Source organism: Schistocerca americana, chromosome 7 (assembly GCF_021461395.2).
Source record: "Schistocerca americana isolate TAMUIC-IGC-003095 chromosome 7, iqSchAmer2.1, whole genome shotgun sequence".
Taxonomy (NCBI): Eukaryota; Metazoa; Arthropoda; class Insecta; order Orthoptera; family Acrididae; genus Schistocerca; species Schistocerca americana.
The window spans coordinates 228,215,485-228,287,573 of NC_060125.1; the positions used below are offsets into that span (position 1 = coordinate 228,215,485).

The window sequence follows — 72,089 nt, forward strand, 5'->3', positions numbered from 1 at the left end:
CCACGCCACTCTCACCTAGCAAACACTGCTGGCCGAGAGTACGTGGTACTGAACCAGCAGTAAAGATAGAGACAGACACGTCTACCTACTTGTGATTTTCGAGGAATTTCTCGTGTTGCAGTTCTTGTTTATGCTTACTAGAATATTAAAAGAAATCATTTCGATGTTTATAGGACATCACGAATTTTATTGCACGATACGGAAGGAATTTACCGCTATGGACGGACGGAAAATAGCGAAGGAAAGAATGCTAAATTGTGGGCGATGTCATACGAAGACAGAGGTATGCCTGTTGAAGATGGCAGTACTTATATTACTGTAGAGCTCCCCATGAAGCTTTTAAAGGGTTCTTTTATTTGATTCTTTTCTTTATTCACGTTCCTTTGTTTATTCTGAACAAGGCAAGTGCTCATAAATCAGAACTAGTTGGGAAATACAAGGGTTGCACAAAAATGTGCAAATACGGTGAGAAATGCGAGCTTGAACATAGATGCACATGGATTCTAAAGATGGCAAGTGTAAAATACAGGGAGTGAGCGGCTATTTACAATTTGTACAGAAACCAGATGGCAGTTATAACAGTCGTGGGGACGAAACGGAAGTAGTGTTGAGAAGGGAGTGAGAAAAGAAAAATTTGGAGTAGGAATTAAAGTCCATGGAAAAGAAACAAAACTTTTAAGGCTTGCCGATGACATTGTAATTTTGTCTGAGACAGCAAAGGACTTGGAAGAGTAATTGAGCGGAATGGACAGTGTCTTGAAAGAACGACACAAGATGAACATTAACAAAACCAAAAGGACGATAATGGAAGGTCCTCGAATTAAATCGGGTGATGCTGAGGGAATTAGATTAGAAAATGAGACACTTAAAGTAGTATATGAGTTTTGTTATTCTGGAAGCAAAATAACTGATGATGGCCGAAGTAGGGAGGATATAAAATGTAGAGTGGCAATGACAAGAAAAGCGTTTCTGAAGAAGAGAAATTTGTTAACATCGAGTATAGTTTTAAATGCCAGGAAATCTTTTCTGAAAGTATTTGTATGGAGTGTAGCCATGTATGGAAGTGAAACATGAGCGATAAATAGTTCGGAGAAGAAGAGAATAGAAGCTTTTGAAATGTAGTGCTATAGAAGAATGCTGAAGATTAGATGGGTAGATCACGAAACTAACGAGGAGGTACTGAGTAGAAATGGGGAGAAGACAAATTTGCGGTACGACCTGACTAGAAGAAGGGACCGGTTGGTAGGACACATTCTGAGGCACCAAGGGATCACCAATTTAGTACTGGCGGGAAGCGTGAGGGGACAACGAGGAAGGGGGGGGGGGGGGGGGTTACTCGGAGATGAAGGGGCTTGCACGGGATAAAGTAGCACGGCGAGTTAAATCTAACCAGTCTTTGGACTACACAACAACCAAGTGGGTTGCGCTGTTGTATTTGACCACGAACAGCACCTGTGCAATGTCTCAACACATTGCAGGTGTCAGTCGTGTCAAAGAGGTGTTCAGTACTGTTGGGGGGGGGGGGGGGGGGAGGGGGGCATTATGTCGGAACTGAGTGACTTCTAAAGCGAGCATATTGTTGGTGCTCGTGTGGTGAATGCTTCAGTAACCAAGATAGCCAAAATGTTTGATGTTTCAAGAGGTTCCGTATCGAAGATTGACACCGCATACAGAGAAAGCAGAAAAATATCCACTAATTCACAACACGGAGGAAAGTGTGTGTTGAGTGATCGTGACAGACGGTCACTGAAGGTTGCACTGAGAAATAATTGTTAAGAAAAAAATCGATAAGTTGCACCATTTCCGAGTTAATTACCATTGAAGTTAGCCAATCAGGTTGTTGCACGCACAAATTCAAGCAACCCGCCAGATACAATTAGTGTGAGTTACTCCCATAGCTTAGATGATAGCGCCCGAGATTGCTCAGCCTTTGGCTCGGGTTCGATCATTACTACCGCCCCATGTCCAATTTTTGTATCGTTCTTTTGTTCGGTTTTAGGAAACCCAACGAAGGACACGTTTGGCGACACCATCTCTGGCGATTCTGAGGAAACTATTCGGTAAAAAAATGATTTTTTGACATCTCTGGTATCACAGCCTGATGCTGAACTGGTTTTCTTTTCGCTATTGCCCCATAGTTATTGTGAACTAAATGAAAACACTGTAGTTTTTCTATGTTTGCCGTGAAAAATGTAGTCACTGCCAATTTACGTTTGGTGCATTTTATGCCATATCTTGCTGCGTGAGAAATACAGCTAACATATCGAAATTGTTTTAACGCTGAAAGGAGAGCCGTAACTCTTTCTATTTTCGAGTAAATACGTGATACGTTTTGACATTCGGCTGTGACGCGTCAGAAGCGACGCTATGGCCACACTTAATGCTATGCGGAGCTGCATCGTGTTTCTCTTTTTTCTGTGCTGCCGATGCAAGTAGAAGCATTCACTCACAACTGTGCTTTCAAGACGGGAAGACGTCTTGACCTGCGCATTTCTTTCTGTGCTACCTACTGTCAGCGTGTCGTTCACACAGGAGGACTGCTCGAAGATGATCCTTTCCATCCATCTTGTTGGAGAAATTATTGCTATAGGATTACGTAACGGTATCTTAATCGGAGGCAAATATGACCAGCTTGGCAGGTAGGAAGATAGCAACCGAAATGAAAGAAGGAGGTAAAAGCTTGTGGAATATGTACCATCGTCTTTAACTCCTTAATTTCGTTGTCCACTTTCTTACTCAGATAACAAACCTACAGTTTTGGTCTGTGATTGTAATATGCTAATCGTATTCTAAAAATTAATTCATTGAAAAATGAAAAGAGTTTTGAAATAAATTATTTCAGATATACAAACTGTTGCAGTATATTAAACTATGTAGTTTGGAGCAAAATTTGTCTGAAGTCAAGGAACCACATTATTTGGCCCCCACCTCTCATGTCTTGGTCTGTACGTGAAGGGGTCTCCCTCTACTGGGCATATACCTCCGCTTGAGGAAACTGAAGACATCGTGGCAGTTTTGATGCAAGCAGTCTGCCATAGACCCTGAGGCTGCCGTATACGTCAAACGTCCCAAGAAAAAAGTGATGTGGTTGACCGCAGCGTGGTGGTACAACCACCACCCCCCTCCCTCCACATACACACACACACACACACACACACACACACACACACACGGAATTCTGGCGCCAACAAGACTGATGCCAAGAAAGCATCTGCCGACTATCTGGAAACAAAAAAACTTGATGAAATGAAAAGACACAAAGTGTTTTGACTCGATATTTTTTCAGTCCATGCTCGCTGATTTAAGTAAAATTCCTGACAGGTGCAGAATAGCTCTAAAGACAAAATGTCTGTAACTTTTGAATGAATAACTGGAGGTAACCGAGAAGGAGACGTTGGAATTGTCCTCTTTATCATGGGCTTCTTCTATTTCAGATGCATTGCTTATCTCTTCACAAAATTCAGCAGCCACTGCTTCAATATTGATGATGACTGTTCTGACTTCAGATCCAGCAACATATCTTGTGAATACGTCTGAAGCTGAATCACATTCTACCTTAAGATAATGGATACCTGTAGCTATTACATTTGTGATCATTACTTACACATGTATTTCACTGAATAAAGTACCACACTAGATGTTCTTACTAAAAATAAACTACTGATGGTGGCAGTTTAACGTCATTCGCACACTTTCACCAACTTACTTTCTCAGCAAGAGAAATAGCAAGTTGAGAACTTGTGTCCTGCTTTTTCAGACTAGCTGATATTAGTGGCTCTAAAAAATTGAAACTGTCTGGGTTCATTCTTTAGAATTCGCGGCATTTGTGCTGAGACAGCTGATGAAACACCACAGCCAAACTGTATTTGATATTAACCCTTCACTCACGAGGCTTGGTCTCAGGCCGCACGAAAATTTTAGAACTCGCTCTCCAAGGCTAGTTGTGACGGCATGCTTCTATACTCCGCCTACTCCCCTTAAATTGCCAAGTCTACGATGTTTTGTTGTCCGTTGTGTTATCGCCTTCTGTGTTTATTGTTGACACGAGTTACTGATAGGTGCTGGAGTCTCCTAGACCGCGCCTCGTGAACTACGTACCAGTCTTCTTCAATACGGTACCGTATAGCTCAAAATGTGTTGGCACGAATGTGTCATTTTTAACTTTCCCGAGTTTGATGAAATTGTTAGCCGGTCTATGGAGGAAGGTGTCAGCGATGTAGATAAAGAAAAAAACCAAAACGACGACGATTTTATATTAGCCAGTGATCACAGTACTGCTATCGAACAAGAGTATCATTCAGAGGAAGGACTTAGGAAAGTTGTGATCGGGATCTGTCTGTTTTTTAACTGAAATACTTAAAGTGTCTGTTAAAATCGCATGTGTTCTGAGTGATGATAAGAAAAATACAGTTCCCAGCAATGAATGTCAATTTGACATTCTTTTTGTACCTATGCGCAAGTTTAAGCAGATGCCAGACTGAGATTCATTGGCAGAATCCTAAGGAAATGCAGTCCGAAAACAAAGGAAGTAGGTTACAGTACACTTGTTCGCCCACTGCTTGAATACAGCTCACCGGTGTGGGATCTGCACCAGGTAGGGTTGATAGAAGAGATGGAGAAGATCCGACGGAGAGCAGCGCGCTTCGTTACAGGATCATTTAGTAATCGCGAAAGCGTTACGGAGATGACAGATAAACTCCAGTGGAAGACTCTGCAAGAGAGACGCTCAGTAGCCCGGAACGGGCTTTTGTTGCAGTTTCGAGAACATACCTTCACCGGGGAGTCAAGCAGTATATTGCTCCCTCCTACGTATATCTCGCGAAGAGACCATGAGGATAAAATCAGAGAGGTTGGAGCCCACACGGAGGCATACCGACAATCTTTCTTTCCACGAACAATACGAGACCGGAATAGAAGGGAGAACCGATAGAGGTACTCAAGGTACCCTCCGCCACACACCGTCAGGTGGCTTGCGGAGTAGGGATGTAGATGTAGAACCCAGGAATTTAGTTTTATTTGCAAATTTATTTGCTGCAGAGAGTGTATAATTTTTCTGAATGTAAAATTCAGTCCTCAAACAGTCTATTTGTGTGTACTATTTAAAAGAACCATACAAAATTATGTGCTTTTGCGTGATAAATAGTAAAATGCCACAGGCTTTGTTTAGTGCAATAAAATAAACTAGAACCATTTAAACAAGACTTAAATAGTTGTAAAAATAAATGTTGAGTAGCATAAGTTAAAAATTTCAGATGATTTTTGCCTTAAGTCTCGGTTTAAACATAGGGGTTCCAGGGACGCCACCTCGAGGTGGTATGCGTTACAGAAAAGACACCTCGCCAGTTAAGGGTTAATAGCACTGTAAGGATACACCCAGTACTTCGTTTTCTTCTTCAATTTTTTGAGCTTTAAATAATGGTACTCCACAATAACGTCCTCTTCAGGCGAGCTCATGATTGCAACTGATCCGGCAACGTGATTCTTGCTGTCTTGTTGCTTGTTGGAAACAGGAAAACACGATGCGAAAGCCAGATTACCCGGACTGTGAAGCAATGGAAGGAAGTAATTTGGTCTAATGAGTCTTGTTTGCAACTTCTGGCCGTCTTTACGTTCCAAGAGTGAAACATGGCGGGGATTTGTTGATAATTTGGGCAGTTATATCGTGGTATTCGATTGGTCCAATGGCTGCCCTGTAAAGTCGCTCGCCGAGCGGTTCTAGGCGCTTCAGTCTGGAACCGCGCGACCGCTACGGTCGCAGGTTCGAATCCTGCCTCGGACATAGGTGTGTGTGATGTCCTTAGGTTAGTTAAGTTTAAGTAGTTCTAAGTTCTAGGGGACTGATGACCTCAGATGTTAAGTCCCATAATGCTGAGAGCTATTTGAACCATTTGTAAAGTCGCATTACTGTCGAGGATTATCTGACAATTCTGGGTGAAACGTCCACCCCATGGCACAATGTTTGTTCTCCAATGGCGATGTTGTGTTCCAAGACTACAGGCTTTGAGTTCACGGTCATAATTATCGCCTCTCGCCTGGCCACCACAGTCAACAGATCTCAGTACTGCTGAGCCTTTTTGGTCTGCTATGGGTGTGTGATCGCTGTCCACATCCATCATCGTCACCTAAAGTTGCCACTATAACTGCGGAATAGTGGTATAAGATTACCTTGAAAGCCATACAGGACCTTTGTTTATACATTCCGAGACTACTGGAAGCTGTTTTCAGTGTCAACAGATGAGTCTAAACCTAAACCGTATTAGACGTGGTAATGTCTTGTGTTCTTGGTGTTTACACAATCTTCTCCAGCCCCAGTAGATCTAGATATACTAGGTCTACAACTTTGCTTCCGCCATTTTTTCTCGTAGTTCGGGGCTTTATTGTGAAAAACTTATAAAACAATTATGATTCATAGTACTGCCCATCGCTGGCCACTACATTCTCCCTCTTTCGGGTATCATACGAATCCGGTGGTGGAAGAACTGGGCGTCTTTTGTGGGGATCCATGAATCAATTCAATTTTGCACTTGTTCATAAGATCGGAAGGTCTGGTCAGCCAGACTGTATGCCACTGATCGAAAAATGTGGTAGTCAGAGAGAGCAGCGTATGGAGAATACGGCGGGAGGGATAGGACTTCTCATTCCAACGTTTCCATGTGTATTTTGACGGGTTTTGCGACATGGGGTCGAGCACTGACCAGCTGCAAAATTACCTTCACGTGTCTATCGCTGTGTTGTGGGCGTTTGTGTTTCAGTGCTGGGCTCGGACGCATCAATTGCATTCGATAATGATGTCCTGTGAGTGTCTTCGACTGTTTCAGTAGCTACGAAAACGTTCTGTCTTCCACCGCCATCCCGGTCTTCGACATCAAAGTCACCGTTCTTAAGGCGTTGAAAACATTCTCTGCACGTCCTTCCACTAACAGTTCTCCCACCATTGGACTTACCCAGCATTTTAAGAGCCACAGCCGCAGATTTCTTCATGTTATGGCAGAAAATCAAAACTTCCCGCAAATGGCGAGAAATGGGTAAGTAAGTTTACGTACTTAATCGAGAATAACCTTATGATGCAATCACAAATCGACTAATATTTTTATTGCATTATGTTTACAGATGCCTAAGCTTATTGTAGTACACGTATGACCAACCACCTGAACCCCACTTGCCGCTACTGCCGACTATAGAAAAACGGCGGAAGCAAAGTTGTAGACCTAACGGAAAACTGGTTTCCGAATTGTGGTTCTTCCTTTGAAAATTGTGTTGTATTAAACGTGGTGCTTGAGGGAGTTAGCAATGATTTGGGATCTAATCCTTGACGTCGGCGCGACTTTCAGTGATTAGGAATCTTAAATCACCACCTTTCCTCCCTTGCCCGGCCAAATACTGGCAATGAAAACTTCTGTTACCATCAAGAATCGAACCAGCTACCTCTAACTCAAGCGTCACCGCATAAGCTGTACTACAGAAAGGCGGATATGGGACAATGAAAGAATAATTTATCAAATAGATAAATACGTGCAAGAGCGTATACCGTCTATGTTATGACACTCGACAACCCCCCCCCCCCCCCTTCCGCGACGCTCATGTAGCAATGAAAGTGTCCGCGGCGTTTTCGTGCTCAGCAATAATGACCGGTTTGGGCTGTTACGGAGCAACAGACTTTAGCACAGGGCGGAAGCTTCCTATCTGGGTTGTAGTCCGCTGCTTGTTATGAGATCCTCAGATACACAGACCACCACCGGAAGTTGCCAGTTACAGAACAAATATTAACTCTTGACCTACGCGGCGTCGGTTTGTTTTGGTAAGCTCCCATCTTCCTCGTGAGTGCTACTGCTGGTGGAGAGTTGAGGTTCCATCTGATAATATCCATTTCTGTGAAGTCCACCGCGCTGTGATCTAGAAGGAAAATTTTTCTAGACTTCGACCCGGCGTGGTTAACACCACAAAGAAGATGTTTTGTAGATACCATTGTATTAAATCTTATCGTCGCACGAGCCCATAGGGTGCTACCCAGAGATTACGTGAAGCCTGATTACATCTCAACATATTATACTGTCTGTAACAGGAACGCCATGAACTTATGAGTATTTATTAATATTTTCAATCGGTTTTGGATGCACAGGTATTTCATTATGGTCAGTCAGGTAGTGGCATTATGCTTTATGATAATTTCCGCTGAGAGATTTCTTGGTGGTTGGTTTGGTGCTTACGGGCGCTCAATGGCAAGATTATCAACCGAGAGATATGTTTCTCCATCACACAAGAAACTAGGAAAAGCCCAGAAAGTACTTCTGAAATTTGTTTCTGTCTAACAAATATTTCATTGCACGTCTAGATTGTTTTAAGTTTTAGAATTACTGGTTCTGGTTCACGTGAACCGTCATAAGATCTGTAAAGAAAAGTAAAATAACTGATATACATACACTGACCAGCCATAAAATTATGACCAGCGACCTACTATCGATATAGGGCCTTCCAGGTGACAGCAGCGTCACGTGACGAGGAATGACTGCTAGTCAGACATACGCACAATACATGAAGTGTTAGTGAACGTGCTCTCTGTGTGTAGAATGGGGAAGGCGAGCGATCTATCTATGGTTCAAATGGCTCTGAGCACTACGGGACTTAACATGTGAGGTCATCAGTCCCCTAGACTACGTAAACCTAACTAACCCAAGGACATCACACACATCCATGCCCGAGGCAGGATTCGAACCTACGGCCGTAGCAGCCGCGTGGTTCCGGACTGAAGCGACACGAACCGCTCGGCCACCGCGGCCGGCTATGTGAGTTTGACCGACGGCAGGGTGTGATGGCCCGGAGGCTCTGCACGAGCATATCGGGAACTGCACGACTTGTCTGGTGTTCGAGGAGTGTCGCGGTAAGTGTATTCTACACGTGGCGAAACCAAGATGAAACCACGTCCAGATGGCGTGGGGTTGGGCGGCCGCCGTTCATTACAGATGCCGGATGTAGTAGGCTGAGCAGACTGGTAAAACGTGATTGGCGGCGAACTGTAACGGAACTTACATCAGACATTAATGCGGGGAGGAGTACAGGTGTGCCTGAACACACAGTGCATCGAACACTGCCAACGATGTGCCTCCGCAGCTGGCGGCCCTTCAATGTGCCAATGTTAACACCACGACATCGCCAACTACGGCTGAAATGGGCACGTGACCATCGGCAGTGGACGTTAGCGCAGTGGTTGAGCGTTGCATGGTCTGATGAATCCTGATACCTCTTTCGATGTAAGGGCGCGAATTTCGTCGTCTTCCAGGGGAACAGCTCCCTGACACGTGTACTGCGGGACAGAGACAAGCTGGCGGCGGCTCCATTATGGTCTGGAGAATATTCACGTGGGCAGCCATGGGTCCAATGGAGCTTGCGCAAGGCACCATGGCGGCCAAGGAGCATCGTACACGTATTGCAGACTACGTACACCCTTTCATGACGGTGTTTCCACAAGATAAGGCGCCATGTCACAAGGCCAGGACTGTGATGGAGGGCTTCGAGGAACACAGTGGCGAGTTCCAGTTGATGTGCTGGCCCCTCAACTCTCCAGATCTGAACCCGATCGAACGCATCTGTGTGTGATTGAACGTGGTGACAGAGCTGGTGGATCCTCTCACCGGAATTTACGGGAATTAGATGATTGGTGCGTGCAAGTGTGGTGCCAGCTCCCTCCAGCAACTTACCAAGCCCTCCTTGCTTCCATACAACGACATGTCGCCCCCGGTATCCGTGACAAAGGTGGACATATCAGCTATTAACTAGGTGGTCATAACGTTCTGGCTGATCAATGTATAATGCCTGATCAAAAGTGTCCGACACCCCTGTGTAATGTGCAGTTGATCAGTGGGTGCCACGAGAGATGGACCTGCACTATAAGAGGACGCAGGAGGTATTGTGTTGTCAGTAGAGAAGCAGTAAGAGGAGAAGAGGTCGGTCAGGAGAGGTGACTGTGGACGTGGACTAGTCATTCGACCTCACCTGAGTAACAAATTCATCAGGTAAACTTCCACCCTTCTAAAGGTGCCCTAATCGACTGTGGGTGATGCGATTGTGAAGTGGAAACGCGACGGACAACTGCAGCTAAACCAAGACAAGGCAGACCTCTTGTACTGATGGACAAAGACTGTCGAGCATTCCAAAGTGCGACCAGCAGACCAGCTGGCACAAAGATTGTGCTATGAAAGTTAAAGACAGTAGGGTACAATGGTAGAGCAGCTCCTCAAGCCACATGTGTCCGTAGTCAATGATAGGCGACGCTTGGTGTAGAGAGTGACGCCGCTGGAGAGTGGATGACTGGAAACAAGTTACACTACTGGCCATTAAAATTGCTACACCAAGAAGAAATGCAGATGACAAATGGGTATTCAGTGAACAAATATATTATACTAGAACTGACATGTGATTACATTTTCACGCAGTTTGGGTGCATAGATCCTGAGAAATTAGTACCCAGAACAACCTTGATACGCCTGGGCATTGACTCAAACACAGCTTGGATGGCGTGTATAGGTACAGCTGCCGGTGCAGCTTCAACACGATACCACAGTTCATCAAGAGTAGTGACTGGCGTATTGTGACGAGCCAGTTGCTCGGCCACCATTGACCATACGTTTTCAATTGGTGAGAGATCTGGAGAATGTGCTTACCAGGGCGGCAGTCGAATATTTTCTGTATCCCGAAAGGCCCGTACACAACCTGCAACATGCGGTCGTGCATTCTCCTGCTCAAATGTAGCATTTCGCAGGGATCGAATGAAGGGTAGAGCTACGGGTCGTAACACATCTGAAATGTAATGTCCACTGTTCAAAGTGCCGTCAATGCGAACAAGAGGTGACCGAGACATGTAACCAATGGCACCCCATACCATCACGCCATGTGATACCTCAGTATGGCGGTGACGAATACACTCTTACAAATGTGCGTTCACCGCCATGTCGCCAAACACGGATGCGACCATCATGATGCTGTAAACAGAACCTGGATTCATCCGAAAAAATGACGTTTTGCCATTCGTTCACCCAGGTTCGTCGTCGAGTACACCATCGCAGGCGCTCCTGTCTGTGATGCAGCGTCAAGGGTAACCGCAGCCGTGGTCTGCGAGCTGATAGTCCATGCTGCTGCAAACCTCATCGAACTGTTCATGCAGATGGTTGTTGTCTTGTAAACGTCCCCATCTGTTGACTCAGGGATCGAGACGTGGCTGCACGATCCGTTACAGCCAAGCGGATAAGATGCCTGTCATCTCGACTGCTAGTGATACGAGGCCATTGGGATCCAGCACAGCGTTCCGTATTACCCTCCTGAACCCACCGATTCCATATTCTGCTAACAGTCATTGGATCGATACCAACGCGAGCAGCAATGTCGCGATACGATAAACCGCAATCGCGATAGGCTACAATCCGACCTTTATCGAAGTCGGAAACGTGATGGTACGCATTTCTCCTCCTTACACGAGGCGTCACAACAACGTTTCACCAGGCAACGCCAGTCAACCGCTGTTTGTGTATGAGAAATGGGTTGGAACCTCTCCTCATGTCAGCACGTTGTAGGTGCCGCCACCGGCGGCAACCTTGTGTGAATGCTATGAAAAGCGAATCATTTGCATATCACAGCATCTTCTTCCTGTCGGTTAAATTTCGCGTCTGTAGCACGTCATCTTCGTGGTGTAGCAATTTTAATGGCCGGTAGTGTATTTGCAGTAATTAATCACGCCATACCCTGTGGCACTCGAATTACAGAGTTTGGTTTTGGCGAATGCCTGGCGAACATTAGCTACCATCATGTGCAGAATCAAGAGTGAAGTAAGGGAGGAGATGGTGTTACGGTATTGGGATGTTTTTCGTGGTTGGGGCCGGCCGGAGTGGCCTAGCGGTCCTAGACGCTACAGGCTGGAACTGCGCGACCGTTACGGTCGCTGGTTCGAATGCTGCCTCGGGCATCGATGTGTGTGATGTCCTTAGGTTAGTTAGGTTAAGGTAGTTCTAGGTTCTAGGGACTGATGACCTCAGAAGTTAAGTCCCATAGTACTCAGAGCTAATGAGCCATTTTTTTTTCTTGGTTGGGGTGTGGTCTCTGTGGTGTCACCGCCAGACACCACACTTGCTAGGTGGTAGCTTTAAATCGGCCGCGGTCCATTAGTACATGTCGGACCCGCGTGTCGCCACTGTCAGGGATCGCAGACCGAGCGCCACCACAAGGCAGGTCTCGAGATACGGACTAGCACTCGCCCCAGTTGTACGGACGACTTTGCTAGCGACTACACGGACGAAGCATAGCTCATTAGCCGAGCAGATAGTTAGAATAGCCTTCAGCTGAGTCAATGGCTACGACCTAGCAAGGCGCCATTAGTAACATTGCATGTATCTAAAGAGTCTCACTTGTATCGCCACAATCTCCAGATGTACCAAAAGGATGGATTAAAGTTAAGTATTCCAGAAAATACGTACTTTTCTTTATAGCATTCATGACGTATCCTGTTTCAGACCTCACGCCATCCTGCTTTAGCTTAGCGCGTACCTTTCGGCTTCCTCTCATTGTGTCTAGGCTGTCTTGTCTAGACACAACAGTCTCCTTATTGCGCTTAAGAAAATGCTAAATGCTAAAGTGGCTCTTCGAGGGGAGTATATTTATTTATTTATGTTTTTGTCATTTGTTCGGTGTCTAAAAATGGCCTTGAATGTAATTGTGTGGTCCAATATGCAAAAACTGTTAAATGATTTTTACTTGAAATCTGTCATTCAAAGGGATTTAAATACACACTTTGATTTTTGACTTTTCAGTTATTTAACTATTTTAGAAAATTATTTCAAAATTGGTTTTACTTTTACGTAATTCACAACCGAGCAGTAAAATCATCAAACATAATGGCCTGACTTACCTCCAAGAATATTACTTGAGAATGAAAACACAACAGTATTATAATTACCCTCGGCGTTTTTGTACTTTAAGAGCATGGACACAAATATTGAAATTGTTGTGGACCCACACAATACTCGAAGAATGTTCAGGCTGTGGTAGTCGAATCCCGGCTCTCAGCGTAAGCTGAAAAGTAAAATCTTAAAACAGATGTGGCTCTCCGCTGCGGCTCATTGCTGTGAAACAAAATGTTTGTTAAATATTAAAGCGGGCGATCTCTGCGCTTCCGCTATGCTTACGCTTTTATGGTCGACGCGTAATGGCGTCCGTTGAAGCAGCGGCCACTAAAATTGTGGAGCTGTAAACGTCTTAAGAAAAATTAATTCAATGCAAAGAACATGGGCTCACTGTACATCGAAATAACTCATATGTAAATTTTAACGTACTATAATTTCAAGGTTAACAGTATAAATGCTTACATTATTTTCGTGGTTCACGATGTCTGCTTCTTGATACGAGAAACAAGCGAAGAGAGAAAGGAAGAGAAGAACAATCTAGGAGCATTCTTCTCCCTTATTAATAGCATAGAAGTTATTACATTTGAAGAGTTTACTCCTTGATACTAAGATCAAATTTAATACTTACTATAAAACAGGAAAATTTTACACGGTGAGACGAGTAAGGTTCGTGTGCATTTATTTTGTCGCCAAATACACTTCTCGTTCCAAGCATTTTTTTAAAAAAATAAATGTCTTTACGACACAATTGTCGCTGGGACGGCACAACACGAAAGGATATTAACACATTTTACAGCATTTTGCCCTACACAGAGTAGAGAACAGTTGGGATAAGATGATTGTTTGTTTTACCATGACAACGCACCCAGTCACAAAGCAGCATATGCAAGGCAATGGTTTGTGGACAATAACAATCCTGGAATGGACTGTTCTGCCCAGAGCCCAGACCTTAATTCAATAGAATGCTTCTGGGATGAGTTAGAACGTAGTCTTCGCTCCAGACCCCAGCATCCAACATCACTACCTTCTCTGGCTTCGGCTCTTAAGGAAGAATGCGCTTCCATTCCCTCACAGACATTCAGGTAGCTCACTGCTAGTGTCCCAAGCATAGTTCAAGCTGTCATAAAGGCAAAGGGTGGACGCACGCCATATTAATGTTCATTAAAAGGTGTCTGGGAGCCAACGGCCTTGCCGCAGTGGTGACACCAGTTTCCGTCAGATCACCGAAATTAAGCGCTATCGGACTGGGCTAACACTCGGATGGGTGACCATCCTGTCTGCCGAGCGCTCTTGGCAATCAGGGTGCACTCAGCCCTTGTGAAGGAAACTGATGAGCTACTTGATTGAGAAGTAGCGGCTCCGGTCTCGTAAACTGACATACGGCCGGGAGAGCGGTGTGCTGACCACATGCCCCTCCATATCCACATCCAGTGACGCCTGTGGCCCGAGGATGACACGGCGGCCGGTCAGTACCGTTGGGCCTTCATGGGCCGTTCGGGCAGAGTTTAGTTTACTTTTTAACACGTGTCAGGAAATTTTGGTTCAGAAAACGTATACTCTACGATATGCAACATTGCTATTACACCGTACTAGCACACATCAAATATGTCACAACGTACCTTATTTTATCGGCTACAGGAGTAACCTGTAAAACGTAACAGTAAAATTTACACGCTACTTGACAGGGAAAAATAGTGGCCTGATAGAATCCACGTTGTTCGCGTAGTTCTCAAGGCAATTCCCAACAGGGGGCGTTAGTGCATTTGTTACACAGCAATGAAGATACATTTCCAAACTGAAATAATAATAATTTTTGTTTGTTCAGAATACGGTTGTTGGAAATGTTTGATTAAAACTTTCGGTGTGCTTTGCGGGCTGTATGAACAACGTGGATTCTACAGAACACTATTTTAACCATAACACTATTTTATCCTGCGACGCACCACGTAAATTTTACTAGACAGGCTACTCTTTTAACGGATACAGTAAGGTACTATTTCGTACATTTAATATTTGATGGTGTGGTATGATAGCAACTTTCTATGTCGTAGATAGAATGTGTGCTGATAAGTTTTAAAAAATTAAAGCAGTCTTTTTACTTTTTTTCGGCGTATTCCGATAACGTTTTTCGTATGGACGGACTTACTGATGTGTCAGTTTCTTCATTTAAAGTCGAAGATTTATTAGTTTTGAGAAAATTTGAGAAACATTTTAGTCCCGTGCTCCTTACGAGGAGCTACGGGAGACTTGTGATCAAACAAGTCGACGACATAGAGAATGTTCCTTCGAAATTTCTGAAATCACTGGGGCAAGTGGCAACCAAACTACTTGTGTGTAGAACCTATTGGGTTGGATACTTACCATTCAACTTTCGGGAAAATATCATCGACTGAGTCCCGAAGACAGTAAGAGCTAGGTAAGTGAAAACCATCGTGCACTCAGTTTAATAGCACCTGCACTGAATTTACTGACAAGAATAATATATGGAAGAATGGAAAACAAAATTGAAAATCAGTTATGTGACGATCAGTTTGCCCTTAGGAAATGTAGATTCATTAGAGAAGCAGCTCTGGCGGTGCGCTTGATAATTGAAGAAAGACTTAAGAAAAATCGAGACAAGTTAATGGAATTTGTCACTGGTAGAAGATGTTCGAAATTCTCCGGAAAATAGGTGTAAGGTGTAGAAAAAGACGGATGGATATAAGTAGTAAAAAAAACGGCAACGCTTTCGCAACTATGGAAAGGTTTTGAGGCAGCGTGGGTTAGTAGTATTTGTGCAGGGGACTTCCAACGATTTATCGATTCCATGTCACGTCGATTCGCTTCATGACGCCGGGCAAAGGGAAGTCAGACATTGTGTTACGAGGTATCCCATGCCTTTTGTCACCTCAGCGTTCTTCTGCTATCCAATAGTGAAATCTAAAAATCTGAGCTGGGCAGGGACCGAACCCAGATTTCTTATTTATCGCGATCGGTTGCCTTAGCCACTTCGGGTAGCTGTGCATGTCTCTCTGACCGACTCTAACTTCTGGCCATTAAAATTGCTACACCAAGAAGAAATGCAGATGATAAACGGGTATTCATTGGACAAATATATTATACTAGAACTGACATGTGATTATATTTTCGGGCAATTTGGGTGCATAGATCCTGAGAAATCAGTACCCAAGGACAACCACCTCTGGCCGTAATAACGGCTTAGATACGCCTGGGCATTGAGTCAAACAGAGCTTGGATGGCGTGTACAGGTACAGCTGCCCATGCAGCTTCAACGCGATACCACAGTTCATCAAGAGTAGTGACTGGCGTATTGTGACGAGCCAGTTGCTCGGCCACCATTGACCATAGTTTTCAATTGGTGAGAGATCTAGAGAATGTGCTGGCCAGGGCAGCAGTCGAACATTTTCTGTATCCAGAAAGGCCCGTACGGGACCTGCAACATGCGTTCGTGCATTATCCTGCTGAAATGTAGGGTTTCGCAGGGATCGAATGAGGGTAGAGACACGGGTCCTAACACATCTGAAATGTAACGTCCACTGTTCAGTCGTCAGTGTGAACAAGAAGTCACCGAGGCGTGTAACCAATGGCACCCCATAACATCACGCCGGGAGATACGCCAGTATGGCGATGACGAACACACGCTTCCAACGTGCGTTCACCGCGATGTCGCCAAACACGGATGCGACCATCATGGTGCTGTAAACAGAACCTGGGTTTATCCGAAAAAATGACGTTTTGCCATTCGTGCACCCAGGTTCGTCGTTGAGTACACCATCGCAGGCGCTCCTGTCTGTGATGCAGCGTCAAGGGTAACCGCAGCCACGGTCTCCGAACTTATAGTCCGTGCTGCTGCTACGTCGTCGAACTGTTCGTGCAGTGGTTGTTGTCTTGCAAACGTCCCCATCTGTTGACTCAGGAATCGAGACGTGGCTGCACGATCCGTTACGGCCATGCGGATAAGGTGTCTGTCATCTCGACTGCTAGTGATACGAGGCCGTTGGGATCCAGCACGGCGTTCCGTATTACCCTCCTGAACCCACCGATTCCATATTCGGCTAACAGTCATTGGATCTCGACCAACGCGAGCAGCAATGTCACGATACGATAAACCGCAATCGCGATAGGCTTTATGAAAGTCGGAAACGTGATGGTACGCATTTCTCCTCCTTGCACGAGGCATCACAACAACGTTTCACCAGGCAAGGTCGGTCAACTGCTGTTTGTGTATGAGAAATCGGCTGGAAACTTTGCTCATGTCAGCACGTTGTAGGTGTCGCCACCGACGCCAACCTTGTGTGAATGCTCTGAAAAGATAATCATTTGCATATCACAGCATCTTCTTCCTGTCGGATAAATTTCGCGTCTGTAGCACGTCATCTTCGTGGTGTAGCAATTTTGATGGTCAGTAGTGTAGATACGTCAAATTGTTCAGCATAACGACTGTACAATGAAGATTATGGCAGGATTATAGCAGCTCAATGGCGACTGCACATAATGACTTTTTCATAAAAACCGGTCGATCTCAGAATAAATATTGGCCAACTGAGAGTAGGACTCGCGTACTGAGGTTACCGTAGTAAGTTAAAAATATATGTGCAGTGAGCAGAGAGAGAGAGAAGAGATTTAGAAAAACACGTTTCTTACGTATTAAATCATGACTGGAATTTCCATTTTATGTTTGCATACAGTAATATTCGTCTACTATGCTTCTGACGGATGATGAGTGCAATGTATTTTCAAATGGCAAAATAATGTATTTTATGTGATACAATTACAATCTAATAAGTTTCAGGTATTTTACTGTATCTACACTGCGAGACCTTGCGTCTTGCCAAATTTCATGGTTGCGGGTCAAAGGAAAATACCCTGTTGGTTTTGATGAGTGAGTTCTCAAGTTTCAAAATATGTGTCATAAATGGCTGAATCTTTTCATCTCATTGACTTAGGCCGGTATTACACTATGGTATTTGTTTGACAAAGAAATATGATCAAGTATTCGTCAAATTTCTTTTACAAAAATCTTTGTCGTGGCGCTAAAAAGGAGTATTACACTGTCGTCATATTTTTCGTCAAATTTCAAGATGGTGGACAACGACATGTTATGCGCTGCAGTTGCTAGTACCACAGTTGCATTGTGTGTGTATCTGGATGAAAAGCGGTGGAGAACAGAAAACATACTTGGATGAAGCCACAGGTATTACATCGGGATAATAAAAGCGTTTAGTAAAATTTATTACGAGAGCTGCAAGTGAAGGATGTGAAGTCTTACATATAAATTACTTACGAATGGGCGAGAGTGTATTTCAGTATCTGCTCAGTAAAGTGGCTTCCCATATTACAAAAAAAATGGTTCAAATGGCTCTGAGCACTATGGGACTCAACTGCTGAGGTCATTAGTCCCCTAGAACTTAGAACTAGTTAAACCTAACTAACCTAAGGACATCACAAACATCCATGCCCGAGGCAGGATTCGAACCTGCGACCGTAGCGGTCTTGCGTCCCATATTACAAAATGTTATACCTGCAGAAGACAGAAAAACTGTGAGACTGGGATTTCTTGATACAGGAGATAGCTACTCTAGTTTACAACACAGCACTCTTATATCACATTGCACATTAACGAAAATAATTCCAGAAACGTGTGAAGCAGTTTGTAAAGCTGTGAAGGAGGAATATGTAAAGGTAAATAAATGTTTACTGTACTATATGGGCAATAAAAACTATTTTTATTTTAGAATAATTTAAATAATGGAATTCGTGTTCCAACAACTACAAAATAACTAAGAAGTACGAAACAGCGCTTTTTAACTTGTGGCATCCGGATTTCGAAAATAGACAAAGTAGAATGGAAAGCTATTTTATAATGTGACCACATCCTCTACTCCGGCTTGCTGGAAAGCTGCCTGGATGTTTCAGATGTAGAGGTGGATGACTGTAAGTGTGTTTGTGGACATAATTATGTCGCCAAAGCATATTCCACTTGCCCATCAACACACAATTAATAGCATGATCTGTGCCCCTTACTCACTCCCCCCACCCTCCCTAGTCGAAGCAACTTTATTTAAAAAAATGGCTCCAAGGAACACACCAACTTTGTAGCCATGTTTACAAACACACTACGGATTTGTCAAGTAGCTGTAGCGACGCCAGCGCTCCAAGCGGTTACATTTGACATTGCAGTGAACAGAAGACGAACGACTTTTATGATCAAATCTACGGTGAGGCCCTAGATTTGACCATATTTATTTGATGACAGGCGAGATTTGTCAAGTTCCCTATTACACCTTCACGTTCCTTTGAGATAAATATTTGACATATCGACTTTGACAAAGAAATACGATATTGTAATACCGGCCTTAGGAGCTTAAATTTTTTACACCGCCAAGGGACCATAGAGCTTAAAACGTAACATAAATGTGCGCTTGATACGTCCGCCTGTTCCTGAAAAAAAGGGATCTTAACAGTCGAACAGACAGGCAACAAAGCGATCCTTGAAGGGTTCCGTTTGTACAGATTGAGGCACGGAATAGTAAAATGTGTTAATACACTGACTTTATAATTCCGGGTGTAAAGAAGGCAGTAGTAGACATTTTATTTTCTCTTCCTTTTGCCTGTGACCACGGACGTGTACGAGTTCAAAATGTGAAGGAGAAAACTGCCACCGCATTTGGTATAATTACGTAAGATGTAGATTAATATCATGAATGTAATGAGCCTGCCAGGAGAGCCGTGTTTAGTTTCCGCTCGCTGCCTGTATGTTGTTGGTAAACAGTAGTACACTGCAGCAGCGTATGTAAGCGGCAGTTTGTATAGGCTTGTTATCGGCACCGTGTGAGTAAACAGGGAACAGCGGGCCGTGTCGCGGCTACGTGGCCGCGAATCGGTCACAGCTGCAGGCCACGCGCGGTCGCGGAGTGTGACGTAGCGCTGCACTGAGAAGGGTAGCGGCGCGCGTGCGCACTGGCCGCGGGCCGGCCGGCCCGGCTGCTTGCTGCGCACGGCACCACAGCAAGTGCGCCGCCTACATAAGGGGCGCAGGCCCACGCCACCGGCATCTCGTCGCAGGACGCCGCTGAATACTCGCCGCAACCGCTGAAGCCGCCTACTTCTACCAAACATGCCTGACCCATGCTGCGGAACCGGAGGCAGTAAGTACTCGTTTATCAGATTCACTCACGCCAATTCTGCTCCTATTCAGCCCTGTTGTTTCTGTCATCATCTTCATCCCACTTCCACTCCATTTGCCAGGTATGGTTTACGAGATTGCTCAGTTTGTGTCTGTCCTTGTGCCATTCCTGTCTGAGGACGGTATATTGTACTTATATCCTCCTTCACTTGCTCCAGCCACTTCTTTCTTGGTTTTCCTACCTGCCTTCTTTCTGCCAGTCGCATCTATTTGTAGACACTGTTTTGCTATCCCTGCCACTTCCATTCATCTGACATGGCCAAAACATTTCAAAAGTGACCTTGTTACTGTTTCTTTGAAGGATGTGTACGGTTCAGCTACTTTCCTAAGTTTTTTCATTTCATACCCCATCAATCCTAGTTTTCTGGACTATAACTTGTAAGAACATAATTTCCCCTTCCTACAGTATGTTGTCAACATGTTTGTTTGTTGTGGTGTTTTCTAAGCCATGTATTATGTGGATGAAGTATGAATGGTAGTCTGTTTTGACCTTTAGAGGACTTGTTCATTCCGGAGTACATGCTTATATAATTTACAAAAACAACGCATTCAGCGAACTTTTACCCACTTCTATACGTCCGTCAGATTTCATACTGCCACAGAGATACAGAATTTTTAAAGTGATCAATATTTCGAGTGCTCTGATGTTGACCATCTCTTCCTGTCTTGTGGTATTATCCGATGTTTACTACACGCACACTGTCGATAATACGTGCATGTTACAAAAGTTTATCTAATCCATTTAGATAAATAGACCCGACTGTGGTTGACTTAGCGGATTATTTATACCGAGGCTGCGACCCGCTGCTTTTTAGTGTTAAAAGTTTTCTGCCCACCATCCAGCTTTCGAACCATTGCAGGCTCATAAGAGGGTTGTGTTTTACATAGGTACAAGGTGCAGCGCGGTTCTTAATTAGCGTACGTAGTACACAACCACCATGGCATATCACGTTGGAACCTTTTACTAATATCCTCACCTACATGTTCAAAGTTCGGTTCTAGCTGCACATTACTTCAAATGACGGGTATTTTGCAGTATTTTAGTTATATATGTGTACAGAAACTACCCAACATTTTTATTTGTCTTTTGCGTGGGACTGGTTACATGGTTATAAATTCAGAAGTTTGTTACCAAATATTGTAGCTGATGATGGGGTGGAAGCCATTTCTATTTTTCCGTATTTGTACAGTGTACATCAACCCGTTAGTGTGTTAAAAAAGTATTCCATATTTTGAGAGGAGTTATTATGTACGAAAAGAAGGAAAAATATCCAGAAAACATGGGCTCTAAAATGCATACCCCAAAGAGCAATGGGAACTTCTCAGCGTTGCTACTGTTAAACGGTTCTATTTCAAGCTCTTTCTATTAGGAACGACATACAGAACGCAATAAACACAGGAGTAAACAAATGAGAACATTATTGTGTTACTTTCAAACAGCAGAGCTTTTAATAACATCTGCTCGCTGTTGCATATCAGCAGCACTTGCAAACCATCGCTTAAGGAATGCTCGATATGGTAATTCATAGCAGGGCAAGCTTCTGCCCGACGTCTTAGGAAATCATGTACACTCTGGAAAACTTCAGGTTGACCACGGATGCTCTGTCATTCACTGATGAGGCGTTTCTGTAGTGTTGTACGTCATTAATGGGGCTTGTATAAACCGAAGGTTTCAAGCGTCCCCACAACCAAAAATCCAAGTGATTAAGATCGGGAAACCGAGATGGCTAACGACTGGACCTTCCCGATCAAACTGTTGCCCATTAAATGTTTGTGTGAGGCGTTCTCGGACATTTCGGAGAAAGTGAGCTGGTGCTCCATCATACACAAACACGTTTATGGAATAGTACTCCCTCCATCAGGACAGACAAGTCATTTGATGGCAACTGAAGAAACGTTTCACCAGGCAACCTGTTTGGTACAATGTTAAGTCCTATTAGTCTAGCAAAGAAGTGTTTCGTAGTAGCGGAGATGAACTAGTAGCTCTTTAAAAAAGCTATACATTTTAGTACCTATGCTTGTGGAATTTTTTGATTGCTTTTGTACGTACTACCACCTCTCAAAATATGGGGGAAAACTAAACATAACACGGCGTCTCTTCTTCGACATTTTGACAATACTAATTATTTCTTAAAATTTTGTTATAATTTTTAAGCTATTGCTTATGATTTACAGTTGAATTAGTCACTGAATTAAAGACGTTTTTCCCATTTTTGAAAGTTTTGGCTAACTTTAAAACAAACAAGTTGTTCCATCAGAATACCGGGATTCTCCAAGTGTTCCGTAGAGGAAACGTTTGGAAACCCCTAAAAGTCGACACGCACATTTTCCCTGGTTTTCCGGCAGAAATCTCCAATTTATTTCTTGCAGTGTGCTGTTGGAATCAGGGCAAACAATTACTGTTCATCACGTCTATCATGGGACGGAAAATCGTGGATTTGTTTCGCATTCTAAAGAAAATGATTTTTATTCCGGAATTTTACGTGCCCATTCGAGAGATCCCAAATTAGTTAAAGTGCCATGTATTGTTTTATTTTTATGTATAAGAAGGTACAGTAAAGCACGAGGAATAACCAGCAGCGACGGTAGTACCGGTGCATGACGATAGCGGACCGGGGGCGGTAACGCCTCTTCTGGAGTACTGGTTTGTCTTCGTGTTTTGCTTTTCCTGTTAACACACATCGCTGAAACGAATGTCGCACTAGAATAATTTGGAACAGCTCTATCGAATGGGCACATAAAAATCCGCTTTAGAAATGCTTTTGTTTGTAACGGGAAACAAATCAACGCTTCCGGGTCGAGACCGGGTGTCGTAGGATGAGCACTATTTGTTTGGGCTGACTCCAGCATCACGCTAGAAAAACGAAATTGTAAATATGTGCCGAAATAGCAGAAAAAAATGAGCATGTCGACTGTTTGGAGGAACACCCCTTATACCCACTACGTAAATCACGTACACTTCGGAAATTACGCGATTTCCTTTCGCTTCTGAAAGCAGCAGTAAAGAAATTGGGACGTTCAACATTCTTGCCCAGCGAAGCGCTTGCGAAGTGAGCACATTACCGCCGTGTGTAGCGGACCTCGCCACGTGTGCTGCCAGTACAGCAGGTGTTGTTTGGTGTTGCAGCTTGCCAGGGAGCCGGCTGCAAGTGCGGAGCTTCTTGTACGTGCACTAACTGCGCGTGTGGCACCAAGGGCTCCTCCACAACCTCCAAGTGAGCTAGCCACAGTCGCTCAACCAAGGTAAGCATACTGGTCCGCGCCTGGCTGCAGGGTGTCCATTAACAAAGAGTGAGATGCAAAGAAAATTCACTGTAACCGTAGCAAATAAATATGTAATTAACATAGCAGTTAGCTAAATAGCTGTGCAGCTTAATGTAAAATTTAAAAAAATAAATGTAGTGTCTCAGGGTAGGCAGTACGCAGTTTTTCCTCATGCGAAGCACGTCTCCGTGCGATACATTAGTATCGTTTGTGGCGTGTCGCAGACCAACACTTTGGAACAGTGAAGTCACAAAATTCTGAAAGATGCGCGGAAGTTTGTTTTTATTTCAATGGGTAGTGTACTAGCTGACAACAACGGGTGCGGTAGGAATGTGGCTGCGAGGGGCGTGACGTCTTCTTGACAGGATAGCTCTCACTGTTCTAAAAACATTTTCTTGGATGCAAACTGTGAGTGACTTATAGAGGTTGGAACAACGCAAATGTATTAAATCATTTCACATCTGCAGTGCACTGATACTTCTGAAATATCGACCACCAATGACCTTCGCGTCAAAAATGGTTCAAATGGCTCTGAGCACTATGGCACTTAACATCTGAGGTCATCAGTCCCCTAGACTGAGAACTACTTATACCTAACTAACCTAAGGACATCACACACACATCCATGACCGAGGCAGGATTCGAACCTGCGACCGTAGCAGCAGCGCGGTTCCGGACTGTAGCGCCTAGAACCGCTCGGTCACAACGGCCGGCACCTTGGTGTCAACATGACGTTAAACTCCAATCTTCCTTCCTTCCTTTACTAAAGAAATAATATCGACCAAATTTATCCATTTTGTATACATGGTATCAGTAACTGCTGTATCAGTAATTTATTACCACTGATATACAACTAGTGAAATGTCTTTTTTCCGATTCAAGTTTCGTTTTATTCAGCTGAAACAACAATGGTAGCGTTTTCTCGTCCGTCTTTCGATTTAACGTGCATCTGACGTCCGCATTTACTTTTCACAAGAACTTCGCTGTTGAGAAGTGTAGCTTTAAATAAAAACTGAAATAAACACAGAGCCCATAACCGGCGAATTATGATGCCCAAGCAAGATGGAAGTTATTGACGGAAAGAACTGTTATCTTGTCTCTTGTTCGCTACATCACCCCTGTCTGGCCCCGGTAGCTGAGTGATCAGCGCGGCAGACTGTCAATCCTAAGGGCCCGGGTTCGATTCCCGGCTGGGTCGGCGATTTTCTCCGCCCTGGGACTCTGTGTTGTGTTATCATCATTTCATTACCATCCACACGCTAGTCGCCGAAGAGGCGTAAAATCGAAAGACTTGCACCCGGCGAACGGTCTAGTCGACGGGGGGGGGTCCTAGGCCTCACCCACAGCATTCGTTCTTCTCAGCTGCCGGGTGCAGCTGCCTTCCTGTAAGGTAATTTTCGAAGATTAAACCGAATTCACATCTGTAAGCAATTGGGAAATGGCAGCCAATACGGAACTCAACTGAATGGGAGACCTGATATTTTGGCCTTAATTGCTTAGATACAGGCTTCAAGTAATAAATTCTTAAATAAGTGCTGGAAAAATGTCTCTTAACAATGATAATACGTAAAACTGTTTTATAGCGCTGTTAATGGTCGAACCTTCTATCTGTATAATGAAGACAATTCTCTTTCTGTCTAACGAACTACATTAACTAGACACTTTAACGTCATTTTAGATCTGCCTAACACAGCGCACAAACATAGGACCTCTGTAATACAAACGAAGCGTTTCTCATAAAAATTTTAGGGTCATCAGATTCACCTTCTTCCTGTGTGAGCATTTCTTTAAATGATTATTGCCCCTTACGAGCACCCGTTCAGCCATCCACATAACAGAAAGACATTCATAAGGTGATGCACGCAATAAAACGAATTAATATAACGACAGAAATGTATTCCATTGTTTTTATTCGAACCTGTGTAACTCGTGTAATTGCCGCAGAGTTGATAAAACACATGCTGATGATAAAGTTAAAACATATTAAATAGTTCACAGGAACTATACAAAATTCCTTAATTTATATCTGTTACGTCAAATATAGCTTTTCGTTTCCGTTAGTGGCGCGAAGTTCTTTATAAACGTAAAACTCACTTAACCGAAGGAATTCGAATTCAGTTTAATACACAGGCAAATACGCTCAACATTTAGCTTCCTAAGATCGTCGAAAACGTTACATGGTACGCTTTATATACGAGTACAGTGAATTGAGGCACTACGAAATCTTTTATGCAATGGCCCTCAATCTTCCACAGTATGTTACAGCATTTTACAGTGTATTAATAAAGAGACAAGATAAAAATGAAGCGGTTCTGTTTGATGTATTCTGCATAAATAAGTTACAAATTACAGTAGTTCAAAAGAAAAACAGCCTTTTGCATGCTGCACATAACTTTTTTTTTCTCATGCACCCAGAGGCGTTTCACAATAGTTAAAAGCATCTTGAGTGGTTGTCACATCACTGTCTAATCCATTATTTTTTAGCCAAACAGCTTTCTCGCATGTGACATAGTGGTTGAAAGGTTGCAGTTTTTTTTTTGTTGGTCACTAATTTTGGAAACGGTAGCCAAAAGGAAAATGCAAATTTTGATGCAGTTAACCACATGAGAGAAAGCGTATGGCTTAAAAATAATGACGCTGATCTGACACCCACTCAAGATGCCTTGTAACTACATTAAGTTGAAACGCGTCTGGGGACACAAGATAAACAAAACAAAATATGTAATTTATATACAGCTGCTGCCAAAATGGCTGCACAGGAAACTTTTTAAGACTAACAAAACTTGTGGCGCTTGTTTTCCTGTTTCATATGGAGGATGTAACATAAAACACTTAGAAAACTGTAAAATTCATAACGCTGCTTAGGAAGCTTACTAAGACTCTGATCCCAATTCGATTCTATTTAGAATATTAATATGTATTTCGCAATGATAAAGGGCTGTAGACGACATAGCTCCCAAATTAGTTTCGAACGCAGGGGGGCGCAGAAAGCAACGTGTTTTCTCAGTTGTGCGCATGACGTCACGGTGGAAGTAGCTGTGCCAAACAGTACACAGTTCGAATTGTGTGTGATTATTTTTCTTGTGTTGTTTTGTGTTTGAAGGAGTATTTTGATTGAGTTCTTTCTTCTGAGGTACTCAGTCAACAGCGGAAACATTCGGAATTCGGGAGTGTTAACGGTTTTTGCTGTAATTGATATTTGATTCGGAACTGAAATAGTTAGCGATAGTGGACAGCGGAATCAACATTGTGTTCGCCAGCACTATAGTTTATGGCTCGTCCTGTGAAATTCTTATTGGAGATTCTACAAGTGAGTGAGAAAATTAATTTTTACAATGCCAGGCTGTGCTGTAACTGGCTGTTTTTCCTACAACTGGAGCACAAAGGGAACTGACGTAATGTATCAGTTTCCCGCGTAATGAAACATTACAAAAACTATGGTTGTCGAAATGTTTAGGGAAAGACAGTGTAAATGTTGCGCATGCAAGAATATGGTCTCGCCATTTAGCAGAAACAGATTACTTCAGGGATTTACAGCCTGAATTGCTTAATTTGCCCCGAAAAAGAATGCTCAAGCCAGATGCAGTTCCTTCGCGCAATTTACCGTGCAGTAGTGAGACTGTCAATGTGTCACCCGCAACAGAAGACAGAACCAAACGGTATAAGAAACAAGAACTACATAAATCTCTGGAAATTCTGGAAAAGCTGTCACCAAATAAGAAACATCATAATAAGAGCACATGTACAGATGACAGGTTTTTTTTTTTTTTGAGACAGATAAAGTTACTTTGATGAATACTATAGCGGCTTTAGAAAGAAGGAATGCTGTTCTTACAAACAAGTGTGTGCAACTTCGAGCTCTTAAGTAAATTCATTTCAATGCGATTAAATGAATAGTTTGATTTATTTGAGGCGAGGTTTCGAATTTCAAGTGTGTCAGTGTGGTTGTGATCTGACATTTTACCTATGTGTGAGGCATAAGCTGCGAAAGAATATAACTCATCAGTTTTAACTGTAATATTTTAGCAGCAGAAAAGCAGTTTAGACATCTCATTTCTGGTATAAACAAAATCTTCCGCCAAAAACTTGACGTAAACGAGCATGCCGTGTCATCTGCTTGTGAGCGCTTGCTTCCACGCTGACGTCACTAGGCCAGCCAATGGCAGAGCAGAGCGCTTACTGCCCAACCTTATTATTTAGTAACCTTGTTTCGAACGTACAGACTACTTGTTTAAAGTCTAAATCAGGTGTTGTCCTCTCGTTTCCGAAGTCTATTAAATTCCCCTTATTTATATCAGAAAGGACGCAAAAACACAACTTCAGCTGCTCAAGTAAAGATCATTTTCTAGAAATAAGAGAGCAAAACTGCGAACACTATAGCAGCTACTCTCACTAATAATAGGTTTACACACTTTCCTGTTGTGCTGTACGTTTTAAAATAGCGAGGGGACGCGACTTGAATGGTACAATTTTACAACGCGTCTTGGCAGAAGAGCGTATACTTGTCATAAACAATTACGTCACCACCCTCCAATCTGTCTAATGGAGCTAGTTACTGTGCGAGGAGGGAGGCACTACGCAGCGGCAATTGAGGCAACGGCGACAGCAGATAAGAGGGAGTAATTGACGGACGTCAACCGGTGTCGCCGGCAGCTGCTGATGCGCGCCGAGGTCACATGTGTTAACACGGCCAGTCCAGAACCGCCTGCTCAGTTAAAGTCTAGCTGCACACGTGCCGTGCTAAACAAACAGAAACCCAGAGGCTCAGCGATGCCGCTTGTTTGCTTACCTCGTCTTATCGGAAAGTAGCAATCCGGCTTCTCTTATCAGAATGTTGTCATGAGAAATGATGGAAACTTACGCATTTGCACTTTCAATGTAAAAATCACCAAGCACAGTAAGCAATTTCCTTATACGCGTACAATACCTGCTTTCCAAATTGTAACGCTATCCGACTGAATGTACTAAGACGTTCCATTTGTTATAACCACTGACGTTTAATGTAAAAGTTTATGTAAGTACATGGTGTTGCAAAAATATAAAAATGTGTCATAACTTCCAGTTCATCTATAAGATGAGTGATATCAGACTCAAGTTTAAATAGATTTACACACACACAATAGCTCGTTTAACGATCAGTATCTCAAGACTAAAAAATTACGCCTCTCGAGCCAATATCCAAAAAAGGGAACAAGAGATATCTGCTGAACTACAGTTCCATATCGCTAACGTCTATTTGCGGTAGGATTTATTAACATGTACTGTGTTCGAACATTATGAGCCAACTCGAAGAAACCGATTTATTGACGAACATCCAACAAGGATTCAAAACTTTCGTTCTCATGAACAGAACTAGCTCTTTATTCTCACGAATGAGTGGAATCGACAGAGGGTGTCAAATTGATTCAGATTGACGGAAGGCTTTAGACACCGTTCCTCAAATTGCGTGCCTGTGGAGTATCTTCTCAATTGCGCGGCTGGATTCGTGGTTTCCTGTCAGAAAGGTCACAGTCCGTAGTAACTGGCGGAAAGTCAGAGTAAAACAGAAGTAATATCAGGCGTTCCTCAAGGAAGTCTTATAGGTCCTCTGCTGTTCCTGATCTATATAAACGATTTATGACACACATTGTTTGCAGATGATGTTGTCGTTTACTGTCTTATAAAGTCATCAGATTATCAAAACAAATTGCAAAATGATTTAGACAAGATGTAAGTAGGGTGCGAAAAGTGAAATTGACTCTAAATAATGAAAAGTGTGAAGTCATTCACGCGAGCACCGAAATGAATCCGCAAAATTTCGGGTACATGATAAATCACACATCTAAAGGCTGTAAATTCAACTAAATACTTAGGGATTACAATTACCAATAACTTAAATTGGAACGATCACATAGATGTCTGTAAAGCAAACCAGATACTGATTTATTTGCAGAACACTGAGAAAATGTAGCAGGTGTACTAAAGAGGTTACCTAGACTATGCTTGTACATCCTTTTCTTGAATATTGCTGTGCGGTGTCGGATCCGCATCAGATAGGAGGGCATCGAAAAAGTTCAGTGAAGGGCAGCTCGTTTTGTACTGTAGCGAAATAGGGGGAGAGCGCCACAGATACGATACGTGAATTGGGGTGGCAATCATTAAAACAAAGGCTCTTTTCGTTGAGACAGGATCTTCTCGTGAAATATCAGTTACTTTCTCCTTACAGTGTAAAAATATTTTGTTGGCGCCCACTATCATAATCAAATAAGATAAATCAGAGCTCGCACAGAAAGATTGAAGCATTCGTTTTTTCCCGCGCACTGTTCTGGAGTAGAACGGTAGAGAAATATCTCGAAGGTGATTCGATTAAGCCTCTGCCAGGCATTGAACTGTGAATTGCAGAGTAGTCATGTTGATGTAGAATTTCAGTTTAGGTTTAAGGTTTCAAGTGTCGATGGTACCCACTTAGAAGCTTCCCAATCTTTTTGCCTTCGTGTCAAATAAGTATGCGTACTTAGGAATAGACAAGTATTCTGTTTGTTGACGTACCTGTTACTGAAGTGTTCGACGTCGTGATCGCCTAATTTGTAGGCTATTACTGCTAAAGAATTTTTAAAAATAATTCTATATCTGTAATTGAAAGTGTTAGTACCATCAAAAACCGCAACTTGTGTGCCTTGCCTTACGAAAAGGCACCAGAAGTTTAGGCGCGCGAGGCCTAGTCGGGATGTGCGTATATAGAAAGCATCGATACACACAGTGTGGCAAGGTAACTGAAAGCTTACGTCAGACCGGCAGTCATACGAAATTTGTTAACTACCACAATTGGTATATAATGCAGATTACAAACATCCTGAGAACCACAAAGAAATCTTAAGAACTCAAGCTTTCGATGTAGCATATCCTGCTCATATGAACTCCATGAGCAACAGTAGTTAACGAAGTATACGATTCAGACAAACTTATCCTATCACTGTAGCTCTCACTCCAAGATATCGACAGTTAAATGACAAACTGTTTGAAACATAGCAGTAGTGGTCCATTTGTGAAACTTTGTGAAACCAGCCAAGTTTATTGACTAAGACAGGTTGCCTGAATAAAAAAATAACTAATTTAATTTACATTGCTAAATAAATGGAAAAAATATTAGTTATCAGTTTTAAGAGAGAACAAATTAGCTGCATGTCTGTAGAAAGTGTGACTAATGAGACAATTCTCTTCTTTGCAGGTGTGAAGACCCTGTTCTTCGACCTTCACCACACATCATCCCTTGTGTATTAACATATTAGCATAGCATGTGATCACCAAAAATAAAGTATTTAATGTTTAAGCATAGTCTCTGTACAATTTCTTATGATTTCCCACTCACCCTTACTTTCCTATTTATTTCATACACAGCAAGTGAAACGCGTTTTAAGCATACCAACGTAATTTTTTTATAAAAAAGGGTGGTAGCTTCTCTAAGACGCACTAGTTCAAATCTCAAGATTACCGTTATTAGCATCATGTATTCTCCAAAAAAATTGTTTACTGAGTTCTGTGCGTCTTTTAATGTACAACCTTAATTTTAAGAGCAAAAGCCCAAACAATAACAGTTTCAGTGTCCCACATTTATATCTGCATATATAAGTAATACATCTAATGTTCACTGTATTCCGAAGGTTAGTAACTGAAAATGTGCGATAGGTATGTAGAAAATTGGCATAGTTAATAAACATCTAGCAATATGTGGCGGCGAAGGCACTGATGCTGAATCCGCGTTGTTGAATTGTCTTACAAATGAAAATGAATATCAGAGTTTATGGAAGGTCGCTTACAGGAATCATCACAAATTTAAATACAACGAATATAAAAGACGTCAATCCATAAATAATTTTGGATCAAATGCTTAGATTGTTTACGATGAATATGGCGACTCAATATTTATTTACAAAAGCCAACCAATTCCAACTGCTTTTTCCGAGTGGAATGTCACATTTATGAAAATGTAAATACATGAACAGGAAAATCAAGCTTTTAGTAAAGTTCTGGGGGACTTCATCAGCAATTCAGTCCATACTTCAACACCGTATTTTATTAATAAACGATAAGAGTCTGTAATCTCCACCTAAACTCAACTGCCTTAGTGTGCTGGCCATACTTATAGCCGTCATGATATAGTCAGATAAGATGCAAAGTGTAATTGGAGCTCAAAACAGAATTCTTGGGTCTGGACGCAAATGAATCTGTTGAATTGGATGCCCTAGATTTCTGGAGACTAAGAAAACGTCTTCTTTCAGAACTATTGCACAAAAAAAATTGTTTACAGTTCTACTGTACAATTCGAAAATTCTCAGACTTATCAGAATATTGATTCTGCTACGTTTTAACTTACTCGTACCGTTCTTGTGCGAAATAATGCCACGAGATACTCTAGGAATCCGCAAATCACATACCATGACAGCGGAACCTTTATGTACATGCAATATTTAAAATCAAATGTCGAAACAAAGCAGACATAGCTGAAATTGTTTATTCAGACGTAGTATTCCTGATGGTAAAAATTACGAATGAACTATGGAAATACATCTTAAGCAGAAACTGGTTTTAACATGTTCCAGGGCAATGTAAGTCAAGACACATTTTTAGATGCTTGGTTATTGAAATGAAGCATTACTTTCTAACATTTATGTTGCCGGTCAGTGTCATGGACACGTATTGTAAATGTACAACAGGGCAACAAATGTTAAGATTTCAGGAGGATAATCTACTCTTCTGTGTACTACATGTAGCCTGTTTTAATAATCAGATAACGTCTACAAACTGCGATGACACTGTGCAACAGTGAAAAAGGTAAGTTGCATGAAACTGCTTAATTCCTATGAGTTCATTTGTGCCAATGATGAATATCACAAACAAAACTGAAACTTAGCTCTGGTTTTTACTTTGCGAAAGTTTCCATCCGTAAAGGAAAATAGCACATATTTACTGCTAATGTATATATAACATTGGACAACAAATTTTCACTTTCACAATATTACACAAACTTCGAGTTGTACCTTAATGTGTTTCAGGTGAGCTAAATCCGAACTAGTGAACGGTTTCCTTCCATCACGTCATGATTTGTTGCAAAACAAAAATTAGTATAACACTCAATACACAAATGCAGTGGTTTTAAGTCAAACTTCTTTTATGATGTTTTAGGAAAATCGTAATCCAGTCAGTTAGAAATTACTAAATCCTGCAATATTGTTAATAGCTATGGCAAGTATGTCACAGTACGTACACTGAGGTTTTATAAACAACTTATTCGTCATAGAACACAAATTAGGAAAGGAAGGATGTAAAAGAACATTCCTTAATATAACCTCGTTTTTTTCCACGTCAATATGCTTCCGATTGGCCTCCTTTTATGAACACGTCTTGGTGTGGTCGTCTTCATCATCTTACAGTAGTTGCCGAGCAGTGTGATGCTTCACCTGCCTTGGTATCTTGTTTCAAATTCCTCGAGATCTTGGTGGAATCTGTCCTCATATTCTTCACTGTAGTCTCCAATATTCTTGGAAAAGTAGTTCAAGTGAGAATTTAGCATGTATACCATGAGACTCATGCTACATCCAGGTTCCTTGAATGCATTCAACATTTTGTTGAATATGGAGAGGAGTTAAGAGGATCACATATGCTTCAATATAACTCTTCTTCTAAATGTTTTTAGAACCAACATTCCGTTGTCTTCGTGGCCATTCTTAGTTAATCCAATGCTGTGCCTTTGCTCGACTGTTCCTCCTGCAAATAAAACTCGGATATTTTGTATAACCTAGCTGTCGATCCAACAAGAGTGAAATAATTTTGAAATCTCCACACACTTGTCAGTAATGTTCTTCAACAGTAGTTCCAGATTTTCATAAGACTTTTTGTGAATCATTCAGTAACGAACTAGAAGGGAAGCACATACATTCCCATTGTGAAGGAGGAAAATGTTTTTTTAATGATATATGATGGTTTATAGACAAGACTAGCATGTATTCTTGGTTTTCAAATGTGCTGATATTATCCATTGAAACTAAACTCGCCTTGTGTGTGTTTTGTCGTGTGGTAACATTTTGGTAGATAGCTGTGGCAGATTCCTTGTGTGCTCTCGAGTCCGTTGAAAGTCGCTCTGATTATGTGCAGGTTCGTTCGCCAATCTCACCAGCGTCTCTGCAACTCCACGTTGACACAGTTTAGCTGAAATTTTATATTGTACTTAGAATGACTAGAAAGGACAATATTTACTTTCGAGCCTCACCCAATTATTTATCAGAGATGAGCGCTCGTTTATTTCTTCCTTCAATACAACTTTTAGTCTTATCATCGAGTTTTAATACGTAATATTTACAATAATAAGTTCCTTTTGTCTTTAGCGGTGCAAGGACAAAATCGGAGGCATTAACATTACATTCAACAACAGAGATAATAAAAATCACAAATGGTTCAAATGGCTCTGAGCACTATGGGACTCAACTGCTGTGGTCATCAGTCCCCTAGAACTTAGAACTACTTAAACCTAACTAACCTAAGGACATCACACACATCCATGCCCGAGGCAGGATTCGAACCTGCGACCGTAGCAGTCCCGCGGTTCCGGACTGCGCGCCTAGAACCGCGAGACCACCGCGGCCGGCTAAAAATCACAGATAATACAATAATAATGTTCGGTTTTCTTATGCAATGAGTAACGTCTTTGGCTCCTACAAACAGCACATCATCGGACACAGTTATTTCGTAATAGGTAGTGCCATTCTAAGCGTCGCTTGCTGTTTGTTGTTACAAATACTACTTTATTTTCTCCAGAACAATACGGCGCAAATTCTAGTTTCGTTTTCCGTACAAACTGTTGAAGTCTGTGCAGTGAACTATTTTTTTCATTAACCATGGAACCCCATGCAGATTCCTTCGAGAGCTCAATATTACGAACTAGATCATTCAGTGTCTCTAGTCAAAGGTCTGGGGATGCCTGAAGCATCATCTGGTTCGTAGTCACTACTGCAGATTTCTGATACTGATGTAGAAGCAGAAAAATCGGTCTTTTTCGGACAGAGACATCTGGGCCATGAGAGGTAGGCAAAATAGCAGACGGAATGTTTGGATATGTTATTTTGTGCCTGTTTCTAGCGTTATACAATGTCAGGTCGCAGGAGCAAAAATAAGTCTGTTCCACGGTTAGTTTGTACTTGCCATATCATTGGCACCCCAGAGAGTAATGGTTTTCTTGTTGCGTTTATCCTTTGTCAAAGTTGTTCGGTACACGTCCTCCTTGCATGCTTTATGTGGAGTCCACGATTTTTCCCGGTCGCCACGCTGTACGCCAAAATGTGTACAATACGCTTTCTTTAAAAATGTAGTTATCTTCTGTCGCTGCTTCGTAGGAATAAACTGTTTGCACACAAGACACAAAACGCCAGTAATTTTTTTGCGCCCCTTTGCCACATTTTGATTTAATTGCTGGGGCTCACTACCATAAAGCTGTAGAACGTTGTCAAATCTAAGGCAAAAGAACACACAAAATTAGACATAAAAGTAAACAATTTTGAAAATATTGTAAAACAAAGATTTTCAGAAAATTGCACATAACTGAAATTTGTAAGCTGTGACTTCTGAGGATAAGTGATACGGAATTTTTTGAGTTAAGATCTGGATCCTGTCGGTAAGTTACACTAGAAACGTACAGACATTCCATGCAACGAAATCATCTTTTCCCAGTGTAAATGTTACATATAAGAATGAAATGATATAACAAAAACGTTATTCAAATCTCAGGTCTTAGGGTTTCTCAATACCTTGTTCCCGTTAGCACTATGGTTCGTATTGAAGTGATTTTAATTTAACGCATTAAAAATTTTGTGGAGAAAATGATTCACGAAGGCGAGGCAGGTAAGTAGTTGAGGAAAAAATTCCCGCGATTGAGAGATCAAAAGCCAAAGCAGGTATCCTCGTTGGCCCACAGACTGGAGAGGTTTACAGAAACAAGCAGTTTGGTTAAATTTTGTATGAAGTCTGTCTGGTAAAGTTTTTAAAACGTCTCGATTTCTTAGCAAATGTAAGAGCAGCAAATTATAAGGAGTTTGTGGGGGAACAGCTGTCGTGTTATATAAAAATTTTGCTTCTATCATGTATCTGAAATATACCTCCATTATGCCCACCTCGCTTTCTTCTTTGAAAATTATAGAGCAGTTTCTGACGTAGGCTTACACGGCGTGCGATTTCATCAGGATACTGCAGTCTTGATTTACATCCTACGGTGTATAATAAAGACGCACGGTTACGTAACTGCATGGGATAATATAATTCAGAAGCGCGCCGCTGGGCCGAAGAGCTGTGAGATAGGTGCTTGAATTCATTCATATCCAGGGAAGTGGACTCCAGCTATTTTGGCAACCTACTGCTAGGGACGGTCCAGACGTAGCTTATAAGCGTTGAGCCAAGCGGAAACACGCGGCCGATTTACAGTTCGATAAAAAAATTCTTCAAGATGTCAGTTGGGAACATTGACGGTGGTAAAAGAGTTTAAAGTACTGAATATTGTGTTTTCTAGCAGTACCAACCAATTTTTCTGTTCATTATAAATTAATCTATGGATTTGTATAATAATGTCTAGTAGAAACAGTAAAAAATACGGAAAATTGTTGACTTTTTTTGGTTTAAATTAGTTATTTTGTGAGATGGTGTTTACTAAATTTTATCAGTACAAGTGTTTCAAATTATTTGAGCGATTCTTCATCTCAGGGATTCACAATTATTTACAAATTTCCTATACTATACAGTTCAGGGGTACATTGTTACTTAATAAGTATATACAGTGTGGCGCAAAAGTCACTGGACACTGAGCACTGATTTAAACAAAAGGCTGAATTTATGTTTCATTACATATACAAACAATACTTACAATTATTTTTTATGTTCAAACTATTTCCGTCTTCATTAACACATATTTGAAGTCGTTTTGCAACACTGATACATACTGTATGGCATAGTGTGGTATCACTGCCCAAATCATGAAATGCGTCGTGTATGTATGTAGTCCTTTACTTCAGCAATGGTCTGAGGATTTTGAGAATAAACGGAGTGCTTGACGACATCACATAGGAAAACATCCATCGGTGTAATGTCTGGTGAACGTGACCCATGTCAATATCTGCCCTTCAAACAATCAATTTTCTTTGGAAAGTTTCATTTAAATAATCGCGGACGGCAGTGAAAGTTCTATGCACAAGTCCTACTACCACGTAATTCTGAAGCATATTCAAATAGTTAGCTCCTGTCACTGTTCCTCCAAGCACGCCAAATGATGATATGGCCTCCAAGACACTCACATCAAGTTGATTTAGTGGTTGTTCTAGCAAAAGATTTTGATTGACAGTGTACCAGTAAGTGCAGTTGTGTCTGTTAACTTGTCCGCTTAACTTCTAGTTGGCCTCATTAGACCACACAATTTTATGAAAAGGTTAGGATCATGTTTCTGTTGGTCAAGCATCGCTTCACAAAACTGAAGACGTCGATCTAGATCATCTTCACGTAACGCATGTCGTGAACGTGGAATGGAAACTTGAAAATCCTGTTTGTGTAACATTCTTTGCACTGACCTTCGTGATAAATCTAGCTCAGTTGCTAATCGTCTGGTTGATTTTTGCGCACTTTGGGTCACAGCTAAACATACCCGAAATTCATTTTCCTCAGTTGTGACTGTTGTTGGGCGGCCAAATCTTGGTGCATCCCTAACAAATCCAATGAATGTGACTCCATCTTCTGGCTGGAGTGTGGGACTACGGCTGGCCAATATACAATAAAACAATACCAATCGCCGTTATTTGGGTTTTATTTTTATTTTTTGGCTAGCACACCCATAATCACTGACATCGATTTGCTGTATGATTTTGGAACATATAATGTACACGAATATTATGAGTTACCTCGAAGAAAACGATTTATTGACAAATATCCAACATGGATCCAGAAAATATTTTTCTTATGAATCACAACTAGCTTTTTATCCACACGAAGCAGTGTGTGCTGTGGATAGGGGATGTCAAATTTATGGCTTATTTTTGGGTTACCAGAAGGCTTTTGACACCGTTCCTCACAAGAGACTTTTAATCAAGTTGTATGCCGGCCGAGAATCGTCTCAGTTGCGCGAAAGGATTCGTGATTTCCTTACAGGATCACAGTTCGTAGTAATTGATTAAAAGTCATCGAGTAAAACAGAAGTAATATCTGGCGTTCCCCAAGAGAATGTTATGAACCCTCTGCTGTTCCTGATCTGCATAAACGATTTGGGAGACAACTTGAGTACCCATATTAAATTGTTTGGAGGTGGCGCTGTCATTTGCTGTCTAGTACAGTCATCAGATGATCAAAACCAACTGCAGGGCTATTAAGACAAGATACCTGTATGGTGCGAAAAGTGGCAATTGACTCCAAATAAAGAAAAGTGCGAAGTCATCCACATGAGTACTGCTAAATTCCGGCTACACGGTAAATCATCCTCATCTAAAGGATGTAAACTGAACAAAATACTCAGAGATTACAGTTACGAATAATTTAAATTGGAACGTTCACGTAGATAGTGTTGTGAGGAAAACAAACCGAAGACCGTGTGCGATTAATTGGCAGAACACATAAAAAGTGCAACAGGTCTACAAAAGAGACTGCCTACACTATGTCCGTCTTGTTACGGAGTATTCCTGTGCAGTGTGGGATCTGTTTCAGATATGACTGCCGGAGTACATCGAATAAGTCCAGAGAACTGTACTTGTTTTGTGATATCGCCAAATAGAGGAGAGAATGCCTAGTGCTCCCGCAAACTCAGAAGCCGTCGACGCAGGTGTTGTTCCCCTCTGGCACCTGCGCGTGTTTATATCCGTGTCGGGAGGTCGGCGTTTCTCTTTCCCTGCGGAACCAACAAGGACACGGCGCAGCTTTAATGGAAAGCTACGCGGAGAAAACACGCCCGTTGCCTCTAAAACTGATCGCTTCAGCACCAAAATACGAGTATATATTTGAAGTTGTCTTTTTGAGCTCTTTCTCATGTACCGCAATTCAGTATCAGTTCCCATTTCTGAAAAGTGTAAATTGGTCCTTCCATGGTTCTTTAGAGAGCTGTAGAGAGTGAAAATTGTAGAGAAAGACGGAGATGGGAATACACACCAACAGACGAATTCATGGCGGACCGCATCAAACCAGTCAGAAGACTGATGACTCACCGAAAAAGAAAGAAAAAAAGTGGGGGCGGGCTGTCCAAACGGCCCATCCATTGTCATGGTGTCCTGACGATACCAGTTCGCATTACTCCGTGATAAGTGGTTTGATATTTCAGCATACGGCAGTGGCTTGATTCAGATGATATTGTCCTAATTGACTGAGTTTTGAAAGGAGATTTTGCAGCGAACTTTGAGGCCAGAAGTGTTTTCCACTTTTGACCAACACTGACTGCAGTCAGAGGACATGGTTTACATGAATGCCTCGATCATTTCCTTGAAATCTTCAGGCGTTTCCATCAGCACCTCTGCGTTTCATAAACCAACATTTTGACCGCACTTTATGTACGAATTGCCATGTATAGGGAATATAATTTTTATCGTCGTCGAGTCACTAATTTCTTTAAGAGTTACATAGCCAAAGAAGGTGAAGGTGGTGAAGCTTTTATTTTGACCACCAGCAGAATCACAAAATATGCAGGATGTCTCAGGGGGATTGGCCAACATTCAGGGATATAACAGAAATAATTATCAATAGCTTTACGCCTATCCGTGTGTAGGACATAATGTAACATGTCGTCATCGTCCACGTGTTAGTGACGGGAAGAGCGAATGAAGAGAACTAAGTTCGAACGAGTCACGGATATAGGGCCACAGGTTTGGACATTCCGTCAGGAAGATTTTGCAGTAGATAAATGACAGAGTGGGGGAAGGGGGGGGGGGGGACCAAACAGACGAGAAGTCTTTGTGTGCTCGGCGCGATAGTGATTACGAGTTTTCAAGGTAGATACCCCTGCTGAGCAACTGTCATCTCTGTGGAAGAATCGATGAGGTGAAAGGATTTGTTTTCGTGACCTCTGTTTCATGTGTTCGGCAGTTTTGCGGTTGCCGACATCACAGAACAAAGTTCCTTAGTTGACAGCAGATTCATTACCACTAGGCTGACCTATTCGTTCCATCTTTTTTTAAAAAATTTTTACAAAGCATTTGCCTGAAGTGCGGTATATTGTAACGCTAACAGCCCACCCCCGCCCAAATCATGCGAGGGAGATGAAATAACAGTGAAGGAAATAAAATAATAGGCTCTAGCCCACGAAAAATAGCTGTCTCTCTTTCTCTTTCATCAGATTCTGTTGTATTTAAAACGGTTTTATGTACATCGTATGCTTATTTCTACTTCTTACAGATAGGACAGAAAATTGTTGGGCATAGTATCAAACTGATGAGAGGAGTGTAAAAGCATCTAGGCCGGGCGATTATGGAAGAAAAAGCATCGGCACATGTTGCCATGATACAATTAAGTTCCACTGAAATCCAAGAGTTAGTACTGATCTCTAACTTAAATGAATTTGCATCTATATTCGAAACAGGGAGGATACAATTTGCAGTTTATTCCAACGTTTCCAAAATAGCTTGGAACCACGCGAATGCAAATAATTACACAAACGATATGACACCGCTTTTAAAGCAGCTGTCTCTTTATACACATGCCATTACTAGATTTTCACACCATCACATTGCATGCTCTGCCTTATTCATAGCACTACGAACACTTCTCGTTTGTTCCCAGCGTTGCATGTAGAAGCTATTTTGTAACTGTGAATATTCGACGTCAGTAGGCTAGGCGCATAGGCTGCCTTACGGTGCACGACAAAGATTTCCTGCAACTGAAATCTCTGTCGAGGAGCAACCTCACAATAAAACTTGTGTTACAGAGGAGTGACTTGACAATATTCGTCTGTTTAACAGAAAGCGTAAAACATTTATTACCCCCTCCCGCCGGAGATTCGAGTCCTCCCTCGCGCATGGGTGTGTGTGTTGTTCTTAGCATAAGTTAGTTTAAGTAGTGTGTAAGTCTAGGGACCGATGAGCTAAGCAGTTTGGTCTCTTAGGAATTCACGTACAATTGAACATTCTTGAACATTCATTACCATTTCACAGAAAGACCTTTTCGCAAATACTTGCCAGGCGTGGAGCCTTGTACGGAAGTAAAACCTGTGCATTAAACAGTCCCAGCGGAAAAATCATTCTGTCGGAGCACAGAAAATGCGAGTAAGTTTCTCTTTAAAAGACTTTGTCCAGCTGCCTCAATCTTCTTTCCTCCTTCCTCACAAAAAGTTTTGGTATGCAAACATATTCGCGCTCTTTTAACACAGAACATTCTAAATCCTTTTACCGAGTCTCTCTTTGCGGTTAATCCTTCACACTCAGCATCTTTTTCCCACTACCGCTTCTATGTATGTCTCTCTCCCGCTGTCTCCTTCTCCTCCCTTCAATTTACAGTTATTCCATTTGCTACTGCCTCCTGTCTCATTTACACCGTCTCCTTTTGTATTTCTTTACAACTGCCACTGTCTCCACCATACCTTGACAGCTCAAAAATTCTGGGGGGGGGGAGGTGGAAGGGCAACTTACTTTTTCCCCTACAAGCAAGTGTTTTTATAATTTTGGTACAAAATACGATGTCTCCTATACCTAGGTGCTGAAGTTTTCATTTCCACAACCTGATCTCTGTTTTGCTCCTACTGCTCCTGTCTCCAGCCATTTCTTTTCCTCTTTTACTCCTACTGTCTTCCACTGACCATCAATATCTCCTCTCTCTTTGGCTCCCACTCTATTGCCTTCATCCATCTCTCTTTCTCTTTCACCGCAACTTTCTACCACCACCACTGGCTCCGCTCTCTTTCTCCCCCACTGGCACTGTCTCCTCTCTCTTCCACTGTCATTGTCTATCTGCTACTCTCTATCAGCATAAACAAGAGCGAATTGTTAGCCTTCCCAATTTTTTGTTGTGGAAGGCGAAATGAGGATTGAGGCGGCTGGTTCCCCACCTTCCCGTCAAAGTCTTTTAAAGAGGAACAAAATGGTTCAAATGGCTCTGAGCACTATGGGACTTAACATCTTAGGTCATCAGTCCCCTAGAACTTAGAACTACTTAAACCTAACTAACCTAAGGACATCACACACATCCATGCCCGAGGCAGGATTCGAACCTGCGTTCGTAGCAGTCCCACGGTTCCGGACTGCAGTGCCTAGAACCGCAAGGCCACCGCTAAAGAGGAACATATTCGCCTTTTTTGTACTCAAGCGGGAGTATTTTTTCGCTGTTTTCCTTCTTTCCCTGCTACAGCAGGATGTGCTGGTTGTATACTCAAACAATGGATTCTATACGTCAGTAACGTTTTGACCCTTTATTTATACACTTCAACGCATTCATATACTTTGACACATATTCAAAACAAATAAGTATGCGTAATATAAAGTTAACACAAAATCGTTTGCTTCACATTTTTTCTGGATACTTTGCTCATCGATCGGAATTAATCGAAAACGCCCGGATTATGGTTTGTATTTTAAAAGATTAAAAATATTATTAGAAATACTTTACTGAATTTGGAGTCTTTTCAGTTTTATATAATTTTTGGCAATCATTTTATAATTTCTTTTCAGGCATGTCTAGACTCTTATTAGACTTTTTTTTCTGCGGTACAACTTTGGGCATATTTGTATAGGTGTGAAGCGTTCTTTATACAGAGACAGCGCGCCATTAAGTTTTGTTGTTGAAAATATGTTGACTAAAAACTTAATTCGGTGGCCTGAGAATCGTTCCGATGACCCTAGAACCCTTGCCATGTGTTCACTGCGTCAGTTAAAAATACATTTACTCCTAGACCGGATATCACGTGCATAAATACGGTAACTTTGACCCTCTGGATCTTGGTAGTGGATAATGTTCTCGAAAAAAGTATCCAGGTTCCCAGAGAATATTGTTTTAAGAACATATGGTAAAAGTTTCGACCATTTGCAATGAATATAAATTATAGAAGTGGCCATACCCACAGCTGGTACTTTTCGAACCCAAAAATCGAGGTTTCCTCAGGAACCGCCAATGAACAAATGATACTTTTATAAACCACCTAAGGTCCACCCTAAACCACGCCTAACGCAAAAGGACGAACCGATTTGCTCAATTTGCTCCGGCTGAAGGAATAGTGTAATATTTAAATTTTGACCGTGTACTATACAGGTACATTATGCCCGTTCTTCCAATAGGTATTCAAATGGTCACTAGGCCAAGGGCTATCCAAAATACTTGACCCTTTATCTCTGTGATCAATAAAACCCGACATGTGACCCCTTGAAAAGCCTCATTTCGCGCGCGGCTTTTTGGAACATATTGGAACTGTACTCTGTACTTTGTCGTACTGATAGATAAGAACAGAATAGAAGTTTTTGAAATTTCACATGTTTCTGTGAAGAGTTAATTTTATAACGGAGGGAAGCTTGGCGGGGAGGGTGGGGGTCCAAATTTCATTTCACAATGGAGCAAGTTTGGAGAGGGGAGGTTAAAAATTACAAAGGGAGATGAAGATTTGATTACAGTACTCACGTTCAAACTGCGTGGGTTGCAATAGTCATGCAACGATGAAAAGACTTGGGTAAATACCTGTGCTCCCTGCTGTGTACAGAATTCCTGCAAAAGCACTCTTAAGTCGAAGGGAAGAACGGGAAGACCCATTAACAGGACAGTATCAGGCGGCATGCGTAAAGGGCGATCTTGCAGCTGAGAAGATGAAGAAATTCTGTGGTAACTTCTGGCAACTTCAAAAAGGCTTATGATTCGGTAGATAGGCAAACACTACTCCATACTTTAGAGGAATTCAAATCGACTAGAAAAGAATGGCAGGTATAACCTCCCCAGTTAAATTCATAGGAGAAACTTAAGAAGCATTTCAAATTCATACTGGTGTTCGCAAAGGCGATGGACTCTTCCCATTCCTATGTAACACTATTCCGCAAAAAATTGTGAATACGTGAGAAAAGGAAATAAAGGAAATACAACTCACGATTACAAAAGAGCAGAGAATCAAGTTGAGGTGTCTAGCTTTCGAGGACTATCACTCTATTCTAACAAACAATAGATTAGAAGCCAATCGTGTCCTCAGAAAAAACTGGTCTACAAATCTCGACAGAAATTCTGTGGGTAATCAACACATTATATCTCGGTATGGGAATGTCATAAGTCAAGAATTTTAAATATCTAGGAGAGCATCCAACCATCACGATTGAACACAGCAGCCAATCAAGAGCGAGTCTCAAGATTCCAAAAAGCATATAAGCTCACGTGAAGTTACTACAAGAAAACATCTTTCTCTGTCAGTGCAAAACGAATGCATTACAACACAGTAGTTCTAGAGGAAGCAATCTACGCTGCTGAAACTAAGATGATTCACGGCCAAAGAATAATACGAGAGACTCAAGAGCACGAAACGAAAACTCTCAGGAAAACATCTGGTCTAGTCTTTCGTGAAAGAATTTGGATAAAGAAAGATCTACGAATGGAGAGAAACAGTGACGGACACCTTTCGAAAATGGTTCAAATGGCTCTGAGCACTATGGGACTTAACATCTGAGGTCATCAGTCACCTAGAACTCAGAACTCCTTAAACTTAACGAACCTAAGGACATCACACATATCCATGCCCGATGCAGGATTCGAACCTGCGACCGTAGCGCCTTTCGAAAAATAATGAATAAATTTTATGGGCGTATCCATAGGATGAACAAGAATAGGTTCACAACGCAAATATTCTCGTTAGCAAACACTAGGAAAAACAAGAAGGAGATATTAAATCAGTGATAATCACATAAGGTACATAAGCAGTGGAGAATAGTTCAGAAAAATTACGAAAAACGTACACTTAAAAAAAAGGTTGGAAGAACACAAGAGGGAATACAGCGAGCGCATGAAGAGAGTTTGAAAAAAAAAAAAAAAACGAAGGAATAAGAAAAACTCAGGTCCACTCATGTTCAAACGCTCTCTTAAAAGTGAACATTTGAAAAGAAAAAAAAAAAGAACGAAATATCAGTTTCGAATGGGAGTAAGAGAAGTGGACGCATGCTACTTGAACGTTCAGCGTGCAAGTGACCTACACACACAAGAATAATTAAACGTGTCTTGCTTTATGGAAAGTGTCCTGAGCTTCTGTTGTGTAGACACGCAGCACAATGTGATGAGGAAGTGTCTGGAACTGCGGCTAATGCGTCACAAGTGAAAGACAAACGCGCTGCGTCAGACGCAGGTGTTGCCCATTTCATGGAATTGCATATCAGTGACTAAGTGCTGCGTCAGTCTCTACACATGACTGAATTTCGGTTATTAATCGTTAATGGAATATTTCTTTTATGCAACAGTTCCCTTCTCCAGTAGAGCTCAGACATATCTCAGTAGCACGCCAATATATTCAGCGGATGTTTCGTTTTATTTCTACGCTAACTAAGATATTTTCTTATAATTTGGGGGGGCTTAAGTTCCCGTGGAGAAGTCATCTGTTAACCGCGTTTCTACTGCGTTTTAGTGTAAATGTTACAGACCCTGTGTACTTGTGTAGTTCATACATTATTGTTTGCCCTTACGCGGATGTTGCTTCGTAGTTCTCCGTTTCCATTTCTGAAGGAGTGAATCAGACATTGAGTAACTTGATCTCTTGACGTCGCTTATTGAGCGCTTCTCATCTCAAAATGAGTTTGTGAGTTGCCATAATCGGAACGGTACACGGAGAACACGACATTGCACACGAAAACACACGTGCCTACTGTCTATAACATTTACATTTAAATCCAGCCGAACTGAAGTGTATGTACGCAGTTTTCGATCCAGAATACGATGCCACGTTGTATTTTCCAAAAACACCGCGGTCATAAGCTTTCAGGCTAAGTCACATACACACATGAATAATCTTAGGATCGAATATGAATATGTACTCAATTAAACGCTCCAACCCTTCGGTCTCCACACACATACACACACACACACACACACACACACACACACACACACAATATCTATAGACCACAGTCGAATAAATAGGAAACGAAGGTACATTCTGTCACCGATACACAGACCAAGCAAATCAAAAGGGCATGCTGTAACATTTAGCTACGTTAATAGTTTGCGACGTATCAGAAAATAGACGCTTATGTAGCAACCAGTGACTCGTGAAATTATTAACACTGAAATGTCTTATATATTCGACACAAATATGATAAAATGTAATACCAACCAGAAGCAGCTCCTCGGTGCAGCACAAAAATGGCAATTAAATGCTGAAAACTAGAAGTGCAATTGGTTCAAATGGCTCCAAGCACTATGAGACTTATCATCTGAGGTCATCAGTCCCCTAGATTTAGAACTACTTAAACCTAACTAACCTAAGGACAACACGCACATCCATGCCCGAGGCAGAATTCGAAACTGCGACCGTAGCAGCAACGCGGTTCCGGACTGAAGCGCCTAGAACCGCCGGCAGAAGTGCATATACTTAGAATTAACAAACTAGTCGCCAAAAACGAGATGCAAGGAACTGCTTCCAAATAAGTTTCCACGTTTCCATAGTATTTATCAATTTGAGTTGTGACCATTGCTTATGATCAAAAATAAATGAATCGAAATGCTTATGGTGAAATATAACTAAAATAGTTTTCTGTGTTATTCACTTGTGTAATAAACTACTACGCGTTTTGGTCGTTCAAATCATCATATTCAGGTAGATAACTACGTAGTTACATTCAAGAAATTAGTGTGGAGCTCAGATATTTTTTCACAGAAGCAGGCTAAATGAAAATCAGGTTATGTAAAGAAGAACCAAAGAGATGCTGCGGACTTCTATTTGTTGTATGTGCTCTTCAGTGTACCGGAAGTGTTACATTATTTCTGAACTTTATACAGAGATGTAACGTTTGATATATATCTCTGATATGTAGAACACCTCTGTATAAAGTAACGAAACGTGAAAAGCCTCATCTACAGTGACGAGAAATTTCGTTCTACTTGTTCCTCTAAAGATGAAACATAACCTGTTTTCTTAGGTGGCCAGCTGCTGCAAAAGGTCAGTGTGCTCCGCAAAGTTTGCTATCAACGCAGAATATAGGTCGCGACCGCAGCACGAATTTGAAAGTTGATGGCGGAAAAACGAAGTTGAGAGTTTAAGGTAATTCTCATTTATTGTTCCGTCTCAGCTGCATAATTTTAATTAGTTTACGTGTTTCGATCACTCAGGATCATCTTCAGATCTCAATAGTTGCGTCTACTCAGAACAGCATATCAGATTACTCTAATATGTTGCTCTGAGCAGACAGGACAGGTTGCTGACGCAAATACGTTGCACATTTTTAATTAGATCACGTGTTTCGATCACTGAGACGGAACAGAAAATGAGAATTATCTTAAATACGAGTACAGTTGGTGTTCCTCGCAACTCGAATATGTCGGCTATAGTGAAACTGAGAGTACCTAGAAATTAAAAAAAAAAGTGTAGCCAGAGAGGAGATGCAAGGACCTGTTTCAAAAAGAATGTATGCACATAATTCTCCACTTGAAGATTACGGTAAGAACCATTGTTTGTGAATACTGCATCTTGCTTATGTTGTTGTGGCTTGCAGATTAGATTAGATTAGTACTTGTTCCATAGATCATGAATACCACACTTCGTAATGATGTGGAAGGTGTCAGGTTAATAAAAGGTGTCTATACAAGATATTACATTAGACAAAATATTACATGACACTCAATATTTTTAATTTCTTTGGGGGGGGGGGTGTTGAGAAATTACTCACTTACTATATCCAAAAATTCAGCTAATGAGTAGAAGGAGTTGCCATTAAGAAATTCTTTTAATTTCCTTTTAAATGCTATATGGCTATCTGTCAGACTTTTGATGCTATTAGGTAAGTGACCAAAGACTTTTGTGGCAGCACAATTTACCACCTTCTGAACCAAAGTTAGATTTAACCTTGAGTAGTGAAGATCATCTTTTCTCCTAGTGTTATAGCCATGTACACTGCAATTACTTTTGAATTCGTTCGAATTGTTAATAACAAATTTCATAAGTGAATATATATATTGTGAGGCTACAGTGAAGATTTCTAGCTCTTTAAATAAGTGTCTGCAGGATGATCTTGGATGAGCTCCAGCAATTATTCTGATTACACGCTTTTGTGCAATGAACACTCTTTTACTCAATGGTGAGTTACCCAGAATATGATGCCATACGAAAGCAGAGAATGAAAATAGGCGTGGTAAGCTAACCTACTCAGATGTATATCGACAAAATTTGCAATGACCCTAATAGCATAAGTAGCTGAACTCAAACGTTTCAGCAGATCCTCAGTGTGTTTTTTCCAGTTCAACCCTTCATCAATGCATACATCTAGAAATTTTGAATATTCTACCTTAGCTACCGATTTCTGATCGAAGTCTATATTTATTAATGGGGTCATTCCATTTACTGTGTGGAACTGTATATACTGTGTTTTGTCAACGTTTAATGAGAGCTCATTTTCAGAGAACCACTTAATGATTTTCTGAAAAACGTCGTTTACAATTTCACCAGTTAATTCTTGTCTGTCGGGTGTGATAGCTATACTTGTATCATCGGCAAAAAGTACCAGCTTTGCATCTTCGTGATTATAGAATGGCAAGTCATTAATATATATTAAGAACAGCAGAGGACCCAAGACCGAACCTTGTGATTGTTCCCCAGTTTGAGAAATCACCAGTTTTTTGCATATTATGGGAACTGTTTATTTCAACTACTTGCAAACCTAGCAAGACGCAGTATTCACAAACCAACAGGGGAAAGCGTGAGTAAATAGTGTCCAAATACGAAACAATTCCATGTATAATAAACTACACAAAATGGTTCGCCATATCCAAGGTTCACATAACTTTTGCCGATGTCCACAAGTTCAGCTGAACTAGGCAAAAAAAAAAAAAAAAAAAAAAAGAACGCTTGACGCTTGGCACACAAAAACAAACTTGTCGTCGCTTGGGATAGGCCAACACTACAATGGTAAGGCCAAAAACGGGCATATGCCATGAGTTTTACGTAAACATACATTTTAAAAACTGGATTATGAACAAAAATTAAGTGCAGACAATTTTCTAACATACCTCATGTCTGCAGATGATATGGTGTACTAATTTAGAGCTGTAGCTGGTTTCGGTTGGCAGCCTCAGGACACACAGGTTGTAAAATACAAGGTAAAGCACATATATAATTTAAATAACTACAAAATCTGATGTAACATACTTCCTAAGCTAAACATGATCTGTATGTATATATTTCAGAAAAATAAAAGAGAAAAACCCACTGAGGACGTCACAACGGTTGTGAAACTTGTCTTGTTGATAAAACAAGACAATATTTTGTCTAACAGGGAAAAGGGGGACTCATCCTCAGTTCTTTATTATTTCACCAACTGCGACATAATCGCTTGTACAAACAGTGATCCAATACTGTAAAATGCTTATTTATTCCAGTCTCTGATCACAAATGGATTCTTTAGACGATGACCGGTTTCAGTCTGTAATGACCATCTTCAGATCTTTTTTACACCATGTCCTAAAGCCATACGGCCATAATGGCGTCGTCAGAACATATAAATACAATCAGCCCTATGTGACAATGCTATACTGATTGCATTTATATGTTTTGACGATGCCATTGTGGTCTATCACTTTAGGACATGGTGTAAAAAAGATCTGAAGATGGTCATTACTGACTGAAACCGGTCATCATCTAAAGAATTCATTTGTGATCAGAGACTGGAATAAAAAACATTTCATTATTATTTTCTGCTTGCACGGAAACTGAGCTCAGAGCTCAAATATGATATTTAATTAGCTATCACAATCCTCATGCTGCTGTTCTTTAGACGCGAAATAATTGTCTGCTTATGGTTAAATTATGAGAGTCCCTTATATGGTCGCAAAGACGAACGTAACAAAAGGAAAAAATACTATTTAATTTAGTATTCTGCAAACACGAAACAATCGCGCGACGGTTCAAGATGACTGGTTAAGTTCAGATGTAAGTAACACTTGAAAGCTACTGCTAGAGTACACACTCCTGTGTGACTGAAGGCGCTGACGCCGCTTCCGTAAATGTTCGCTGCTTTGCTAGAGTGAGACTGTTTTCCGCTTTCTGCTCGTAATCGTGACTCATGGTCGACCGCGGAGTGCCGTGCTACAGCAGTCACCGGGGCAACCCCTCCTCCCCTCCCCTCCCCCACACTCCGCTGATACGCGTGACGCTGACTGGCTGGTGGCAATAGCAGCGTTAGAGTAACTTGGCGTGATTCCGCGTGAAGTTCACGGCCCATGCCGCGAGTGCAGTTCGCTGCGCACGGCACCAAGCTCACGACGCCTTCTATATATGCCGTGGCGGGCCGGCGGTAGGCATTCAGTCGTCAGCAGACGCCACTATCTCTCATTGAAACTTCGAGCCGCTCACCACAGCCAGCCAACATGCCTGACCCTTGCTGCGGAACCGGAGCAAGTAAGTAAGCTTTTCTTTTCTGAATAATACAGTGTAATGAGGAAGTGCAGTTTATATCTGATATCAATGAATAGGTATGACTAATGTAAACAACAGTCACGAATGCTTAATTGTATAGAGCACTTGTTTATTCCTAGCGTTTAGGCTAAGTCAAAGTGAGGGGAGAAATCGTCATTGTAGTCATCTTCACTGGACAAGCTGGGCGCAAATTTAGCTACCCCTAGTTCTACCGCAGCAATGTCTGACGCCATCAGATGATGACAGTTTCCTAGCTTTTTAGAATGTCTAACATCAAATTTTGAGCAGCCAGCCTTACGTTATTTTCCTCGAGATGGTATCTGATGTCAAATAAATTTTGGGTTCTAACATTCAGACACCTACATCTACATCTGAACTCCTTTTCGAGAGGTGCTAGCCACTTTCACATTTATGTCTGACATTTCCAATATTTTCAGCAAATCAATATGCGATGTCCCGCTAATGGAAAAAGGCTGCCACTATTTGTGCTGCCCTACGCTATACACACCCAAAGTTCCTATTTATTCCAGTGTGGGCAATAAAAATGTTTTCTGAACAATGTTGATAAATGAACTACTGTTTCCTAGCACTTTAACAATAAGTCAAACACTGAAATTTTTATTACCTGCAACAGAGTGTAGCAATAGTCACATTTATTACCGCTACATCTGGTGATTGCTAGGTTACAGACACAGAAAACTGTTTTATTTATCACAGTAGCTGACATATTTGTCTTAAGAGCACCGGCAACTGTATTTGTATTTAAAGTACTTCTGATTTATTGTTCAGTCTCAGTTGAAAATCCTTTTATTGTTTTAAGTGAAATGATATCATCTTCAGATCTAAGTAGTTGCATCAGCAACCTTCTCGTCTACTCAAAAACTCATATCAGAGTACACTGATACGAGTTTCTGAATAGACAAGAAGCAACTATTTACGTCTGAAGGTGATCCAGATTGTTCTAAACATGTAATTTAATGAGATTTTCACTCTGCAGCGGAGTGTGCGCTGATATGAAACTTCCTGGCAGATTAAAACTGTGTGCCCGACTGAGACTCGAACTCGGGATCTTCGCCTTTATCCGAGCAAGTGCTCTGCCATCTGAGCTACCGAAGCACAACTCACGCACGGTACTCACAGCTTTACTTCTGCCAGTATCTCGTCTCCTACCTACCAAACTTTACAGAAGCTCTCCTGCGAACCTTGCAGAACTAGCACTCCTGAAAGAAAGGATATTGCGGGGACATGGCTTAGCCACAGCCTGGGGGAGGTTTCCAGAATGAGATTTTCACTCTGCAGCGGAGGTAGGAGACGAGATACTGGCAGAAGTAAAGCTGTGAGTAGCGGGCGTGAGTCATGCTTCGGTAGCTCAGATGGTAGAGCACTTGCCCGCGAAAGGCAAAGGTCCCGAGTTCGAGTCTCGGTCGGGCACACAGTTTTAATCTGCCAGGAAGTTTCATGTAATTTAATTTTTTAAAAATGTGCAACTGAGACTGAACAATAAATGATAATTGCTTTATTTATTTTAATTGGTAGTCGCAATCATCATGAGGCTGTCCTATATGGACGAAATAATTTTATGCTTATGGCTAATTTATAAAAGTCGCGAAAACCGTATAACGCACTTAATTTGTAAATCAGTAAACTGGCATCTTTATGCATTGATAATAAGTTCACAAGACTAATTTTTTTTCATACAAAGAGCTGTCATTTTTTAGATGTGTGACTTGACGTTACAATACCACTTCTTCAAGGTGTGTAGGATATGCCAAGCAAGCTGCATCTAGCACACCACTCCTTTTGTGGAGTAACGTTTAGACTGTTTACTTCTTACATCAGCTGTAATATGTTCATAGTACGAGAAACCATGACCTTAGGCAATGCATAAGAAATTATTAATTTGATTTATCGGTTTGTCTGTGATCTTGAGTGTGTTGCAGGCACTTATTAGTCATGGCTTGGCGGCAATAATCCTGAAATTACGTTTGAAACAGATCGTTATGGTTACTGCGAATCAAGTCGGCTGCTTGTTCTAAAATATGGCTGAGGCCGACTGCAATAATGACGTGACATCCTTTTTGGTACTATAATTAATCGATGTTAATGCTGGTTAGGTTGGTGAACAGTCAATATTCAAATCTAACACATTCAGCAACTTTTGATGTTAGGATGGTTGCCTCAGATTTCCAGGGCTTGAGCTTTCCAGTGGTTACACACAGTACATTCTAACTGATCTAGGCTTAACAACCAGTCATTTAGCGCAAATGTCTTTATTTCACTAAATTACATGTTAACTTCAGTAACATCTAAATTTCTTGAATCTCCTGTTCCCTGTGAATATCAAAGTTAGGAAAACACACGTAAAATTTGCCGAGGTTGTCAGTGTTGTCCCTGTGTTTTCTGAGTACGTTCTGAAGTGGTCTGTTTTTTTTTTACAGCTTGCCAGGGCTCCAGCTGCAACTGCGGTCCCTCGTGCACCTGCACAAACTGCGCATCTGGCACCAAGGGCTCTGCCAGCTCCAAGTGAATGACTGTTTCCTTAAGTCCAACATGGTGAGCACCAACGCAAAAGCAAACGTTTGCAGTTGCTAATTCTAATATTAGAGTTAATACCGAATAGATTATCCAAGTTATTCAAACACACCTCATCTACAGTTTTCTTCAGTGGTGTAGTAACTTTTTCTTAAATTTTTTTGCTGTGCGATATTGACATGATGTACATAATGAAATTTGTCTTGATATGACCGCCATCGTTCGCACAACTTGTTTTCTCGCCCTAGAAGTGATGATAAATAATGAATACTAACACTGAAAATAACATATCGAAAGGCTTGTTGCAAGAACGCCTTGATATGTTCTGACACGATGCATAAGATGTACACAGAATATCAGCTGACTCTTTTGTAGACATCAGTCAGTTAATTCACTGCAAGGATTATGTTCTATCGAGTCGCAGAGTACCTGGCGTACCTAAATATTTTACCATATTTCTGCTTGTTTTCTGGAATTCGCTGCACACGTGTGAGATGTAGAACTTACACGTTTGTAGTCCAAAAAGAAGAGATTCAAAGCACAGGAACTCTTTCTGAAGTACAAAAGTTTCATATTAGTCTATGCTTCTACCGTCGCTTTTCTAATCTCTCCATAGATATTCTTGAGATTAGGTACAAACCTTTGTTACAAACATTAGCCTTGCTCGTTTAACCTCTCCATGGCCTCCTTTCAAACGTTTTTCCACAGAAATTTGTTCAGCTTTGCATACACGCGACAGCTGCTTGCTTAAAGATGTGGACTCTCGAATGTATTCGCTACAAATTGTTCCCAAACAAAGGAACCATACCGACATTTGCCTGAAACGATTTAGGGAAATCACGGAAAACCTAAATCAGGAAGGCCGGAGACGGGTTTGAACCGTCGTCCTCCCGAATGCGAGTCCAGTGTGCTAACTACTGTGCCACCCCGCAGATGTTCTGCTGTGTTGTAATAGGTCGTTATAGTCCACACGGAGGTGTAACAGAAATCCTGTAGGAAATTAGAAGGGAATCCTTGAAAGAAAGTCGACGTAGTTTGTGTTGTGCGAAACTCTGCTCAGTAAATTTAAAGACTTCGGATTCGAAGAAGGATGTGCGACTATTATACTGTCACCATAGTCTATTTCACGTATGAATTATGAGAGTAAGATAAGAGAGACGCTCGAAGTTTAGAAAATTATCAGTTATTTTCACTAAATAAAAGTAAAGAATGGCCAATATTAGAATGTGCATTGTTTCATTTGTTGATCCTGAAAAAGTGCAGTTAGATTCACAGCTGCGAATATGGAAAGAGATATCTCTTTAAGACGTTTCCTGGACTTCTCTGCGGCTAACCTCAGCACTTCATTGTTATGTTTTCTGAAATGCCCTTGGCTCAAAATCTGAGGTAGCAGATTTCTATTGTTGCTTTACGATGAGTTTTAGAGTGTCGACGTTTGGATAAATGATTTGTTTGTGAGCTGTGTAACCACGTATATGTTTTCCTTTCTGGAAGTATTCACTTTCCTCTAACGAAATATTTCTTTTGTTACAGGTGTGACAACCGTGTTGCTGCCTCTCACTCTATGTAAATTTCACTGCACTATTTAAATGTTTCTTGCTGCATTTCTTCATCAAAATAAAATGCTAAAAATCTAAGTCTCTGTGTAGCTTATTTCGCTCAAGTACACCTTCCAAGCTACCATCCCTTCTGCTATGTCACGACGATGCGAGTAAGTGCGATATTCGTCTTCAGATACATGAAAGAGTAAAAGTTCGCTATAGGACCACACAGTACAGCTAGCTCATCACTGTAGGCAAAATTGATATGTGGAATGTAGCATGGAGGGAGAGGCAAGTTAAATTGACAAGTAATCACTTACGTATGTCTGGATAGTTTTTGTGGATATCCACAGACCGCAGATGGCAAGTACACTACTGCAAGTCCTTATCCAACTCTGTGTGTACTTGCAGCCCATCAGATGTCGCTCAGTAAAATGAGGTGATAAGAAAACAGTGAGTGTAATGTGCTGCCTCTAGCATGGTCTCAGTAAACACAGACAATCTAAATGTTTCTGGTAGGAGATTACTTGCATAAACAATTTCCAGAAACATTCAGTATACCCAGTCCCCTGTCAAATCCTTGTAATTTCCAGACTATCCACCAGACCTGTCTTACAGCATATTTTTCCAAAAGACATACCTGCTTAGTTGAAGCAATTTGTGGGAAAACTAAAAATGCCAAGCTTAAAAGCTGAAAGGGCAAAAATAAATAATCTTTGGACTTTGAGAAGATTAATTAGATTGCTAAAATCAACAAATCACTTGGTGTTAAAAATTATATCTGCTGACAAGTTTTGGGTATAGCCCATCATCCAAACATCTGACAAAATAAAACATAATTCTCATGAATGTACAAGCATAAAATATACGTGGCACTGGAAATGAAAATACTTTTAAAAATTCACAATTAAGTTTCCATGCCATATAAAATGTCTTAATACATAGTATTGTCACATAATTACGTCACTGACGTTGGTGCTAATGACAAGCTCCTGTTTCCAAACCTGAGTACCAATACATGCCATCATGTGGCATGTATGTTTGCAGTGGCGTTAGATGCATATATGACAAGAAGACAAATTAATTACAAAAATAGCATGTGAAAAATTGTAAACATAAAGAAAATTAAAAACTAGAAGCAAAATTGTAAAAACAAAAATACATCAATAAAGCAGGTGATTCATTTGGAGACTGTTGGGAAGGAGATGAAGGGAGGATAGGGTGTAGCTTAGTGGAACAGTCACAAACGAATCGTAGCTCATGTAGATGACAGCAAACGGCATACAGCTTAGGATAACCTAACTGTATAGATAAAAGAATCACTTGAAGTACTTTAGGAAATGCACATAAACCAGAACGGAGAGAGGGTGGAGAGGAGGCATCAGATATGAGAAGTATCTTTATTGACTTAGGCGCTACTGTGCTAAACAAATTTACAGAAAAATGAAATATTTGAAATTGTTAGGTCATACAAGTATGTGCAAATTTCATTAAAAATCCTGTAACCAAAAGTGCAGAGGACACAAACCCTGTGGATCGGACAACGAACAAACAAAGTGATGACATAAAACGTGCTCAGAGTTTACACAGTGGTTTCAGGCCTCCTTAACGACCTTATGTTCCAACTTAAGGCATTTGGTCTTTTACTTAGAAACAGAATAAGCTTGTTAACTAAAAATGTAAGCTACTTATATCATTACAGTAAAGTGAAAGGTTTTAAGAGATTTTTCTACAGTTATTTGTGAATGAGAGAACATTATATGGAAGTCATGTAGATTGAACGGAAGTACTTCAACGGATACAAGTTACTATTACTTTATTGCATACATAAGGAGGAAAGTCTGTTCACACAAAGTAGAATAAAGTCCCAGGCCAGAGCCCTAAATAAGTAATGCATTGAATGGTTCTTTGAGTGTTGCACTTCAGTGGTGCCGGGTAGCAGCTCAAACAGTTTACAGGTCACAAAACAAGAAATGTTTAAACTTCATAAAGCAGTTTGAGGGAGTAACAGCGAGACTTAGTAGAAATAACTGAGAAATGACTATATATGGAAGTTTCAATATTGATTTAATCTCGGATACTTCTCATCTATGGCCTCTAGAGTTACTGGTAGTCAGCTTCGGTTTGATACACACAGTACATTCCCAACCGGAATACGGCATGATGGAACAGTGATTGATAATTTACTTCTAAATTGAACTGTTTTCACAAAATAGATGTGAGCATTATAATCAATTGTTTATCTGGCCATAATCATCAAATTGCAGCAACGAGTTTGAACTATGAAGGGAAAAGTATTATTTCGCATAATGATAAATGCTGATTGAGCTAGACTATCGAGTGAGAATTTGCGGGAAATTTTGCCAACGAAACTCGATAGATGAGAAATTTGATTATTTCCCAAAAAATATTCTTACAAAACAATGGTTCTAGCTTTTTGTAGCAAGCCAGAGACAATTACAATCCAAGAGGAGAAAAAGTGTGAATAACATCTGACATCAAATTATTTTGCGTTAGGAAGAGACAGCTTTTTTTGACATACGAGACTAGCCCCAATCAACACTTGAAAATACACTGCAAACAATGCTGCAAATTTTTTCAATGTGTTATCAAAAAAGCAGTAATGAGGTACAGAACACAAAAAAATAAATATCATAAGAACAAGCCAAGGACAAATTGGAACATTATTAGGCATGAAACGAGTAAACTTGATGAAACAAATGCTTTCCGTCTCTCTGATGACTAGCCAAGGACAAATTGGAACATTATTAGGCATGAAACGAGTAAACTCGATAAAACAAATGCTTTTCGTCTCTCTGATGACTAGCCGTGACAACATGTTAAATCAAAATCTTCAGCCACCGGATACACTAGATTCTCCCTAGCAGCACAGAAAACACGAGGACAGAACTGTACAATCGAAAACATTTACCGAGCAAACTAATACAGTGGTTAACATACTGGACTCGCATTCGAGGGGACGACGGTTCAAATTCCCGTGTGGCTATCCTGAATTAGGTTTCCCGTGATTTCCGTAAATGCTTAAAGCAAATGCCGGAATGATTTCTTCGGAAGGGCACGGTAGATTTCTTCCCCATCTATCTTTAATACGAGCTTACGCCCTGTCTCGACGGGAGGGTAAACACAAATCTTCCTTTATATTGTAGCCAACCACAGCTGTAACAATGGATTCTTGTTAAACAACGCCGGAGCAGCTGGTGTATGATCCTTTATTAGTACAACCAGCTTCGCAGCTAAAATTGCATCATCAGGTATGTATTCAAATCATTTATAACATAAATAGAGATTATTGAACGCCCTCATCATTCTCATTCAAGTTGTATTAAAACGTCCTTAAAAGGAATGATAGTTTAAGGACGTCTTAATACAACTTCACTGAGAGTGATGTGGGCATCAAATAATCTCTATGTTTCCCTGTAAATGAATTATATTGTACCTAAAGATGCAATATTATGTTGCGAAACCGGTTGTACTAATAAAGGAATATTCAACAGCTGCTGCGGTTGTGCTTGAAAAGAATACAAATCTTCCTTCCTTCAAAAACAGATCCGTAACAGCTACTGAGACAGACATTGGTTGCCGGCCGGTGTGGCCAAGCGGTTAAAGGCGCTACAGTCTGGAACCGCGTGGCCGCTACGGTCGCAGGTTCGAATCCTGCCTCGGGCATGGATGTGTGTGATGTCCTTAGGTTAGTTAAGTTTAAGTAGTTCTAAGTTCTAGGGGACTGATGACCTTAGAAGTTAAGTCCCATAGTGCTCAGAGCCATTTGAACCATTTTTGAACAGACATTGGTTATTCCGTCACTTGCTTTGCCAATTTAGCTGTTAAAGAGATCACAAAACTCTTGTCACTCATAATGCTCCGATGGTATCTCAGGCAATGTACGAGGGTTGGAACTTTAACAGTGGAAACTATTCACTTACGGCTCGTTCAAAATAGATCCGTGTTTCAAAGTTTTACTGACCTTCAAAGTAGTCACCAGTATTGTGTATAGCATGTTGCCAGCGATGTGTAAGTCGTAGGATACTCTAAGCAGTGCTAGTATGAGCGGCACGGTCATTGCCCGACGAATTAGTAGCAGTTCTGAAGCGAATGCCGTGGAGTGTTTATAAATCGAGTTGAACTCACGAGGGCTTCAGTCAGGGGAGTGCAGTAGGTGGTATAGCACTTAGCAGCCCCATCACTCAAACAAATCAGTAACAGCTTGCGCTGGACTTGCTTGAGCATTGTCCTGCAAAATGATGGTCAGGTCGTTCAGAAAGTGTCATCACTTCTATCTCTAAGCTGGTCGTAGGTTGTGTTCCAGAATTGAACAGCATGGAGCCAGAAATGATAACACTTTCTCCGGGACCTGACCATCATTTTGCAGGACAATGCTGAAGCACGTACAGTGCAAGCTGTCGCTGATTTGTTTGATTGATGGGGCTATTAAGTGCTATACGACCTACTGCACTCCCCTGACGTGAGTTCAACTCGATTTCTAAGCTGGAGGAAACACTTCACGGCATTCGCTTCAGAACTGCTACAAATTAGTCGGGCAATGACCGTGCCGCTCGAACTGTCAACACAACTGGCACTGCTAAGAGTATTCTACAACTTCCACATCGTTGGCAACGGGTTATACAAAATGCTCGTGACTACTTTGAAGGTCAGTAAAACTTTGAAACACTTATCTATTTTGTACGACCTGTAAATAAATGCCGCTTGCAGTGGCCGCGCGGTTAAGGCCTGGCCAGACAGAACGCGGCCTGGCCGTCCGGCCTGTGGCCTTGAACCGCAGCCGGCAGGCCGCACCGTTGAATCGCTCGTTACTGTACGGCGGCGATCACACTGAGTGCGGCCTGCCGCCCCGGCCGCCGCCGGGTTGTCACAGATTACAGATTCGCCGCAAGCCGGAGCGGCTGCTTGCCTCTGTTGGCGCACTCAACTGCTCTGTGGTCACACTGAAAGCAGCGGCGCGAGGCGGTTTTTGTCTTGCATCTCGTAGTGCATGCATCATGGACACAGAAAGACTTATGGAGGCAGGTGAGACATTACAACTGTTTGTACGATACACGCGATCCTGATTTGGAGGTAGAATACTTTTGCCCTCGATATACTGTTGATAGAAAGCTGAATTCTCAGAAATAGTGTTGTCACTGTGACGCCCATAACTTCCAATATCAACTACTGTAAACTCGGTAGTATGGATCAACGATCGCCAGGAGAACTAGCTAAAAGAATTGTTTGTAACAGAAGAACTGGGATCCACTATCCTTCGGGCATTTTAACCTGATAGGCTTTCCGTGTATGCTTCCAAGGCAGTCCGCAAACCCCCAAAGTTCTAGAAATCCTTCTTCAGATTTCTTCCACATCTCTGTTGTAGGAGTAGGTAAATACTTGAGCTGTAGAACAGTCCATATTGCCTGGCACACTTGTTTCACAATTTCTGAGACTGTTGAACGTCCTAACCGAAAAGAAAAAGCTATGGTCTGGTGACTGTCGCCTGTAGTCAAGTATCTCGAAAAGGTTAAAATCAATTATGCCGATAGAACGAATAGATAAGTTAACGACCAAAGATATGTTTGTTTAAATTCAGTGACAATGTTATGAATACAATGAAACAAAACAATCTATTAAGTACAAAGTTCTCTCTAGCGGGAGATACGGAACTAGATCTTACTATCGTTTGCTGTATTCGTAAACACTGCAGATAAATTTATCACTGCACTCGTAACTACGTTGTGGGATAGCACTTTCTTCCGCCGAACCTTTCATAAGATACAGCAAAACTGAAATGGAATAATTTATATGACTTCTATTTGAAGCACAAAGAGGCCACAAACGGTAAAACTTACCTCAAACAAATGGCTAGTCTGTGCCTTGTATCAATTGGCTTTCTCCAGTTCCTTCTGCACTTCTCGGTGCTACCTTTTTATCAGGCGATGCATTTCCTCGAAACATTCTCGCGACATACGAAAATATTTGAAGAACCTATCTTCGTCAGACTCTAGATCAATACACAGACGATGGTATTCTCCTAAGCTTTCTCTCTTGCTATTAATGTCGTGCACCCAACATCTACTCTTCTTGGTGCCATTTCGTATCGCTAGTGCGAACTACTCATTTCTCAATAAAAAAAAATAAAGAAAAAAAAATGATCTCCCACAAAGATAACGTGTCCCGCGTGAAGCTTCCAAATCGTCTAACGCCAAGACAATCGCGCTACGCATGCAAGCTTAATAATGTGGCTCGGCCCCTTCCACAGTGTAACAGCTGACGCATCAAGAGTCGCTTCGGCCGGCCGGCCGTTGCCTGTGCGGCGTCCCTGGCCGCTGACTGGCCCGGCCTACCGCCGCGCCGTCCGTCGCAGCGGCAGGCCGGATTCTGTCTGGCCAGGCATTTAGAGGCGCCATGTCACTGATTGCGCTGTCCCTCGCGCCGGAGGCTTACGTCCTCCTTCGGGCATGGGTGTGTGTGTTGTTCTTAGCATAAGTTAGTTAGTTTGTGTGTAAGTCTAGGGACCGATGACCTCAGCTGTTTGATCCCATAGGAATTCACACACATTTCAACATTTGTAAATAAATTTCCAACTCTCGTACTAAAATCTTGTGCTGACCTTATAGTCTTCCCCTCCCCCCCCCCCTTGCTTGAACATCCCTTTGATCAATCGATGACTCACGATGTGTTTCCTGAAATGCTGAAATATTCAATAGTACCATCTATTCATAAAAGAGGAGATAAAAAAGTGACCTGTAATTGTAGACATATTTAACTTCTTCCTGTGTTCTCAGTAATAATTGGGAAGGTAGCTTACAACACTATATCGTTCTCTTCGGTTTCTGTAGGGATTCTCTACAGAGAAAACAAAATATCGTCTCACTGCTAACGTAAGGCTGAAGAAAAAAAATTATCTCTGAACTTATCAAGGCCTTGGATCGTCTACATCGTGAAATTCTACTTAAGGAAACTAAAATATTATGGCGTTAGAGGGAAGCTCTTTACATGGACAGAAAATTAAAAACAAGTCGCATTAGTAGGTGACATCCTCCTAGGGTTATTGTGCTAAATTCTGTCCAACTGGCGCGTTAAATCGTCAAAGTCCCGAGCTGGTTGGAGGACCTTGCTCATAATGCTCCGAAAGTTTTCAGTTATGGAGAGACCCAGCGGCCTTGCTGGACAAGACAGGATTTGGCAAACACGAAGACAAGCAGTAGAAACTCTCGCCATGTGCGGGCTGCGGGCAGGCATCAAGCTGAAATATAAGCTCAGGATGGCTTGCTATGAAGGGCAATAATAGAGTGGAAAATGGATGCCAAGCCGAGTGACTGTCTGCGTTTAAGGGTCAGAGATACATAAACGCATTATTGACTTGTTCAAGTTGTGAAGCTGTTTCTCTTGAATAAATCATCATTTTTTTTCTTAAATTGCAACCATTGCTTGTGTGTACATGCACATCACATCTACTGATATCCGAGTCATTCGGATAATTCCTTTGTGGTACGTCGTTTTCTTTTGCTTAGGGTGTATTTTTGTAAAGGGACCACAGACATGCATACCAGACACAAGCAGGATATTACAGGAATAAGGTTTCTACTGGTTCAAAAATAAAACGTATCTACTCAGAACCTTACAAAAAGTTACCCAATGCACATTCATACAAGTAGAAGTTACTTGCAGATATTATAAGCTACCTGTACGAAATTCTTAGATGAGATGGATAAAAAACTGAGGTGGCATTAGTATGTGAATAAGTTAAACTAAAAAGTCAGTTACTTCTGTTTCGCACTATCAATACATTGTCTTAGAGACGGCTTTGCTAGCGTAAATTTTTGTATTGTATACTTGACACTGTCTTATGGCATAATGTTCTGTGGCAATGCAGTTAAGAAAATATCGACAAAGATTTAAAAGTACTAACTGCAGCAACCCTTTACAGCTATAAAACTCGAATCAAATCCTCTCCTATTTCATGTCAATGTCTCTTGAGTTCCCAGTCTGTCACTTCTTCCAAATCCTCGACTATCTTTCCCTGCCGCCACGCCTACCATGTCCGTCACTTCTCCAACACTCCAATCCTGTATTAGATTATTAATTGCCCCATTTCCTTTCCCACACTGAATACTTTCGATTTCCTTAATGTCCTGCAAACTTGACACCAACCACCCAAACATTTCAATGTGAATATCATGGCTTGTCTCTGCTGGCCCTATACCTGCACATCCCCCAACCTTACACACACACACACACACACACACACACACGCACGCACGCACGCACGCACGCATGCACCCTTTCCACACAATATCGCAGCAAAATCTTCACTACCTACAGCCACATGACACGATACTCCATTTTCTGTACACATCAGGGGTCCTGTCTCCCAGCTTTTCTCCTTCTCTTTCCAATCGGTTCACGATCTTCCTACCTATTTCTGTCCAATAATCTTCGCAACACGTACAGTTCACTTCTTTCAGAAAAATCAAAAATTCGCATTTCTATTCATCCCTGCTCGCTGTATCTTGTATTACTGTCTCCATCAACAAGGCCAAACTCGAGTGGAAGACATTACGTATATCTGTAAAGTAAAAAAAAGGTCGATTTTTATGCTTTAAGAACAATTATAAAAATTACCACTAGTTTAACTTCGGTAATGTATGAACAGCCAACGGGTTTGCCGCAGTGGTCACACCGGTTCCCTCAGGTCACCGAAGTTAAGCGCTGTCGGGCTGGGCTAGCACTTGGATGGGTGACCATCCGGTCTGCCGAGCGCTGTTGGCAAGCGGGGTGCACTCAGCCCTTGTGAGGCAAACTGAGGAGCTACTTGATTGAGAAGTAGCGGCTCCTGTCTCGGAAGCTGCCATACGGCCAGGAGAGCGGTGTGCTGACCACATGCCCCTCCATATCCACATCCAGAGACGGCTGTGGGCTGAGGATGAAACGGCGGCCGGTCGGTACCGTTGGGCCTCCATGGCCTGTTCGGGCAGAGTTAGTTTAATTTATCAACAGTTTGATGTTTATAAATAAACTTAGTACTTGATCAAAACTATCCCGACATCCCTGTGTAACGCGGAATTGACCGCTAGATGTCACGAGCGGAAAACCCACCAGTATAAAAGGGGGCGGGGAGTACTGTGTTGTCTTGTTTGAAGAGGACGTAGTCAGGTGTTGATCGTCCTCGATGTCTGATGAAGGTCGGCTGGTTTATTGGGAGCCTGTCCACAGGTTCAGTTGTAAGAAAATTGAAGAGGCGACCTCCGTTGCCATTGTCGACCGTGTCTCCTAGCATGTGCTGTCTTGCATTCAGGTCTCCTACGATAATAAACTTGTCGAAGGTAGTCATATGTGTTGGAAGAAGTTTAAGGGTAAGGGCGTTTCTGAGGGGATGCATATGCAAGCTATGGTGAGGATATGTTGGTTCCCATCTCTGATCTGTATGATTACTGCCTCTACATGTGCTAATTCTGCTGGTAGGGGGATTTCTAGAGCTGCTATGGTGTCTCGTACATATAGTGCTGCTCCTCCTCTGTTGCCTCCTCTGCCTCTGGGTCTATCTTTGCGGAAGGCGTTGAATCTTGGGAGGTTGAAGGATTGCCTTTCGTCTAGACAGGTTTCTGTTATGCCTACTTCATGGATATTTTGCTGATGCAGCATGTGCATCAGGAGGCCTCGTTTTGTCTTGACTCCTTGTGCGTTTACAGATAGTACATTCAGACATTGTGCGTCGGCCATCGTGCGGTGCTAGTGCGGAAGTGGGTAGGTGGGGTTTGTATTTTTAGTCTGTGCCTGTGTGTAGTGGCGCGTGTTGTGGTGGGTGTTGTGGTGTGCGTTGCCGTTGCCTGTATCTAGTTTCTGGGTGCCAGAAATCGGTCACCGTGATGTGTATTTTATTTCCTGTCTGTGTCACCTCGAAGTCCTTTTCTAGGATTTGCCTTGTGGCATGTCGCAGGGATTTTTTGACAGTTTCCCTGCAGTCCTGGAACAGGTCGAGCAGGGTGGCTGCGATGACTCGCACCAGGTCTTCTTTCATCACTATTTCGTGGCCGAGGTCTTCGTCGGTGTGTGGGGCTGGCGCTATGTTGTCATGAGAGATGCAGTAGCAGACGATTGCTTCAGTAAGGGAACTCAGTGCCTTCGAACGCAGACTAGTCATCGGAAGTCACCAGAGCAACAAACCCATTGTGGACTTTTCAACCTCTCTAAAGTTGCCCAAGTCGACTGTTGGTGAAGTGACTGTGAAGCAGAAACGTGAAGGAGCAGCCACATCTAAGACAAGTCTAATCAGACCTCATGTACTGGCGGTCAGCGACCGTCGTATATTCCGGGAGGTGGTCGTAACACATCGTATGAAATCGGAGGAAGGAATCACTCGTGAGTTCCACAGTGCTACCAATAGTCCAGCGGGCACAATGATTGGCTATAGAGAGTTCAAGGGGATGGGGTACAATGGTCGAACAACTTCTCATAAGCTGCAGTATTCCGTGGTTAATGCTCAGCGGTACTCAATATTCCAACACTGGTAGCAGTTACTTCTGTAAAATACTCATATCTGGGAGTATACGGAACGATTTGAAGTGGAATGATCATATAAAATTAATTGTTGGTAAGGCGCGTGCCAGGTTGAGATTCATTGGGAGACTCCTTAGAATATGTAGTCCATCAACAAAGGAGGTGGCTTACAAAACACTCGTTCGACCTATACTTGAGTATTGCTCATCAGTGTGGGATCCGTACCAGGTCGGGTTGACAGAGGAGATAGAGAAGATCCAAAGAAGAGCGGCGCGTTTCGTCACAGGGTTACTTGGTAAGCGTGATAGCGTTACAGAGATGTTTAGCAAACTCAAGTGGCAGACTGTGCAAGAGAGGCGCTCTGCATCGCGGTGTAGCTTGCTGTCCAGATTTCGAGAGGATGCGTTTCTGGATGAGGTATCGAATATATTGCTTCCCCCTACTTATACCTCCCGAGGAGATCACGAATGTGAAATTAGAGAGATTCGAGGGCGCACGGAGGCTTTCCGGCAGTCGTTCTTTCCGCGAACCATACGCGGCTGGAACAGGAAAGGGAGGTAATAACAGTGGCACGTAAAGTGCCTTCCGCCAGGCACCGTTGGGTGGCTTGCGGAGTATAAATGTAGATGTAGATGTATGTTGTCAAATTACGCTGTACCCTGTGCCAGTCTGGTGGAATGATTTTGGTTTGACGAATACCTGGTTTTTGTTGGTAGGGTGTGCTCCCCTTATTGTGCTTAAGAAGACACTAAATGCAGAAGGATACAAACACATTTTACGGTAATTCGGAGATGATGATTGTATCAGCATGACAATGTACCTGGTTTGTGGAGACTAACATTCCTCACATGGACCGCCTGTCTAGAATCCCGACGTAGCACTTTTGAGATGAGCTGGAACGTAGACTTCGCTCCAGACCCACACATCCATCTCTGGTTGGACTCTTGAGGAAGAATGGGCAGCCATTCCTGCGCAGAGATTCAGACATCTCATTAAAAGTGTCGCCAGCAGTGTTCAGGCTGTCATAAAGCGTAAGGTTGAACACACACCATATTAATGCCCACTAATAGGCGTCCAGATATTTTCTATCGGATAGCGTATTCTGTAAATCTGTCTCCGGCTGGAGAGCGAAGACATTATTATCGCTGAACCTCCTGCCCCGCCTGCGTAGATTTATGGGGATGGAATTACAACTGTAAGACGTGTATATTTCTATTGTCTATAGTCAAACCACTATTTATGAAAGATGTTTATATTTTATTAATAGGATTAAGTAGGAATAATATACACTTCTCATGTTGGAAATAATTGTGGTGGCAAGGAAGGTCTGCACCAAAGTATTGTTGGCAAGAGAGATCGCAAATTGATATAATTTTAAAAAAGGCGGGAGAGACCGCGTGTGGATACATTTTAATTAAAGTGCGGGAAATACCGCGCATTGATGCACTTTGTAATGGTAGCAGGGATTGTCCGCACCAGAAAGCATTGTTGGCAGGAGAGACCGCACTTTATAGTTCGTAGGAAGTCAGTATAGTAAGCGAGATGTGAAGCGAGTTGGTAGCAGGTCTGAAGCGAGAGGTTGAGAGGAGCAGTGTGCCTGCCAGCCACCAGCTATGATTTACAAGAGATTATAAACGGATGTACAGAGACATCAGCTAACTATTATCATTAGAGGAAATAATATTATTGAATTATTTTCTTTGCGAAACTCAAGACTACTGAAGGTATGTTTGCGAAATGCTAGTTGTAAGATTATTGTAAAAAGTGAGTCCCATTTGAACGTTTGTAAAATCATTTCATTCAGAATGTAATTAATTTTGCCAGCAATATTGCATTACTGATTATAATCCATCTAAAAAAACCATCAACGTAAAACTTTGCAAAATTTTATTGTTGTCAAGAAAAAGTTTAACTATGAATTACGTAACGTCAGTCAAATTAATTAAAGAATAACGTCAGCTTTGCTATTAAAGAATAACGTCAGCTTTGGTAATAAATACAGCCACTTATTATGACAGCACACCAGCAACTAATAGAGTATAGTAAACAGAGTAAGTATATTCATGTCGCAGTTCGATGTAGCCGTCAGATGCAGTAACAGTAAAAAAGGTAAGGAACAGTTTTGGGTTATTGCAGATAACGACTGAGGGCCACGACGACGACACATTCTATGTTTCGTCGAAATAATCAGAAAATCACTTTTAATAAGCAGCATTTAAATTTGTATGCGAAGATTGCACTTATTATTATTGAGAAAGAGAATTAATTTCAAAAGGAAGACTTAATTTGTTATTATTAAGCAAGAGATAGGAATCCTAAGGGAAGGTTTCATAGGTTATTATAGAAGGGAAGATTGCGTAACAAAAGAGATATAGAGGAGACGGGAAGGTTTCACAATAAAAGGAAAAATCACAAAAGCTTCAAACTTCATATCAGTATTTTGGAAGATTAAGGGAATTAGGAAGAGGACACTTAGCATAGTCGAGGATGAGTGGAAAACTTAGTTTGAGAGACGAGCGCCAGACTGCGCGAGTGCTCTTGCGTGGATCGTCGTTTTTCTCTTTCTCAGTATGATGTCGTGGCTGGTCTCCCGACTGTTGCGAGGCGTAGTCATTTCTTAGTATTCGTTTTTACTGAAGTTGTGGTGATGTGATGAACAAGATCAATAAGCAGAGTTCAAGTACCTACTCGTGCTTATTTGAGCGCTGGTGTCCCACTTAACCTTCTCTGATAGAGAACAACAGAGCGTCACGGTCTAGCGCGCTGCTCTCTTGTTAGAAAGAGGCACAAGGACGATCTCTGTGTTAGAATGTGGAGCGCGATTTTTCTTGCGGAAACAGTGAGCGATTTCTATCCTTAGAAAATACTACAGTTCTTGCCAAATCAGTGGTGGTGTTCCACGGCAATTAGCTCAAAATACGAAAACAACAAAACAAAAAGAATACGAGCGAGAAAATGTGCCAATGTTTTATAAGTGAATTAACAGTGTGACTTCTGTCCTATGGCGGAAATGCAGATAGTAGCGGGACAGTGGCAATCTGCCCTCAAAGGGCCCATTGCACGCCTTACATAAACAAACTGGCGACCTGTCCTGTACCAATTTAATGACCCTCACCCAAACTAATTGCTTACTTCGGTCTATAGGTTTGTTCACTTGAGATATAATTAATGACCCGAAACTAATTAATTTTCATAATTTAAGGCCCAAGATAGCCGCCTAGTAGAGCAACGGCGCTCGTGTTTGCCTAGGTGTCCTATTGGATTTAGCCTAATTTTATTTACCATAATTTATACTCCATAAATGTTGGTCTCCTCTCCCCCAATTGTATAGCACGTTCCTATTTGTCCCCCAACGCCACTCCCCTTCCCACCAACACTCTCTGAGTATTCAGCATCATTAGGAGAAACTTACACTACTGGCCTTTAAAATTGCTTCACCAAGAAGAAATGCAGATGATAAATGGGTATTCATTGGACAAATATATAATACTAGAACGGCCATGTGATTACATTTTCACGCAAATTGGGTGCATAGATCCTGAGAAATCAGTACCCAGAGTCCGCAGCTGGTGGTCTTGCGGTAGCGTTCTCGCTTCCTGCGCACGGGGTTCCGGTTTCGATTCCCGGCGGGGTCAGGGATTTTCTCTGCCTCGTGATGACTCGGAGTTGTGTGTCTTTCATCATCATTTCATCATCATTGATCCGCAAGTCGCCGAAGTGGCGTCAACCATAAAGGAGTTGCAATACGGCGGCCGAACTTCCCCGCATGGGGCCTCCCAGCCAACAATGCCATACGATCATTTCATTTCATTTCAGTACCCAGAACAACCACCTCTGGCCGTAATACCACAGTTCATCAAGAGTAGTGACAGGCGTATTGTGACGAGCCAGTTGCTCGGCCACCATTGACCAGACGTTTTCAATTGGTGAGAGATCTGGAGAATGTGCTGGCCAGGGCAGCAGTCGAATATTTTCTGTATCCAGAAAAAGGCCCGTACAGGACCTGCAACATGCGGTCGTGCATTATCCTGCTGAAATGAAGGGTAGAACCACGGGTCGTAGCACATCTGAAATGTAACGTCCACTGTTCAAAGTGCCGTCAATGCGAACCGAGACGTGTAACCAATGGCACCCCATACCATCACGCCAGGTGATACCTCAGTATGGTGGTGACGAATACACTCTTACAAATGTGCGTTCACCGCCATGTCGCCAAACACGGATGCGACCATCATGATGCTGTAAACAGAACTTGGATTCATCCGAAAAAATGACGTTTTGCCATTCGTGCACCCAGGTCCGTCGTTGAGTACACCATCGCAGGCGCTCCTGTCTCTGATGCAGCGTCAAGGGTGACCGCAGCCGTGGTCGTCGAGCTGATAGTCCATGCTGCTGCAAACGTCGTCGAACTGTTCGTGCAGATGGTTGTTGTCTTGCAAACGTCCCCATCTGTTGGCTCTAGGATCGAGACGTGGCTGCCCAATCCTTTACAGCCATGCAGATAAGATGCCTGTCATCTCGGCTGCTAGTTATAGGACGCCATTGGGATCCAGCACGGCGTTCCGTATTACCCTGCTGAACCCACCGATTCCATATTCTGCTAATAGTTATTGGATCTCGACTAACGCGAGCAGCAATGTCGTGATACGATAAACGGCAATCGCGATAGGCTACAATCCGACCTTTATCAAAGTCGGAAACGTGATGGTACGCATTTCTCCTCCTTACACGAGGCATCACAACAACGTTTCACCAGGCAACGCCGGTCAACTGCTGTTTGTGTATGAGAAATCGGTTGGAAACTTTCCTCATGTCAGCACGGTGCAGGTGTCGCCACCGGCGCCAACCTTGTGTTAATGCTCTGAAAAGCTAATCATCTGCATAACACAGCATCTTCTTCCTGTCGGTTAAACTTCGTGTCTGTAGCACGTCATCTTCGTGGTGTAGCAATATTAATGGCCAATAGTGTAATTTGGAAAGAGTTGAGATTGTCTTTCAGGAAGGCGTCAAGTGAATTTTTATCTGTTTATTTGAATAGGTATATTTCTGGCTTATTTTTCGAGGATTTGGGGATTACAATATTCAATCTCGCTACGACGACGCTGTGGTCACTAATCCCTGAATCGGTTTTGACACTCGTTATTTACTCAGGATTAATTGTTGTTTCCGCAGAGTCCGGCCGATAAAAAATGGCTCAAATGGCTCTGAGCACTATGGGACTTAACTTCTGATGTCATCAGTCGCCTAGAACTTAGAACTAATTTAACCTAACTAACCTAAGGACATCACACACATCCATGCCCGAGGCAGGATTTGAACCTGCGACCGTAGTGGTCGCTCGGCTCCAGACTCTTGCGCCTAGAACCGCACGGCCCAACCTTGTGTGAATGCTCTGAAAAGCTAATCATTTGCATATCACAGCATCTTCTTCCTGTCGGTTAAATTTCGCGTCTGTAGCACGTCATCTTCGTGGTGTAGCAATTTTAACGGCCAGCAGTGTTGCATTCACGCTCTGTAACTTGATCGGTCAACAGCAACAACAGTAGCAACACGTTGAGATAATAATTGGAATTTGTTTTTTTTTTCCCTAAGATTTCCAGCTGAGAATCACGCCCGATGGTACTTCCTGAAGGCACGTTACTGTATGACCGGCCGGTGTGGCTGAGCGGTTCTAGGCACTTCAGTCTGGAACCGCGCGACCGCTCCGGTCGCAGGTTCTAATCCTGCCTCGGGCATGGATGTATGTGATGTCCTTAGGTTAATTAGGTTTATGTAGTTCTAGGGGACTGATGACCTCAGATGTTAAGTCCCATGGTGCTCAGAGCCATTTGAACCACTTGTTACTGTATGACATTGTTTTTGATTTTGGTGCTATTTGCTACAATTTTGCCGATCTACTCCCACTTTTCAAGAAGATATAATTTATATAGTGTGACATTTTAACAAATACACCGACCAATTTCCGTTACGCGTTGTTTAATATACATACCTTCTGCAAGCACGCCACCAACCTCCATTGCTACTTAGAGTTTTGGGGAACATCACTACTGCCGGCCAAAGTGGCCGTCCGGTTAAAGGCGCTGCAGCCTGGAACCGCAAGACCGCTACGGTCGCAGGTTCGAATCCTGCCTCGGGCATGGATGTTTGTGATGTCCTTAGGTTAGTTAGGTTTAACTAGTTCTAAGTTCTAGGGGACTGATGACCTCAGATGTTAAGTCCCATAGTGCTGAGAGCCATTTGAACCATTTGTAAAGTCGCATTACTGTCGAGGATTATCTGACAATTCTGGCTGAAACGTCCACCTCATGGCACAATGTTTGTTCTCCAATGGCGATGTTGTGTTCCAAGACTACAGGCTTTGAGTTCACGGTCATAATTATCGCCTCTCCTCTGGCCACCACAGTCAACAGATCTCAGTACTCTAAAATGGTTCAAATGGCTCTGAGCACTAGGGGACTAATGACCTCAGCAGTTGAGTCCCATAGTGCTCAGAGCCATTTGAACATCACTACTATTTTGTCGATTTTATACTGTTATTCCAAAGACATACGAGACTTTTAAATGTTAAACAAGAACCACATTGCGAAATTTAAACAAATTACACAAATATCCTGTGTTAAATATTTCCACACTGCATCATTTAACAACAAATACGCTGTTGCTATGCGTGAAGTCTACAGTTCACTGTAAGGAATTACAGGGTTATTACAAATGATTGAAGCGATTTCACAGCTCTACAATATCTTTATTATTTGAGATATTTTCACAATGCTTTGCACACACATACAAAAACTCAAAAAGTTTTTTTAGGCATTCACAAATGTTCGATATGTGCCCCTTTAGTGATTCGGCAGACATCAAGCCGATAATCAAGTTCCTCCCACACTCGGCGCAGCATGTCCCCATCAATGAGTTCGAAAGCATCGTTGATGCGAGCTCGCAGTTCTGGCACGTTTCTCGGTAGAGGAGGTTTAAACACTGAATCTTTCACATGACCCCACAGAAAGAAATCGCATGGGGTTAAGTCGGGAGAGCGTGGAGGCCATGACATGAATTGGTGATCATGATCTCCACCACGACCGATCCATCGGTTTTCCAATCTCCTGTTTAAGAAATGCCGAACATCATGATGGAAGTGCGGTGGAGCACCATCCTGTTGAAAGATGAAGTCGGCGCTGTCGGTCTCCAGTTGTGGCATGAGCCAATTTTCCAGCATGTCCAGATACACGTGTCCTGTAACGTTTTTTTCGCAGAAGAAAAGGGTCCGTAAACTTTAAACCGTGAGATTGCACAAAACACGTTAACTTTTGGTGAATTGCGAATTTGCTACACGAATGCGTGAGGATTCTCTACCGCCCAGATTCGCACATTGTGTCTGTTCACTTCACCATTAAGAAAAAATGTTGCTTCATTACTGAAAACAAGTTTCGCACTGATCGCATCCTCTTCCATGAGCTGTTGCAACCGCGCCGAAAATTCAAAGCGTTTGACTTTGTCATCGGGTGTCACGGCTTGTAGCAATTGTAAACGGTAAGGCTTCTGCTTTAGCCTTTTCCGTAAGATTTTCCAAACCGTCGGCTGTGGTACGTTAACTCCCTGCTTGCTTTATTCGTCGACTTCCG

General features: G+C 42.0%; 1 long non-coding RNA gene across 1 annotated transcript; it reads left to right on the forward strand.

Moving 5' to 3' along the window:
- Nucleotides 1–49,682: 49,682 nt before the first annotated feature.
- On the forward strand, nt 49,683–54,054 carry LOC124622256. Its single transcript, XR_006980608.1, has 3 exons — nt 49,683–49,867; nt 52,324–52,438; nt 53,951–54,054. It is a non-coding gene; the product is annotated as an uncharacterized LOC124622256 (long non-coding RNA).
- Nucleotides 54,055–72,089: the final 18,035 nt, after the last annotated feature.